We start from the raw sequence: 72089 nt of genomic DNA, 5'->3' as shown, positions 1-72089 counted from the left end.
GGGCCCCCATTACTGGCCAGCTGCGCTGGGGCCATACCCTAAACCCTCCACTTCTGTGAAAAGCTTGGGGGTAACTATAGACAGCGATCTTTCCCTGAATACCCAAATAGGGACAGTGGTCTCAAAATGCTTCTTTCAATTACGAAAGATCCAGAAGATACACCATCTGCTTACTCACGCAGCATTGATACAGGTGGTGATAGGGTTGGTATTGTCTTACCTAGACTATCCATCTACCTAGGGCTCCCTTCCTGCCAGATAAAGAGGCTCCAACTTGCACAGAATCAGGCCGCAAGACTGATTTATCAGCAGCGCAAGTGGCATTCTGCCAGACCTCTTATAAAAAAGCTACACTGGCTCCCACTGCTTCAACGATCCACTTTCAAGACAGCGTGTCTAACATTTAAGTACCTAAACTGTCACAGTCCTATATTCATTAATAACCTGATATCCAGATACACTCCTACTTGGGACCTACGCTCCAAATATCAAAACCTGTTAGTCAGCCCGAAGTTCAAGCGGAAACGATATGGTGGTTGCCTTTTTGCATTCTTGGCCCCACAGCTGTGGAACTCACTCCCACCGGAGTTCCGGTCTTGCTCTGACTTACTTCGGTTTAGGAAGCACCTCAAGACATGGTTATTCACACAGGCTCATGAATAAGTCCTTCCTCGGTATGCGACCAGCTTAGAATAGCGACATGAAACCTTGGTCTACGTGCGCTTTATAAATTTATCATAACATTAACATTAACATTAACATTAACATAACATTAACATTATAACATAACCTGAAGCCTGGTTCACATCTGCATCTGGTTTTGTCCTGAAAACTCCTGCTTCTGGGTGAAATATCACCCACATCTGCATCCTCAATCTTTTCCCAATTAACATAAAGTCCTGAGTCAGCATGGAGAGCCACAGCAGATTTGCAGGAGGACACGGCTTAATTAATCACTGTGCAACAAAAAAAGAAAAATCCCCTCATTATGCAGCACCCCCCTATTGGCTTCACAACGCTACTGACCAAATGAGAAGAACATTTCAGGTCAATGGGGAGGACTTAGAATTGCCAAATAGTCCCCATGCAGACACCTCCATCCAAGTACCCTCACATGAACCTAGACAAGTTTGATGCATTAAAGCATTATTCAGGTTCAATAAAGACTGGACTATTTGTGGTGTTACTGCAGGAGTTTTGGATGGAGAGAACTTTAGTACCTAGAACCTGACCTGAGAACCTCTGGGCTGCAGGATTGAAAAGAGAGAACTTTTGTAACAGCCGAAGAAAAGCAGACCTTAGTTACTTTCCCACCTTTTACTCCTCCAGAGGACCAAGGTAAGGTTTTGAGGTTTGCCCAAGGAAGTTTTATCCAAGAAAAAATGAGAGGTGGTACCGCAAGATGGAGGAATGCTTTCTCCTTTGGGTTCTATAGAAATGTGGTGGAAACCTGCCCTTTCGGCATGGTCAACTGTGCTTTAATGGCTTTTTCTGGATCTAATTTTAGTATGTATTAGGAACCTTTTCCCAGCTAAATTGTTTTTCAGTACCGCAGTGCATATGCTATGGCCCTCAAATTGTATTGATAAAATTGCTTTCATCCAATTGCTCTATTTAACTTTTGGGTAAGGGAATAGTAAATAGCACCAAATATTCACTAACGTCATGCGCATGAATTTCCATATGTAGGTTACAATGTGTATTTCACCTCCCACCTATATAACAAAATATAGGATTGCCGGATTACAACCACTGTGCTCTTGCTGGGCTGCAATTTAAAGGCACTACTGTAACTCATAGCATGAACAGCGCCTCTACAATGTGAGTGAACCTATTTTTATATATAAATAAGTCCCTCCTAAAATGTTCCTTGTAAGCCCACCTGTTAGTGTGCCTAACATATGAAAAGGTAACACACTATATATTTTAAATAGGTGCCATCACAGTGATCCTCGGCCTAAAAGCTGTTTTCACTGTGTAGATTAGAATGGATTTTCCAGAGAAAGGCCTTGGTTTGCAACTGTTGGAGAAAAGCGGCACTCAGTTACCTTACCACCTTTCCCACCTCCAGAGGACCAAGACAAGGTTCTGAGGTTTTCCCAAGGAAGTTTTATCCAAGGTTTGTGTCCTAGTCTGAGCTTTTTGCCATGCTGAAAAATGGTTAAGCGAGACCTCATCATAAAGGCGCCCGGCCTCATAAGGCCTTGCCTGGTTACAACATCAACTTTGGAAGATTTTGAGAACCAAAAAATAAAATAAGGACCTGTTTAGATCTTGGCGGACGGGTTACTCTGTCACAATGGTGATGAATATCCCGTCCTCTGAAATATAAATCCCATGATATCCTAGGGGATTTATATTTTGGCGCACAGGATATTCATCACCATTGTTGCCAGAGTAACCCGCCCGCTGAGTTCTAAGTCAGGCCCTAAGTCTGAGGTAAAATCTTGGACCAGGGCAACTTATGAGTGATGGAGCAACCTTGGCAGGTACGAAATTTAGCTTTGTACTTCTTTGAACTTTTTTTGCAAAAACCAGTGGTTTCAGGAGGAGCTTGATGATGTGTCTAACTTCAAGGGATACTCTCTAGCTTCAGCCTTGGACCCTCCCTCATTGAAGAATTTTGACTTTCACATCAGAGACCAAGGGTCTGATTTAAAACCTGGAGGAAGGTCCATTGTTCCGCCAGGGCGAAGTAGTGCATTAATGCATCGTCCTAGTAGAAGTATTGCCTGCCAGATTTATAAATGACCGTCAAGCTGGCAGTCAATAATAAAGGATTGCCAAGAACCGTCAACATGATAGAGCCCTGCACCAAAAGCTTTTCATTTTTATTATCAAAACAAAAAATCCTGAAGCAGGATTTTTTGTTGATGATCAGTATGATGAACAGAATCCCAGGTCCGGGGATGTATACCGCCTGGTGAAAAATGCAAAGGCACTTAATTTAGTTATTTGCTTCACCAGGAGCAAATACAGAGAAATAACGGTGTCACTGACGTTGCCCAGCTTGTGCATCCCTAATTACCATATTTGGGATTCTCTGCAGCCTGGGTGCCTGAGCCCAGAGAATAAGACATAAAACGTTGCTGTAATCAAGGCACAAAAAACAATTGTGCAATTCCTTGTGCAGGATTATATGAAAAACGTGTCTTTCAAAGTAAGGTAGTAAGAGGTGAGTTTTGCATCGCCCCAATGAAGATAAAAGGCTGCTGACTTAATACGAATATTTTCTAGTATTAAATAATGTCATAATTTGTCTTTCTTTGCTACTGCATTCTCTTTTAATTCGTTGCTCGTGAACATAAACTTTGATGGATGGCATTATTGACTTAATCACATCCACAGTGCTCCTGGTACATGGCATTCTTTTTTATTTTTTTATCACTGTGCCATTACACGGAGAACCCTCCATCCATCACATCTTTTGCTCTCCCCTTCTAAATGTCCTGCTCTCTAAATTGCTCTCTTGAGTATACTCCTCTTTAACTTTTTTTTGTAATACACAATTTGCTTCTATCTATGCCATTTTTTCATTCACGTTTTCTCTCTAGTTTCTAAGGTACTGCTTCCTATTTTTTGTCTATTTCCCCACTTTCTTTGTTGTCTCACTTTCACGTATTCTCGTCATTCTTCTCATTATTTTGTTTCGCAAATTCACTTTTCTCTTGGCACCACGTATAATTGTTCCCTCTTCCCCATTTTATATAGCCTCTGACCCCCTTTGTCCATCTAGGTATCCTGATCTATGTCTCGCTGCATTATCTCTGCCTCGCAGACAGTATTTATTTCAGAGTATTAAACAATCACTTTACGTAGACAAACGCTGATCTCTTTAGATAGGTTACATTGATAAAACACAGTTCATGCAACATTTCTCCCTTTTAATTATATTTTCATTTTCTCTGTGTATTTTTTACTGCATCTTTCCTCCAACTATATTTCTTTTGTTTATCCTTTTCTTTCACTCTAGATTTATGTCTTGATCTTGCTGGTATTATCATTATTGCTGCTGTCATGATTATCGTTTTAAATGATTTCTCTCTGCATTGCTCTCCACTCTTTTCCTAGCAGCACTTCCCCATTCTCCTTTTGTCTCCAGTGTTTCCACGTCTCCTGTCCTCACCCCTCCTCTCCAGTTATTTGCTGCCCTGCAAGCTCTCGCTCTTCAAAGCTTCCTCTAAGACTACCCCCTGCAGAGAACCAGGTGCAGCCTTGGTCTTCACTTGATGGTACCTTAGCCACGTGAGGGCTCCTTTTTTCTATTTACATAATTGTGTTTACTTCCTGTGCTGCACCTGGGCTCTGCGATTCTAGAGCATGCGGTGCTCCAGGTGCTGCAGCACCCCCAGGTGGCCAGCGAGAGTTCGGCAGGATAATGGGTAAGTAATGAGGAGGCATTGTGTAAAGCGGTATTCTATTTTTCTCTGGCAGCTCTTGCAAGTGTTCAAAGACAGTTAAATGTCAGATGTAATTAAACCGAGCCCTGGGAGCAATGTCTATCAAACTAATGTTTATTCTTTGTCTGTTTGCATTTGTCGAGCAGCGAAGAGAGGACATTTTGTAGCTTTAACTTCGCAACACATTTGCTGGAACACAGTAGAGAAAGGCGGAGCTGGCGACAAATATATCTCAGCAGAGATTAAGCATTTGAAGGTTTATATTTGTCTGAAAATATAGGCTCAGCGTGTTAGGCGCCAGTGATGCATAATGCCTCAACGCTGAAGCTATACGGACAGAAGTGAAACAGGGTGAAAAGAAGCGTGGATTTTGCTACCAATGATGCACACAAGGTGAAATCTCCTCACATGTATCATCGTTCTTTTTGATTACTCTTTTCAGTTGAAATTGACAAAAGGGAGCATCCATTAATCAGTGTCTTTTGGTACTTTCGAGTCTGGTTTCATGTCTTTATGGCATACCATAGCAATTGTCTTGAATGTTGTGTTCTCCTAACTTATTTCTATTTTAGACCTTTCACCTTTCTTTCAGTACAGATTATGCTGTGCTTAGTTTTACATTTTTGGCCAGTGCTACCTCAAGTTACCAAGGGGCATATCATCAAGACTATTAGCGCCGCTTTAGCTGCAGTTTTCGGCCCGAAAGAAGCGACGATATTTGTATCGCACTATTAGCAAGGTCACGCTATCGCGTGAATCCTTGCCTCAGCACCCTTTCCATCAACGCCCACCTTTGCATCTCTAATGAGATGCAAAGTGGGCGTTCCTCCCCAGAATAATGGGCGAAATGTCGCTAACTGACATTTCTCCTATTATCTAGCCTCACGCTAACCTGCAGAGCGATCAGAAAAGTAGCGCTAACCTTGATTATTGCTACTTTCCTTACGCCTGCTTTTCATCTGATTTAGCCATGATATCCTATGGAAGGTGGATATCATGGATAAGTCTGCCCTGCCCTATCAGCAAGCCTTCGCCAAAGATTGTGCAATTATCGCACATTTGGCAGATTGCGCCTTGATTTTTATCACTGGTGAGATGAGCCTTGCTGATAGCACGCTATCTCAGCGATAAAAATCAGCGTTAGCGGCGATAATTATCCTCGCGCTTAGCATGCTGAGTGATAATTATCGCTGATTCTTGCTGATATGCCCCCAAATGCTTATCCTGTGAGTACTGTCAAGCACTGTTCATGGTTAGTACTGCTGAGGCACAATGAAAGAGAGAATTCCAAATGGAGACTAAGTGTGAGGAGTTGACTGTAATGTGCCATCTGTCACCTGCATAATACTGGCACACATCCATCCACGCATCAGGTTGTAAATAAAGAGCACACAAGCTTAGCCATCACACGAGGTGTATACCAGGGCTGGCTTTAGTGCTGGTGGCGCCCTGTGCGACAAGGTTTGTTGGTGCCCCCCCCCCCATGACCACCTCTGCCACAGATTCCCTCACTGCCACCCTTTAACAGTGCCCTCAATTCTCCATGACCACTGTCTCTCCGATTCATTTAGTTTTATAGCACCACTCATACCAGTGTAAGGTGTCAGAGAACTTGACATCTCCCACACATTGCATAGAGACAAACATATGTGTGGAAATCACTTTATAGGAAATGGTATATCAGACAGGACTACAAGGTGTGGGAGTCACATGTCATCCATGATTGTAGGCAATATAGTTTGAGTCATTATTCTGGAAAAGCACAAATTCAGAATTTAAAACGTAACACCATTATTAGGGGTTGTCTTTAATAATATGAATTGTTTTCTACACAAATTAACCATTTTAGTAAGATTAGGATAATGAATGACTGGGTAAAAATTCATATAGCTATACCATATACCTAGAAGTTTGCATGCAGCTCTTTGATGACAGTTAATAGCTCAATGTTCTATATTAGGATCTTGAATTATAAACTGCAAGTAACAAAAGAATCTCTCTTACAGAAGCAGTAACCTACTGACCTATTTACATTATATGCACTTTGTGATCTGAATGGTACACTTCTTAGCAGCAGGCATGTTAACACTCTGCACTACCTTGCCATGAGTCAAAACTTCCACTACACAAACCTCTGGTCTCTTCCCAGTAAGACGATTAATCTACAGAGTTAACTTGACATTTTAATTGATGCCTGGAAATTGCTGGAGGACAGGAACGCAGCAGCAGGTGCTTTTAAAATGAAAATTTACTTGCAAAAATGACGACCCCACCCCAAGTCAGCGCACAGTGTGGTGGCCCCGATCACACTGCCCAAGAGCCGGCCATGGTGTTTACAATTGTGCCTGTGTGTTTATTAGTGCCAACATTGTCGGCACTAAATTATTGATGAAAAAGCAGCAGCAGCCCTACAGCCTCACTTCGATAGTGTGCCATCACGGAACACCACACATTTTCTAGAGAGACCCTGCAGACAGAGCCTTCTTAACACATAGGCACACTGGGCAGTTGCCAGGGGGCCCCACGAGCATAGTGGTCCCATGAAGACCAGAATTTAACACACATTTTCCATTAAACATTTTCATTTCTGTGAGTGGTTGAGTGGCAGGGCCCAGTGCACTACTTCTACTGGGGCTTATAATGCTGTTGAGAAGGCCCTGTCACAGCAGCATTTAGACATGAAGTTGAACCTGCATAACAAGCGTTTTATGGAGACTTCTTCTCGGGCTCCGAGTCAAAAGCAGACCCACAGCAGATATCCGAGTTGCAGCACTGCCCTGACCAGTGGGAGAAGTATGAAACTTCCTCGGGACGGCTACATTTTGCATGCAATTTATCCAGAATCTGTCAACTCCTATATGAACTCATGAGAACACTGACTACATTGTCCATGCAATGGGGTGGCTCAAAACAACAGGCATTGCAGTCCATTAATAACTCTACCTTACACGACACAAATATGGACCACTTGAACTTGCTCAGGCCAATTGTGTTTGTCAGCCGAGCACTCTCAGGCACTGAGTAGTATACAGACAATTTAAGAAAGAGGCCCCAGCCATCAAGTAAGGCTGCACACGCTTTCGTATGTATCTGTAGGACACCACTTCAGAGCTGTAATAGATCACAAGCCCTTTCTGCCCTGTTTGTTGGAACTGCACATCACCCGTCCTGGAAAAATGCACACCCCAGATACAAAACTAGCATTCTCTCTGTCATATTGGCCAGGGTGCAATGACCCAGAATATTTCTTGTTGCAGCAATCCTGACTGGATAACTGTGGCTGATCAGACCATACCACAGAAGCTATTGAATATTCCAATAAAATAGCACTGAGGGCAATCCAGAAAATGATCTCCCTAGAATACATTGTGCACAGCTCTTCCCAGGATGAAGGCCTGAAGAAAGTGATTGTCAATAGAGTAAATATAGTAAAAGGAGGTTCACAATAAAGAAGAAACAAGGCATTTGGATCTTGAGCGTACTCAGCATTGCATCTTAGAAGGAGGTGTGCTACTGTGAGGGGACAACATCATCATTCTTCCATTTTCGTCAACACCATATGACACACCAGGAGCATCAACGGCAACAAGTGGCATTGAAAAACAAAAGCAAAGCTAAGGGAAACAGTCTGGTTCCCAAGGATGGTTGCCCTATAATGCTGGTGGTATCAAGTTACAGGAGCTCTGGAACATCTCACTCCTGTCACACCTGAAGAAGGATTCCCAAATACCTTCGCAAGGACTCACTGTGGACTCCCTGATAGAAAGCATCTACTTGTTGTCATATATTCATCTACCAAATTTCCTATTGTGGGACATCACAACATCTATGAAATACTTACAGACAAAACTAGAAAATATACTGGGTACTTTGGGACTACAAAACATCATCAAGACAGAAAATGACCTTCTATTTCAAGCAACATAGTTGTAACAGTATGTTCAGTATGTTCAGTCTACTCGAATGCACCACCAGAAAAGAACCCCCAGATGATCCCAGGTCAAGTAGACTGGATGATGCTGGATGATGATAGTGTACGATGAGGATGATGAATTAGAGATTCACCAGTTCTTGGAACCTTATCACAATACACCAAACTGTGTGACTCACTACACTCCAGCTACTATGTTGTTTGATTGGCCACTGGAGGACAAAATACCAGTGTAGCTCACATGGTCCCTGGCACCACCTGACCATGACCTCAGTCAACAAAAATGGTGAGGAAACAATGAGAAATCTAGTTAAACAAACAGAGAGAGTGAGATTCAACCAGGAGATACTTTGGCAACTAGAAAGTGTTGCTCTGGAGGACAATTGGTATACACCTGATTGGTACATTTAATTTACCTATAAGTCCCTATGATGTGCTCTTACTTATAAAGCAAGCACAAGGAGATGATGGACAGAACCGGTCACAAGTTTCTTGTTTCCAGTCCAGGGAAAACCTGGCTTGGCAGTTCGGGCTGGACTGTTCCCACGAGACGCAGGGTCAAGACTGATATGCATATAGCTGGGTCTGAACTGAGGTGGCAAAGTGAGCTAAAGAACAATAATGGATTAAACCCAGATCTGTGACTGGGGGTGAGTGTTTGAAAAGTTTCAGTGCTCCATCTATCATCTCTTTATTTATTTATTTTTTTTGCAGAGTTTTATATAGCGCGAACTAGACCCAAACCGAATCAGGTATCAGAGCGCTTTACATAGCACCAGTTACGTTACATGAGGACAAACACACATTCATTTTAGGCACAGGGAGATTAAGTGATTTGCCCAGAATCACAGGATGTTTTTGGCGTCGTTACCGAGACTCGAACTCAGATCCCCAGGTCCGAGGTCGAGCGCCCTAGCCGTTAGGCCAACTCCTTATGTTTCCTCCTTTATGTTTGCTTAATGCTAATACATATATCATTGGCCTGTAAATTAAATGTTACTAGGAAAAGAACGATGGATTAAACCCAAATGTTTGTGACTGGGGGTGAACGTTTGCCTTGTTCAGCATTCCTTTTGCTTTTGTCGCCCTAACTGGGAAGTGTATGCCGAGACGTGGGTCCCGTGCTCACTGTCCCACTGGATTCGAGGTAGCCTAGCTGATGAGGTGTGAAACTAACCCTGGGCGGAGTTCGCGGAGTTGCACTACGCTGAACTCCACGAAGTGCAAAAAAAATTCAGCAGCGCTACGCGGAGCTCAGCAAGCAGCGGAGTACGATAAAAAAATGCTGATTGCGATAATTGCACAGTGCCGGATGCTTGCCAACACTGTGCAATCATTGTGAACGGCAGCACGCACAGTGCAAGCGGTCTCTGTTTGCCTTTTCTGCCTCTTAAGTAGATTTTTACTTGAGAGGCAGCTTTCTCAACTCAAACAGGCAGTTTCTAATTGGGAGCTGTCACAAACATACACGACCACTCGCAATGAGAAACCTGACCCCCCATCCCCGAGAGGACCTGGTTAGCAGTTCATGCTGGGCTGTTCCCATGAGGAACAGGGTCAAGACTGAATTGCATATGGCTGGGTCCAAATTGGAGTGGCATGGTGAGCAAAAGAACAATGGATTAAACTCAGATCTTTGTGACTGGGGGATGAATGTTTGCATTGTTCAGCATTACGTCCATCATTTGTTCCTTTTAGTAGTGGGCCTGCAGCACTCATTGTGCCACCCACTCAACTAGCCCTTTGCAGCTTTTGTGTGCAGTGTTGAACCGCCATTTCGACCTGGCAAAGCAAACCTTTTGCCAGGTTAATACATTACTTTTTAATACTTATAAGTCACCCCTATGGTAAGCCCTAAAGGTTCACTGGGCAGGGTGCATGGTATTTAAAAAGTAGGACATGTGAATGTAAGTTTTACATGTCCCAGTAGTGAAAAACTCTCAAAGTTGTTTTTCACTGTAGCAAATCTAACACTACCATAGACTAACACTGAGTTACTGTATGGCTATTAATAAGTGCCAACTTCAGTTTGGAAGCAGATAGAGAAATACTTCTTCCATTCATATGAATTGTAATTTAAGATCCCCCCTAATGGTAGAGTCAGAGTTTAAGTTACTATTCTGAGAATGCCACTTTTAGAAAGTTGCCATTTTTCTCCTAACCATATGTGTCTTTCTGCCAGTATGAAAGTTAATGGCTCTCCTGGGGTGTGATGTGTGTTTCTTTAAAACAGGGGACAAAAGGGGCTTGGGTGTAAAGGGAGTGGGTCTCCCTGGCAGGTTGGCTGGGGAGGTGATGTTCCTTGTCCTTATTACACCGTATCGGAACCTACCTACAGCACACACAAGGAACCCGCCACCCGGCCTGCTCATCCCTTTTTTCCCCTAAGCAGATTGGAACAAGCCCCACTGAGGAGGGAAGAAATGTCCAGAACTGGCTTTGGAGTAGATCTTGGCTTGCACCTCACACACAGGCTGGCACTGGGTATAAAAGCAACAGCCTCAGAACCTCTCATCAGAACCCTCCAGGACCTGTGAAGATTTAGAAGAAGGATTGCCCCGCTGCCTGAAGAAGAAAGACTGGACTTGCTTGTACCTCACACACAGGCTGGCACGAGGTATAAAAGTGACATCTTCAGAACCTCTCATCAGAACACTCCTGGACCTGTGACGATTCAGAAGATGGACTGTCCTGCTGTCGGAATAAAAGAAGACTGGACCTGCTTTCCGTGAACTCAGGATCTCAGATGTGACTCCAAGGGTCAGTTGGCTGACCTCTTGTTTGAGCTATAGGGACACAATAAACTTGCAGAGGCCTTAACTGCCCAGGACCAACTTCACCTGCCAGAGCCCTGCTTCTGGCCTCTGCTGGAGTAAGCCCTGTTCCCCAAGAGGTGCTTCCCCAGGTCCTAGACCATTGACTGGTGTCAGAGTGTACTCCTCCTACCTACAAACTGCAAGAACTGGACTCCAGGTGAAAATACAGAGTTTCTAGGCTCTTCTCAAAGGTCGACTCCATCTCCGCCCAGCCCAAACCTCTGACGATGACCTGTTGTTTACACCAACAATGATCTCCTTGGGGCTCTTGCCAACGCAAAGCTACGATTGAGGATCTTTGCATGGAATTGGACTGAGTAGAAGGTAAACTTAACTCTCAAATGGGATGAAGATGGTCCTGTATCTGATCCGTGCTCCATCACAGTCAGCCTGAACATTAGACTTTGACATTGTCCAGTGTGACCATAAAACCTTGATTGAGTGTTTTGTGCTTCTTGCCCCTATTTTTACTTAAAATTGTAAGAATTTATAACTCCTGTTTTGCTTCATGGATTTTTATTGTTTTGGTGCCTTTCTACTTAATAAAATTTACCCCATGTTATATTGGTTTAGAATTTTATTTGTGTTGTTTTTTTCACTATATTACTGTTTGGGTGCTGCATGCATACTTTACATATTGCCTCTAAGTTTAGCCTAAGTACTTTTGTGCCAAGCTACTAAAGAGTCAATTGTATTGTGGATTGCCTTGACAAGGATTGTGTTTATTATTAGAGTGGGTCTGTCAACTCTCAACTCTAACAAAGACTGAAAACTTAAAGACAGACCTACTTAACGACCTATCATCCCATACTTACCCACACATGAACTCCTCACTGACCACACCAACACCCCCGCTTAACTTCTTTGCAAAGCTTGACCTCAAGAACAACGCCTCCTGGACCACTTTCAACATCTACAGCGAAAAAACTATCTTAGACACGCTCACGACTTTGAATCCCACAAATCATTTCACAGACCCTCTCCCAGCAACCCACTTAAAGATCTTCATTCCACTGCTAGTGCCCCTATGGACCAGGATTATAAATACCTCTCTTCTGCATGAACCTTCAACATCTACAGTGAGGAAACTATCTTAGACACGCTCACCACTTTGAATCCCTCCAATCATTTCACAGACCCTCTCCCAGCAAATCACTTAAAGACCTTCATTCCACTGCTAGTGCCCCTATGGACCAGTGTTAGATCTGGGGGTCTCTAGTTGGCAATGGTATTCACCTTTGTCCAAATAGGGACCCAGGATAAGGGGATTACACTCCTTAATAACCCCTGCTCACCCCCTTGGTAGCTCGGCACGAGCAGACAGGCTTATCTCAGAGGCAGTGTGTGAAGCATTTGGGAATATACACAGTAATACAGTGATAACACTACAGATGGACACAACACAGGTTTTATAAAAATAAGTATTCTTTATATAGACTTAAACACAAGACCACAAATGACAAAAATCCACAATACTACACTTAAAATTACTCAAAAGATGATTAAAGTCTCTTAGTTCAAGTTGATGGTAGATGCGACAAAGTTCTCAACAAAGTACCTGGATGCGTAACGCAAAGTAGACAAAAAGACTCGCAGAAGGGGAGATGCATCGGTTCCGTGACCCGGGGGAACGGTTGCGTCCTTCCTCAATGCTTGCGCAGAGAAGAGGACTCGTCGTGAGCCTTACCGCTGCAGAGGTGATGCGTAGATTCTTGGCCTGCTAGATAGCGCCTTGATGCGACGCGATGATCCAGTTGCGATGCGAGAAGATGGTGCCCTTGATGCGGCGATGCGATGATGATGCGATGACTCTGTACTTTGGAGCCGTGACAGGTCCTGCGACGCGCTTCTCTGGCGATGCGATGGTGACTCTCTCGATGGCGTCACGCTTCTCCAGCGATGCGACAGCAGGCAGCTTCGATGAACACACGCTTCCAGGGAGATGCGACGAAGGTTCGCTTCTCCGGCGTTGCGATGATTTCAGCTGCGGCGGCGACACGCTTCTTCTCGATGCATCGCGCTTCCAGCTCCCAGCGGCACGCAAGTGACTGGAGTCAGAATTCCCAGCAAGGAAATTCAGGAGGGAGCTGGAGGTGAAGTCTTTTGGCCCTGAGACTTCAGCAGGAGGCAAGCACAGTTCAAGCCCTTGGAGAATATTCTGTAGATGAAAGTCCTTCTCCTTTCCCTTGGCAATGAAGCAACCACTGCAGGCCAACCCAGCAAACAGCACACTGACAGAGAGGCAGTCCAACTCCTGCAGCTTCCTTGGTTCTTCTCCTTGGCAGAAAGGTTCCTTGCAGAAGCGCCTAGAGACCCTTACGGGTGAGTGTTCGCGCTTTACAAATGTGGATTATTATTATTATTATTATTTATAATCCTGATGAACACCCTGAGAAAATTGAAACGCTTGACTCCCGCAAAGGACTTTAAACAGGCAGTTCAATCTCTAGTAATTCCCAGAGTGGATTATGGGAGTGTCGCTCTCTGCGGCCTCACCAGATCAACAACCACTCCGCTAGGAGCCTCAATCAATGCAGCCTTTAGACTCATCACAGGCTCCAAAAGAAACTACCACATTTCCCCTGACCTTCATTCCCTCGCAGAATCCATTTGAAAATCGCCTGTACGACACATAGGGCATTGCACCACAAAACCCTGAGATACCTTGTGGAGAAGCCAGTACTATCGGGTGGTAAGAGATCTACTAGGAGTACTGACAATCTTCTACTTAAACCACAATGTTTTTCCTAGAAAAAAACATACAATCGGACCTTCTCAGGAATGGCCCCCAGGATTTGGAATGCCTTGCCCCCAGAAACGAGACTTAATCTGTCCGCCTCGTTCTTCAAAAAAGAAGTGAAATCGATTTTCATGTCCAGATTCACCTAAACTATATATACACTCTTGTAGATATATGCTAGTCTCTATTAGTAAAGTCGAAGTCAGAAAGTTGTATATCGCGCACTAATCACCGTTAGGTCTCACGGCGCAGCAGACAGTTCCCATTACCTGAATCCTATATTATTTCATTAGAGAACAGCCATGTTTTTAATTCTCTATGAAAATTAAGGTTATCAGAGATGGATACGAGGTGAGTCGGGAGCTTATTCCAAAGGTGAGGGGTGAGATTAGAAAATGAGTGGCCTCCATTATGCACAGTGTGTATCCGCAGAGGAATTAAGAGAGGTTTTGAGCTAGACCTCAGTGTTCTGGCAGGCTGGTATTTTTTCAGCTTTTTTCCGAGATAGCCAGTGCAATTGCCATAGAAGCTTTTGTGTGTTAAGCACAAGATGTTTTACTGCCCTCTCTTCCTAATTGGAAGCCAATGTAGGAATTTCAGTTTAGGGCAGGATGGTGATCTAGAGGGCAAGTCCAGGATTAATCTGGCTGCATTATTCTGCAGAATCTGTAGTTTGGAGAAAAGATCTTCATATATAGAGGCTAATAAAGCATGTCCGTAGTCCATGCGACTTACGATAAGGCCCTGCACCAGTGGCTTACGGGTTTCAATTGGTAGCCACTTAGATTTTTCGTAATTTCCATAGAATGGCACAGCAGGTGCCCAATACTCGGTTCACATGCGCTTTCATGGAAAGTTTATTGTCGTTGCTAATTCCCAGATTGCAGACGGTTTGTTTTAGAGATGGACAGGGGCCGATTGACTGGGGCCACCAGCTGCTTGACCAATGATCTTCGGCCCTACCGAACAAGATGATCTCGGTTTTACTGCTGTTTAGCTGTAATTTATTTTGGCCCATCCAGCTGTTGATGTGAGTCATGCAGTTCTGAAACCGGATCATAGTGTCAACAGGGTCAGGGCCAAATGTGATCAGCAGCTGGGTATCGTCTGCATACGAGACAGCCTCAAACCCGTAGGATCTAATTATCTTGGCCAGTGGGGTGACATACATATTGAAGAGCATAGGGCTCAAGATAAATCCCTGGGGAACTTCAATAGATACTGATCTGCTGCAGGCAGCCAGTAAAAAGATGCACAGTGGTGGAGCGATCCTTTAGATAACTATTAAACCAGTCCAGGGCCTTCCCTCGGACCCCAGTCTCCGAGAGACGCTGTAACAGAATGTCATGGGAGATGGTGTCGAAAGCAGCCGACAAGTCTAAAAGAACCAGCGTGGCTGATTCTTTTTTATCCAAGGCCAGCCTGATGTTGTCTACTATTTCGACTACCGCTGTTTCCGTGCTATGTGCCGCTCGAAATGCTGATTGCGAAGAGTCAAGAAGCTTATGGCTTTCTAGGTAACTGGTTAGTTGTTTTTTTACTAGGGCCTTGAGCACTTTCCCGAAATAGGGCAGCAGTGAAATAGGGCGGTAGCTACCTGGTTCACTGGCACCAGTAATGTATTTGCATAACTCATTGTTTGTATATGTATATGCCATGCACCTCTTTGTACCCTGTAAAGTGCTCTGATACCCACAAGGGTCGGGCTCGCGCTATACAAAAACTTCAAAACAAAATAAATAAATAAAATAAATAAACTCTCTTAACTAATAACCTAATTTCTTACAGACAAGAAGGTCACAATAGTTATGGCCCTAGAATGAAGTGATATAGTAACATAGAATGTGTCTTTGTTCAAGAAATGGAGGCAGCCAGGTAGCCAAGCTGATCATGCACAAGCGAATACAACTGAACCCGGGGGGGACCCCGTAATTCACTACAGCCTTACCTGTGGATAGGATCGAGGCACAAGAGAAGCGCATTCCAGGCGGACCAACAACCGGGGAACACAGTCACCGCTCCATTCAGGCGCGCCCGCCGCCCCGGGACTCCATATCCCGGCAGCCTTTGCGGCGGCGCGTTCCCTGACGCGGAATACGCGCAAGGAGGGGCCAGATAAGCAGCAAGCCCTCGGGGGAGCGGGGGGACCCGTAATTCACTACAGCCTTACCTGTGGATAGGATCGAGGCACAAGAGAAGCGCATTCCAGGCGGACCAACAACCGGGGAACACAGTCATCGCTCCCTTCAGGCGCGCCCGCCGCCCCGGGACTCCATATCCCGGCAGCCTTTGCGGCGGCGCGTTCCCTGACGCGGAATACGCGCCAGGAGGGGCCAGATAAGCAGCAAGCCCTCGGGGGAGCGGGGGGACCCGTAATTCACTACAGCCTTACCTGTGGATAGGATCGAGGCACAAGAGAAGCGCATTCCAGGCGGACCAACAACCGGGGAACACAGTCACCGCTCCCTTCAGGCGCGCCCGCCGCCCCGGGACTCCATATCCCGGCAGCCTTTGCGGCGACGCGTTCCCTGACGCGGAATACGCGCCAGGAGGGGCCAGATAAGCAGCAAGCCCTCCGGGGAGCAGGGGGACCCGTAATTCACTACAGCCTTACCTGTGGATAGGATCGAGGCACAAGAGAAGCGCATTCCAGGCGGACCAACAACCGGGGAACACAGTCACCGCTCCCTTCAGGCGCGCCCGCCGCCCCGGGACTCCATATCCCGGCAGTCTTTGCGGCGGCGCGTTCCCTGACGCGGAATACGCGCCAGGAGGGGCCAGATAAGCAGCAAGCCCTCGAGGGAGCGGGGGGACCCGTAATTCACTACAGCCTTACCTGTGGATAGGATCGAGGCACAAGAGAAGCGCATTCCAGGCGGACCAACAACCGGGGAACACAGTCACCGCTCCCTTCAGGCGCGCCCGCCGCCCCGGGACTCCATATCCCGGCAGCCTTTGCGGCGGCGCGTTCCCTGACGCGGAATACGCGCCAGGAGGGGCCAGATAAGCAGCAAGCCCTCGGGGGAGCGGGGGGACCCGTAATTCACTACAGCCTTACCTGTGGATAGGATCGAGGCACAAGAGAAGCGCATTCCAGGCGGACCAACAACCGGGGAACACAGTCACCGCTCCCTTCAGGCGCGCCCGCCGCCCCGGGACTCCATATCCCGGCAGCCTTTGCGGCGGCGCGTTCCCTGATGCGGAATACGCGCCAGGAGGGGCCAGATAAGCAGCAAGCCCTCAGCGTCGCGGGACGCGAGAGGGACGCCCGGGGCTAAGCCCGGGCAAAGGGCGGGCCCTCTGTGGCCCTCAGAGGCACGAAAAGGCCAGGCAAGGCCATCCCCCTGATATTTCCTGCACCGAGCTACAAAGGTACCGTACTCATCGATCCTTAGTTAAGTAAGCGTCCTGAATTGCCTAGAGTTGATTAAGAAAGTGTACACTGTCGCACGTTAGCCACATTCCGCTGCCCTGCTAACACTGGGCAAATTATTTGCAGTTTACTCCTGGAGCAACGTCTAGTCTCCTGACAGCTTTTAAAAGCCTATCGTTAATATGGGTAAAAAATTGGTACCTGTTGCCACTGAGCCACTCAATACCTTAGACTCTTACCTAGTACAAGTTGTCAGCAAGATCAATAACGAAAGAAGGCAATCTCTAGGCTTGAGCCAATCGCCAACTTTGCTCCCAGAAAGCCCTCCCTTCAGTGCACTAACGCCCGACCTACCTGCAGAAAATCCTCCCATATACATACCAGACTCTAATCCTCAAAATATAGGTATGGAGGACGGTGACTCAGACCCACTAGTAGATCTGTCTACAAACGTTGTCTCTGATTCTAACCACCAGATAGACACAGTGGATGAAGTCCCATCACCCCAGCTGCCCGTAGTACGGGCTGTGAGAACCTGCAGAAAGTTTCAGGCAAAGCGTGGGGGTAGACAGCAAGGTAGGAAAAAGCTGGTTACATCACCAAGACAGGAAGGGAAAACCGTAGAGCTTGATGTTGACGAGGAGTCAAGACGCATCATTGATGACGACCTATTTAATAGGATTCAAGATATGATAGACATGAACATTAGGACTATTATAAAGCCTATGATCGGGAAATTGGATAAATTAACTTCCGAGGTTAAAAAGTTGGGCGGGTCACAAAGTAAGCTGATCGAAGAGGTGGAGAATCTATCTACCTTCGTTACAAAACTGATGGCAACGGACGCGGACGCGGAGGATATCCCATTGGAAAGCCAAACACAGACTATCCCACAAGGGCAGACAACAGCATCGCCATCATTGCCATCATCACTTGTGCCCAGCCAGGAATTAGTAGGAGACGCCTCCGCACTACCACTACCATCTGCCGCATCAGCACGCCTGCAACAAGAGGATGACTCAGCCCAATTCGTCATGGAAGCTTTTCCAGTAGTCCTGGTATTGGCAAATGTCCCTGTTCTATCACAAGACAAAACAGAATCTAACCAGGGTCTAAAAGATAAAGCGCTACACTGGCTTACAATATGCATATGGCATATCAAGGGTCTGATCAACTAGCAGGGGGCATTGTTATGACAAGGAGGGTCCCATGGATTGGGAATAAGCCCAAAAAGTTTAAAGGGGACTGCGTAATACTAAATTTTGCTAACGCAGAGGTACTCCCAAATATCCTGTCTAACATCTTTCCACCCCAACGACGAAATGGCTCTATAATTCCCCTCACCCTAAAGTTCTTTTATAATGAGATCCAGTTTGCTACCTTCCCCAATATCCCTAGATCTAGGAGACATATAAACACCACCAGCTAGGGAGGGGATACAAGACCCCGATATAATAATTATGACCGTTATCAGCCCATGCCAAATCCTGAGACAAGAAAATATAACTATCCGATCGAGCCAATTGCCAGGTCAGTAACGTCGCATGGGCCCACTACAAATGGTTGGGGTCCTGGAATTCTGGGTTACGACCATAGAGCTCAGGGTAATGGGTTTATATCACGGATGGGAAATGATCAGTCTTTGATGCGCCCAAAGACCCCACGTCCTATATGGAATACAACAGCTAGTGGATGGAACCAGGTAGCTATCCCTTTTGATTGGGGATTTGGAATGGGGAACAGGTATGGTCCTTTATCGAACCTAAATGACTGTGATTGACTCACAGATGGAACTGATTTGGCAACTGATGCTCTGAATATGCCACCATCCAAGAGAAGTCAACACACTAATGGCCAAGACCTCAGTGAGCGCACCCCCCAGACAGTGCTAGTGGGCCAAGACATATTAAATCATGACCATCTTCTTACACTAAATCGGCCGGAGTACCGTGCAACTCAGAGCCCTGTCAGCGATAACTTACAGAGTCTTTTGCAAGTGGGAAGTAATGAGAGGTCAAAACCGTCACGAGTAGCTGAAGGGAGCATGGCGGGGTACCAAGAACCTAAGAAACCCACAGATTCTTGCAAGATTATATGCTGGAACACAGCAGGGCTAAGTGTCAAAAGACAGGACAAGGCATGGTCAAGTTTCGTCTTAAGCCATCATATTATTGCACTCCAGGAAACCTGGGATACTTCCGCTAATCTCTGGTGGGATGGGTTCACCAGTTTCACAAAACCAGCAGTCCCCAGTCGCATGGGGAGAGCCAAGGGAGGCCTAGTGATCTTGTTCTCTCTAGACCTTAAGGGAAGTTATAGGCAGATAAGCACCGATTCCCATAATATCCTAATGGTTGAAAGGGTGATTAATAACACCAGCAGGACTATATACATAAACTTCTACAATTCAGGTAAGAGGGATTAGAGAGGCTGCAACGTTGCTAATTTAGACAGTATTTTAAAAACAGTAACCCAGAATATCAAGTACGTTTTTGAGTTTATTTTATTAGGCGATTTTAATATTCATTTGTGTAACCTAGCCTGTAGGGGAAGCAGTGACGATGGGGACGAGGGACCACAGGGCCCGCACTTTGAACACTCTTCAGAGGGGGAGGAGTTAGAAGAACTGCTAGCTGATTTCGATCTTTATGAACCTGATGGCGGGGTGAGACTGCCAACTTTTACTGGTGCCCAGCAAGGCACAATAATAGATTACATCTTTGTTTCACAAGGTCTTCTAAACCGGATTATGGATTATCGCACAGTACAAATACACTTTAGCGATCATAACCCGGTAATACTTGAAGTGGCATGGGGAGCCCAGATGGGAGCATCCCCAACAATAGCAAATCTCGCCCACCCCTTGAGGATTACTGATCAAGATAGGCGAGTGAAATGGGCTAAAGTGATCCCAGAAAAATGTTATGCACAAAATTTCCCCAAAATCAAGGACAAGGTCGAGATCTGCAAAAATCTTTGTGCGCAGGGCAAAGAAATAATAGAGTCATTTGAACTAATATGTGGCCAGGTGTCACAGGACCTTTTAGCAAAGCCAAAAAAAGGAATTCCAGGAACTAAGCGCTGGTTTGACGCAGCATGTTCAAATGCCCACAGATCATTGCTGGTAGCCCTAAAAAATACTCCTAGGGTAAAAGACGACATCACGAGACTAAGGAAAATTTACAAGTCAGCCATAAAGAAACGAAAGGACATCATCAAAGGTGAAGCATGGGAAAATCTCCTCTCAGCGGCAGTGCTGAAGGACAGCAGGAAATTTTGGGAGATTATCAAACAGCCTTTATTTTCAGATGACAATAATGAACCCATGGACTGTGTTATCCCCGATGAAAAATGGCTGTCTCATTTTAAATACGTTTACGGGGATGAGGATAAAGAAGTTAAAGATGTCCCGATGGTCATTGTAGCTGGTTGCCCTATCCTTTTTAACCCTCAAGAAGTGGAAAAAGCAATCTTGGCCACTACAAAGCATGAGGCACCCGGCCCTGATGGTGTCCCTGCCGACTTTTTTATGTACTCACCAAAACTGTGGGCTGAGGTTTTGTCAAATGTGTTTAATGCAGTTAATGGTAACCCAGTTCCAGCCTCATGGGCTATATCCACTATCGTTCCTATTTTCAAAAACAAAGGTCAGCGGGATGATCCCGCCTGTTATAGGCCCATATCCCTCTTGGACTCAACTGTAAAAATCCTAGGCCGAGTCCTTTTAGCTAGATTGAGGGAAAACGTAGAGAGCTGTGGTGGGTTGTCCGAGATACAATATGGCTTTAGAGAAAGAAAAGGGACCATTGAACAGTGCGTAAATTTGTATTTGCTTATCTCCAAATATACCGTGGCCAAGGAGGGGTCCGTGTATCTTGCATTCATGGACCTCTCCTCGGCTTTTGACTTGGTTAATAGGTCAAAGCTGTGGCTGATTCTGTTGGAGATGGGCATTGATGAAGCCTTGGTTGCGTTCATGGCCACTTTGCACCAGGAACTCTCAGCAGCTGTGCGTGTAACAAATGATGGTAGACGTACCCCCCCTTTGAAATCTTTAAAGGGGGTACGGCAGGGTTGTATACTAGCCCCCCTGCTTTTCACCATCTATATCAATGGTTTGGGCGCACATCTGCGGGGGCATGGAGCCGACGTCCCGCATGCAGGAGATGCCCAAATTCCGGCACTTCTGTATGCGGATGACGCTGTGCTGATTGCTCGCACGGGTGTCGGCCTGTAGCACCTATTGGACGCTTTCGGCTCATTTATGGAGTGTCTTGACCTTAAGGTAAATGTAACTAAGTCGCATACAATGGTAATGGGGCGAGTGTGTAACAAGAAGGGTCATAAAACATTTTCTTGTAGGGGGGACATTGTCTCTAAGGTATCTACATTCCCCTATTTAGGGGTACTGTTTGACCAGAAAGGGTCCTGGGCGCCACAGATAAGAGCAAAGAGGTTGGCTGTAATTAGATCGTCATCAGCTCTTCTGGGCTTTGCTGCAAAGCTAGGGGCTAGGCCCATGGAAGCACTCCTAAAAATCTACAAGTGTAAACCTGTGGCCATTGCGTTATATGGTTCCGCTTTATGGGGGCATGTAAATCTAGATCCAATACAGAGAGCAGAGAATAGGTTTATTAGAACCCTGCTTTCTGTACCACAGTCAACCCCAACTTATTCAATCCACAAAGAAGTAGGTCTACCTTATCTGTCGGATACTTTGAGCTTGTCCCCTCTGTTTTTTTGGCTGAAAATGTGGATGAACGAAGAACTTCCCTTGAACCATAAAATTATGCATGATGTTTTGTCCTTGGACAAATTTAACAAGATCCCATGGCTGGCCTATTTAGCTAAAACATTTGCAGACTTGGGACGTCCGGAGCTTTTTTCCTCCCCAGAGAAAATTAAGGTACAAGACATTGACTTTATAAAAAAGTCATTCAGGGTAAGGAAGGAAGCATGCCGTGAGGAATTTGAACTGGTGAAACCATCAGTAAGGGAACATTGCCTCCTGGTCAGTTCATCCTCACTTGCATCTTACCTTAGTTTCGTCACAATCCCCTTCCACAGGTTTTTATCAACTAAGTTTAGATTTAATTTGTTACATTTTCATTTAGGTTCTTTTAAAACTTGGCAGAAGCCGGATTTAGCCCCCCCCTGTAGCTGTGATCAGTTTTCTGTGCAGGACACAATGCATTTTGTTATGTTTTGTGGGTTGTATATAGAGCAGAGGAAAAAATATTTGTTCCCTATCCTGAAAGAGGCGGGCTTTACCCAAGTGAGACCGGCCCTGCTTTTTTTACAATTACTGCCTAATCCCCGCATTACTTTCTGCATAGCCAATTTCCTGGTAGCCGCCTCAAGGGTGAAAGCTGTCTGCCAAACTTCGTCTTAAAGTAAATGTCTCATTACGTATGATCATTTTAACGAACGTAACTTTTTTAATTGTGTATAATACATTTTAAAAAATAACTGTATATTTATATTATTGCTCTTAGGAAAAATACTTTGTATGAAATGTTTTATTGTTTTTCTTTGTATGACTTTGAATAAGTCGAATAAAGATATTCTGACTGACTGACTGACTGACTGACTGACAACTGAACCAGAGCAACTAAGTAGAAAGAAGGGCCTGATCTTCAACTAACAAGTTTTTCTCAGAGTCCTAATAAAAACCAGAGGACCCTGAAGGACCCAACAAAGCATTACCCGTGCCCTAGACTGGATACCAGCCCATACCTTCTCCGGTTGAATCCTGTATTCATCTCAAAAACATGTCTTGATTGGTAACTTGAACTATGGATTGATGGATGGAAAGCTTCAAATATGTTACACGCTTGTTCACACCACATGTTGAAAATTAATCTAATGTGCCATCCGTATTTGTGTTACACTGAGCACGCATCCACATACCTTAATGCTGGTCAAGTCCTCTGGCTACAAATAAAGAGTTATCTGAACGCACAGGCTTAGACAATACTTGTGGTGTATACAGTGATGTTCGGGGGTTATTGTCGGCACTACAGTGACAGGCAGTTTTACATTTTAAATTATTCATCACAGCTAAATATTAATACAATCTTTGATACTCTATGTAAAGTGATATTGACTAGAAAAACTGGCAAACAATGCAGTGATATACTTTTTGCCTAGAGATCATGTATATTTTGCACCAGATTTTTCAGTAATTAAGTAATGTGGAACTAGATCCCTTAAACATTCTGGAGAGATCTACTTGCTTCTGATTTTTTCCAGCCTGTAAACATACTGTGACATTTGCATATACCAGCAATAGCTAAGATGCAGCCTTGCAAGGACTGTGCATGTATGAACCCAGAAATGGTTACTTGTATGGTATAGACCTCCACATGAAGCAATGGAGCACTGCACAGAGAAGGCTGAGCTACGCATCATGTAAAGAGTATAAGTAGATACTGCTCTTTAAAAATTGTGCAATGCTTAGAATGAAAGCACTATTTCAGCTTAGTCATGGTGACTGGCAGAGGTAACCAGTGAAGTTCTTGAGAAATGTGCATGACATGGTCACACTGTACACAACTGACTGGGCTGGTCAATATAATTTCAGTTTGATTTATTCATGCTAATCGGGGCAGTAGATATAACCCTCCTTCTAATGGCCCAGAACTGGCCCAGAAATGTTGCAGTTGCACACGCATAGAGTGGTCTCGCATCTGACTTTAAAATGCCTAAGGCATGTTTGTGGCTGTGTTTCCCAAGTTGTCTACATACCGGAATTAGCCAATTCCTTCTAGGTCTGGCATGGCAGCACAAGCAAAAAAAGACATGGCCTATTGTTTCATACGGGCATGGACAGGAGAGGCAGCCCTTTGGCTGTGATTTATTTGTCAGCCAGGAATTAGTGAAGGCATTAATGGGTAGACAGCCATGTCTGAACTGGGTGTACAATTTCCTGTCTGCCGGCACTTTAATAAAATCAAGATAGCTTTCTAGCCGGCTGATGGATTTTATGTCAGTGAAAACATCAGTTAAACAGCCATGATGGATTTTCATGAAATTCTTCTGTTCTACCCATGTCCAATACTGCAATGTTAGTTGATCCCTAGAGTATGGGGCGGGAGACCATCTAGCTCCTTAGGCACGCCTATGCCTGCCCGGATGGTGTCTATATGTTTAATCCACCCAATTTTATGATTTTCGTCCAAGGCAGAAACTTCGGTATAAGCAGCGGCATAGGTTGCCAGGTCAGGGGTTGTGACCATTCTATGCCAAAAGAGCAACGGGCGTAAGCTCACCTGGTCATTAATAGACTTGACACCCAGGTCAAATTTCAATGGGAGGAGGGGGGTGCTTTGGGGGAGTGATACGAGGCTCCTAAGGAACTTGTTTTCCACTGTTGAAAGAGTGTTAAGATTTATGTAACCCTACAATTTTGCCCTGTATAGCACACTACTCACTACCTTGCAACTGTACAGCTTGAGTGCGGGGGCTACAGGCTTGGTATAAGAAAGGCAGTGTTACCGCCGCAAAGCCCCAGTTAACTGGGAACATTTCAGGGATGCCTTCTCTAGCAGGCACATGCATCAAAGCTTTTTGTGATCGCAACCGGTGCGAATCGCAAAAATCGTCCATTACTGATCGCAAAATCAGCTGTTGGGATGCATCAAAGGGTGAAGGCCCTCGCAATTTGAGAATTCGCAAATATTTGCGAGTTCTCAAATTGCGATTGCCTTTAAGGAATCGCATTTTGCAATTCGTTTTGCGATTCCTTAAATGCAATGCATGAACGTTTTAAAAATAGCGATTTCGCAATTAGGAGGAGCAAATTACCATGAGGTTGAACTTCATGGTAATTTGCGAAAACTTTGAAAAATGCACTTTTGTACATTTTTAAAAAGTTTCATGTTGTGCACACACATGCCCTTAGGGCATGTGTGTGCACAACATATGTGCACAGATTAATTTCAGGGGTGCAACAGGATGTCCCACTGCACTGCCTCTAGGCCCATAGGAATGATTGGGGAGGTATTCCTTAATTGCGACTCGCAATTTGGGAGTCGCAATTAAGGAATGTTTAGAAATCGCACATTTTTCAGAGATTTCTTCATGCATAGGCTTTTGCGATTTCATAATTGCGATTCCTTAAAAATCGCAATTAAGAAATCGCAAAAGCCAGCAATGATGCATGTGCCTGTTTGTGTTTCTTCCAAGCCATTCCCTCAGACAACTTTATTCCCAGGTAGTCAAAAGAACCAACTTGCTAGTGCAGAACATTACCTAGGACCAAGTTGCCTTTAAAGGATTTGTGGGGATTTAGCATCATCAACTTGGTTTTAGTAGTGTTGATGACCAAACCCCTCACATCACAAAAGGCCTTAAAATGGTTTAGAAGTTTTTGTAGGCCAATTGGAGTTTTGGACACCAAAAGGGTGTCGTCCGCTATTTAGCTATTTTGTGGTTTGCCAGCGAGGGAGCGTCAGCTGGAATGGAGTTAAAAGAGCGGCCACCTGGTTTACATACAGGGAGAAGAGGGGGCCTTGGCGTACCGCCCGCTGGTTCTTGAATGGCTCGGTGGATTGACCCTGGTTTCCACATCTCACGCAGGCAAATTTGTCCTCATGCAGCCTGATTAGTGGTTCTAGAATTTCCAAAGACATTCCCATGTCCCTAAGGACTGCCTTTGTCCAACACAACTACCTTCCAATACAGCGGAACCAGGCGAAATGCGAAATGCCTGATCGATGGTGCCGGTCTACCGCCGAAAGCCCTACTGGAGAGGAGAGAGGATGTCATTCTCATCTCATCCAGGTCTGGATTTTATCAAGGAGCGAACGGCATAAGACCTCTGGGCACAATCTATCAGGCTAATTCGATGGTAGTTGGCGGACTTCGACCTGTCTCCTTTCTTAAAAATAGGAATTACTTCTGCCCCCTTCCAGGTGTCCGGAATACTCCACCGCCAGCAATATCATTGGCCAATTTCATGAAATAGGTTGCCCAGTTGTCCCTATCAGCATGGAAGAGGTCGCCAGGGAAGCCTTTGAGACCAGGGACTTTAGCAGGGGTAATGGCATCTAGGAAGCGCATTAACTCCTCCCTAGTGAGTGTAAGGGTATATGTAGGAACACCTATATCGTGGAGCATCAGGGAACTGTAATTGGTGTAACCACTAGAATTTAACTCACTAAAATGTTTATGCCATTCTACGGCCAGAATGTTGTTTACCAAGGGAGGTGTGTGTACAAAGTTACTTTTAGACACAAGGGACCAAAACATCCGATGCCCAATGGCCTCTCCTAGCTCTTCCCATCTCTTCTCATCCCATTCTTTTTTGGCTTTGCCCTGCGCCTGATTATATTCATTGCTAGCCATACGAATACTGGCTGGCTCTCTATTCTTGATATAAACAGTCAGTCTCCCTCTCAGAGTCCTGAACTCTTTATTGTACCATGAGCGTCTCCCTAGGGGCCTTCCCTGATATAACCTGGTCTTGTTAATCGGGGCATGGAAAAAGCAGGCCAAGCAATCAAAGAATTCCCTATGGAGGGTACTGCAACTGGTCTGTATGGGCAAATCCATGGTTGCTGGTGTTAGAGACGCTAGATGCTTGTTTAGTGCGTCCTTAATCGATTGGATCTTTGTTTCATCCACCAGAACCATAGGCCATTTAAGTTGGCGCCTATAATTTGTGTGAATTATAATCTTTTTACTTAATGGTGTTGGGGGCTCTTTCCCAGTGCCACCCCAGGGCTTATCAATAGACAGAATAAGGGGGTTATGTTCACTGTTGCAGGACGGAACTACAGTCATGTATTGTACCAAGGGCCAAAGTATCAAATCCACTAATAAGTAGTCAATCCTACTTGAGCCATTTGGTCCAGTGAAGGTCATTCCTCCTTCTCTGTCTGAAATGGTTCTATCGTTGGTGAACCTCAACCTATATTCTAGGGATATTGCGTTCAACTGTAGTGCAGCGTGCAACCACTTTTTGATTGGGGTGAGCTCCAAAAGAGGAACCCTCCAAAATGTTTCCTCATTGTTCTCATCACTGGACTCAGCCCAATCGAGTGCCTCAAAAGTTATGTTAAAGTCACCTCCAACTATTAGTGGATGACTTTCGTGCCTGGCTTCCAATAAATTATCCAGGACCTGGAGGGTTGGGGAACTACCACATCTGGTGCACCTAGCATATACATTGTATATTTCAGCAGTCTTACCCTTGCCATTGGTTAACTTAATCCCAAGGATCTCTGGGCTATTAGTAACCAACTCTTTTGCATCGCAATTTAATGTAAGAATCACTAGTGTGAGCAGCACTCCTGAGGACTGGCCATGTTTAGATGGTATTGCAGGTCTGTGGAAAGTCATAAACCCTGGAATGAAAGTAGGGGTCAAACTCCAGGTTTCTTAGAGAATGCCTATCTCAGTTTGAGCGATGAGCTCCATCCAATGCGGGCAATCAAGCTTCCCCCTTATGCCTGCCACGTTCCATGACATGATTCTCAGCATTTGCCCATTGCCTTTAGAAGTAAGAGCCGGGAAAGGAGTTTGAACATTCGATTAGGGCGATATATGGCAATCAATGATTGTATACGGGCCACTAGCCTGGGTACAATCACTCAACACTATTAGTGTGTCAAAGACTTGCGCCATCTGTGTAGGATGTAACGTACTCTCTTGCTCACTGGAAAATTCACCTAGATACGAGTATGCACGGTCAGTGATGGTCCTAGGACCTATAGCAAAGTTACTCAAGCAAACCTTGTTAGGGACTGGGGTTAGTCAGTCATTAAATCAATCACTCACTTGTAAAGCGCACTACATATCCGCAAGGGTCTCAAGGCGCTGGGAAGGGAGGGCGCTACTGATCGAACAGCCAGGTTTTGAGTAGCCTCCTGAAGGTCATCAGGTCTTGGGTCTGTCGTAGGCTCAGTGGGAGGGTGTTCCATGTCTTGGCGGCAAGGTGGGAGAAGGATCTCTCGCTGGTGGTTGTTCTTCGGATGCGAGGGACGGTGGAGAGTGCGATGACGGCGGAGCGGAACTGGCGGTTGGGGATGTAGAAGGAGAGTCTTCTGCTGAGGTAGGCTGGGCCGGTCTTGTGGAGTGCCTTGTGTGCGTCGATGAGGAGCTTGAAGGATATCCTCTTGTTGACGGGAAGCCAGTTCAGGTTTCTTAGGTGGGGGTGATGTGGCTGTGGTGTGGTATATTGAGGATCAGTCGTGCCAAGGCGTTTTGGATGCGTTGCAGTCATTTCATGAACTTGGTCGGGGCTCCTGCGTAGAGGGCATTTCCATAATCGAGTCAGCTGCTAACGAGGTCCTTCTTATATCGGTCGGGATCCACCTGTAGATCTTGTGAAGCATGCGGTGGGTGTTGAAGCAGGAAGAGGAGACGGCGTTGACTTGCTTGGTCATTGAGAGCATTGAGAAGAGGCTGATTCCCAGGTTGCGTGCGTGGTCGGTGGGTTTCGGGGCTGACCCCAGTGCCGTCAGCCACCAGGAGAAGGCCCAGGCTGACAGGTTGGAGCCGAATATGAGGCCCTCTGTCTTGTAGGAGTTCTGTTTCAGACAGCTTATCTTCATCCAGTCGGCGACGGCCTACATTCCTTTGTGGAGGTTGGCTTTGCGGTGATGGGGTCCTTGGTGAGGGAGAGGATCAGTTGAGTATCGTCGGCGTAGGAGATTATGTTGAGGTCATGCTGTCGGGCGACGTGTGCGAGCGGGGCCATGTAAATGTTGAACAATGTTGGGCTGAGGGAGGATCGCTGGGGTACGCCACAGATGATCTTGGCGGCTTTGGATCGGAATGGGGAGGCGGATGCTCTGGGTTCTGCCGGAGAGGAAGGAGGAGGTCCATTCCAGAGCCCTGTCTCGGATTCCTGCGGCGTGGAGGCGTGCGCGTAGTGTGCGGTGGCAGACAGTGTCAAAGGCGGCAGAGAGGTCCAGGAGGATGAGGGCTGCGGTCTCACCGTTGTCTAGGAGGGTCCTGATTTTGTCTGTGGTGACGATGAGGGCTGTGGTTGCTGCAAAACCCTGACTGGGAAGGGTCAAGGATTCTGTTTTCTTCAAGGTATCGGGTTAGCTGTTTTTTGACGATCTTCTCGATTACCTTGGCCAGGAACGGGAGCAGAGAGATGGTCCGGAAGTTCTTGAGGTCTCTTGGGTCTGCCTTGGGTTTTTTGAGTAGGGCGTTGATCTCGGCGTGTTTCCAGCTCTCTGTGAAGGTCACGGTTTCGAGGGAGAGATTGATGATGTTGCGCAGGTGGGGTGCGATGGAGCTGCTTGCTTTGTTGAAGATGTGGTGCGGGAATGGGTCTGACGGGGAGCAGGAGTGGATTGTGCTCATGGTCTTGATGGTGTTGCTCACGCTTGCCCAGGTTAGCAGGGGGTCGTGCTGGACGATGTACGGAGAGTCTGTTGTGTTGCTGTCTGTTGGGGCTGTCAGGGCTTGCGACTGCGGGATGTCGTTGGTGTTGGAGCTGGGGTTGGTGAGTTCCTTCACGATGTTGAAGAGCTCCTTGCTGTTGTGAGCTTTATTGTCGAGGCGGTCTTTGAAGGAGGTCTTCTTGGCAGTCCTGATGAGGTGATGGTGGTTGCGGATGGCGTCCTTGTGGGCTGCATGGCTGTCCAGGGTCTGTTCACTGTGCCACTTCTTCTATAGTTTCTGGCAGGCTTGCTTGGAGGCTAGGAGTTCTGGGGTGAACCAGCTGGCCCTCTTGCTGGTGTCTCTGTGGGGGGTTTCTTTAGCGGGGCGAGGGTGTTGACGCAGTCGTTGATCCAGCGTCTGAGGCTGTGGGTGGCGTCGTCGGGGTTGGAGGGTTCGGTGGGTGGGCTGATAGCGACGTTTGCATGTAGTTGGTCTTCGGTGACGTTGCTCCAGCACCATCGGGGGATCTGTTGGGTGCGGTGGTGTTTGGTGGGTTTCTGGAAGGTGAAGTGGATGCAGCGGTGGTCAGTCCAGGGGAGTTCAGTGGTGTGGTTAAAGGAGATGTGGGGGCTTGTAGAGAAGACGGGGTCGAGCGTGTGGCCGGCGGAGTGGGTAGGCGTTGTGACGAGTTGCCTCAGTCCGAGTTTGGCAAGGTTATCGATCAGAGTTGTGGAGTTGCTGTCGTTGTTGTTCTCAAGGTGAAAGTTCAGGTCTCCAAGGAGGGTGTAGTCGGTGGAGATCAGGGCGTGCATGCTGATGAGGTTGGCAATGGAGTCGCTGAACTGGGGCTGGGTCCGGGGGGGTCTGTAGACGAGGGTGCCTCTGAGGGTGGAGTTGGGGTGTGTGTGGATCTGGAAATGCAAGTGTTCTGGGGTGCAGAGGGTGTCGTCGGTGCTGGTCGAGACCCACATGCTGTTCTTGTGTACGATGGCGATTTCTCCTCCGACTCCATTGGTGCGGTCTCTGTGGGTGATCATGTAGCCGTCAGGGATGGCTATGGCGATGTCGGGTGCAGAGGAGTCCTTCATCCAAGTCTCTGTCAGGAAGGCGAAGTCTGGGGATGTTGTGTCGAGCAGGTCCCATAGCTCGACGGCATGTTTGCGTGCGGAGCAGGTGTTCAATAGGATGCATTGGAGGTAGTTGCGGTCTTTGTTGGCGGGTGGTTCATTGGCTCTGAGGCTGGTGTAGCTGCCATTCTGGCAGGTGAAGGCACAGTGTGTGCTTTTTTGGGGCGGCCTTGAAGCAGGTGTGGGTTTGTCTGGAGTTGAGAGCGTGCAGGTTGCTGGCATCGTAGTGGCGGCAGTTGTCGTGGCGGGTGCGAGGACCAGGGGTTCTGGCGCTGGGCGTGGTCCAGGCGCGGATGGTGGCTAGAGATGAGATAGAGATGAGGTAGGAAAATCCCCAGGAGACTGGTGCGTGTTTTTGGCTTGGTCTAATATTGGGGGCATGCTTAGTCTCAGCCTAATTTTCGTAAATGGGGTTGGGTAAGATCTAGCCTCTAGGGCGATTAACTCATGCACCGCATGCTCAGAAGCTACTCTTAGCTCGATTGCATCAACTGTATTCTGGTTTGAGACATACCTTTTGGCATATACAATGTTGTCTCTAATAACTGATCTACATCCCCTATTGTGCCTCAACCAATGGATTGCTTTGGTTATTAAGGCATTAACAGTTTCATAATTTGTATATTTTGGGTGTACTTTAGGAACATTGGTCATGTAAATTGGTAACGATAATGGGTTGTTTTGCTTGCAATGGGATAGTGAGGAAAGCTTGCAAGATGGGGACACCCTATTGCAACTTGTGGCCCTGCTCAGCAAGGCTGGCCCTGTCGTTAGTCCATGCCCAACTTTGTCCTGTGGCAAGCCCATACTTTTCCCACCGTACTAAATATTTAACCTACGTTGCTCTAAAAGCGTACTGTCAGTTTCTCTTGTGCTGTGTAAATGTTGATAATTGAAATATAGGGGTAAAGCATTATTGTTATTGTTATTGTTATTTTTGATTTGTATCGCTCCCAATCACCTGCAGGTCTCTAGGCGCTCGGAAATCGATAGTAAGAACAGTAGCTTGGCAGTCACAGAATAGAAGGCATCCACTAGCCTATGTAGCACTCATAGTTCTTCTAAACAGCAGTGTTTTTAGCACCTTTCTGAACCGAAGGAGATTCCCTTCCCTGCGCAGCGTCTCAGGTAGTGTGTTCCATAACTGAGGAACTAACACAGAGAAGGCTCTTCCTCCCTTGGTTACAAGTTTGTACCGGGGACAGACCAATAGCTGAGAATCTGAGGATCTAAGAGTTCTCATTGGACTGTACACCACCAAGCGATCTTTAATGTAGGCGGGTGCCAGACCGTAGATTGCCTTGTGAACTGTGCACAGATTTTTAAATTCCACTCGCTCTTTGATAGGGAGCCAGTGTAAGCTCTGTAACAGGGGAGATGCTTTAGTTCGTCTTGGGAGCCTGAAGATGAGACGTGCTGCATCATTCATGACGACCTGTAGTCTGTTTGTCAGGGTTTTCGGCAGGCCGAGATAGAGGACATTCCCATAATCAATCCTCGAGATGACAGTAGCTGCTACAATTGAGCGCATCATGGATTGGGAGAGGACGGGGGCTAGCTTCCGTAGCTGTCTGATGATATTAGTGCAGCTTCCTACCACAGAAGAGATCTGACTGGCCATTGATAGATCACAGTCCAGTTTGATCCCCAGGCTCTTTACATTCAAGCTAGGTTTTGGAGCCGGGCCTAACTCCGCCGGCCAATATAGGTCACACCATGGTGAGGTGGCAGATGCAATCACCAAAACCTCAGTCTTATCTGGGTTGATTTTCAAGAGATTTTCCGTCATCCATTGTACAGTATACCTCAAGATGTTCTGGGCTTGGAGTTGTGCGGTGCTTGTGTTATCGACACTCAGCAACAGCTGCGTGTCGTCCGCATAATTAAATACTGTACAGCCCATGCACGCCAAGGAAGCAATCAGAGGTTGCAGGTAGAGATTAAATAGAAGTGGGGACAGGGCAGAGCCCTGAGGCACCCCACATCTAGAATCCCCACCTCGGAGATTTCGTCCCTAAGTTGTATCCTTTGGGTCCTTCCCAAAAGGAAGGATTGCAACCAGCTGAAGGCCAGGCCTTTAATCCCGAAGTCACTCAATCTCTCCAGGAGCAGGGCATGGCTGACGGTATCGAACCCCACTGAAAGATCTAACAAAATCAGGGCGCTCGGTTTCTTACCGTCAGCCATGCCTCTCAATTCATCCAGCGCATCACCAACTCGGTGCTGTGGTGAGCTCGAAACCCTGCCTGTCATTCATGAAGCAGATGGTAAGACTCCAGGTACTTGGACAGGGATTTTAATACATGCTGTTCCAGTATTTTTGAAAGAAATTGCAACTGAGAGATAGGCCTATAGTTCTTCAACACTGCGGGATCTGCGCCTGGTTTCTTTAATAGGGTCTTACACGTGCTTCCTTAAGTTCAGCTGGTATATACCCTGTTTCCAAGGATCTGTTAAGGAGAGAGATGATGCATTCCTCCAATAAGGGGCAAGCTATCTGAAAGACCCTAGGTGGACACGGGTCTGCTGGCGATCCGGATTTGATTCTGCCCATCAACTGCTCCAGACTCAGTGTATCAATCTCTGGAAACAGTGCGATAGTGCAGTCAACCGGTTTATGAGAGGCTGTAGGCATATCCATCCCATTTGCCATTGCCATTACAATCAGGTTGTTTCCCAGGGGGCTTTGGAAGTTCCGTCATTGAGGCAGCATTAGTGGATAATGTAGGTAATTGAAGTGGTAGCGGCGGTAGGTATAGTCTGGTATTTCCATCTATTTGTTGGTAGAGTTTAGATACCATGGTGGTTAATGACTCAATGCTACATCTTAAGGCTATAATTTCCCTTTGGAGTTCAAGGTTTGAGTGTATAAGGCCGGGATCAGCTTCCCTTGCTCCCTGTGGAGTATTTAAGCTTAAGTCATTATTAATTATATGAGTGCAGTCCGAGTTAGTGTGCACATTTGTTGTGGGTGGCTCGTCAGCAAGTAGGAAATATCGATTACTCAGAGGGAGCTTGTCTAGTGTAATGCTACCAGAAGGACTTGCTTCCCTTTGAGCACACGGAGGCTTGAAGTATGACTATCACGCACTTCCGTGACTGGGGGCATTTTACTTTTCCTTGCTGCTTTCTTAAATAGGTTGGGGATATTCCCATACCCTATGCCAATGGGTCCGAGGGAGCTAGAGGGAAAAGGGGGCTTGATGTGGATGGTATCATTAGTGGGGGAGGTAGGAATTAGTGCAGGTGAAAGTAGCAACTCTTCACAGTCTGCAACAATATTCTCAATACGGCCGAGGACTTCCTGTCCTGTCCCCCCATAACACCCAGTTCCCTGTACCAGCTGCTGGGGCCATTTTTAGATCTTTTCTTAATAGCACTGCCCAGTCCAATCTCAGTCCCTTTCCTTTCCCCATGAGACAGTTAAACAATCAGATCTCAACAATAGTGCTGCAAATAGTTTTAGCCCCTACAGAGGCACAATGGCCAATAGGGAAGTAGGCTATAAGTCCAACTAGGAAAAAAACTAAAGTTTACAGGAACGTTATAGTTAGGCTCAGATTTCACTCATACAAAACCATTGACATTGAGCAATAATAGTTACCTGAATCAACTATAACTAACGCTACTGCAATGCTCTGCTTATTACCTTACATATTACATCACTCATGACATAGTCTATGACGTCACTGATGTCATCTCAAATGACATCACTGATGACATCATCCAGTGAGTGTAAGTATTTGCTAAGCGTTTCTGATTGTTAGACATATTTGTTAAGCTACTGCAAAAGGTAAATTAGTGTACTAGGTGTGTTACTAACAAGTGATACTACTTCCAACATATATTATGTGAGTGGCTGTGTGACTGTATAAATTCTTCTGTGAGTGGGTGTCTGAAAGGCTGTATGGGTATGTGAGTGGGTGTGCGAGTGGCTGTATGGGTGTATAAGTGGGTGTGAGTACCTGAGTGGGTGCATGAGTAGCTGAATTGGTGAGTGAGTGAGTATGTCAGTGGATATATGGGTGAGTGAGTGGCTTTGTTAGTGGTTCTATAGGTGGGTAAGTGGGTGTGTGAGTGACTTTATGGGTGAGTGAGTGGATGTCTCAATGGCTGTAAGAGTGAGTGAATTGGTATGTAAGTGGCTTTATGAGTGAGTGAGTGACTGTTTGAATGGGTGTTTGGTTAAGTGAGTTGGCGTGTGAGTGCCTGTATTTGATAGTTATTGTCTGTGTGAATGGCTGTATGGATGATTGAGCGGGTGTGGGAGTGCTTGCATGGATGTGTGAATGGGTATGTAAGTGGTTGTATGGGTGTGTGAGTGTTTGTATGGGTGAGTGAGTGGCTGTATTGAGAGGATGTATGGATGAGTGAGTGGGTGTTTGAGTGGCTGTATACATGAATATGTGTGTCCGTGAGTAGCTGTGTGGGTGAATGTGTAGCTGTGTGAGTGGCTGTATGGGTGAGTGACTGGTTGTATGAGTAGCTGTATGACTAGCTGACCACTGGAGCCACTTTGCCTGGGATGATGGGTGCATGCTCAGTCTTCCTTCTCAGCAAGTAGGGCTGGCTTGAAGCAGCAGTGCATCCTTCTTCTGTAGTATCCATAGGTCCAGGAGTGTCCTAAAATGATTGGTCTGAGGGTTCGATACCTATTTTTGGTGCCAGCTTTGAAGTAGGAGAAGCTTCTAGCAGTTTCTACCCCCAGAGGTGCCTGAAATTTCCTGCCTCCCTGCCCTGGTCCCATCTTGTCTCGGGCCACAATAGACTAGTTTAAAACCCTTTATGAGTGTGCTGAAGCAGTGTCCTTGCGATGTGCAAGTGTGGTATGTGACAGCTCCACCCCCTATCAAGTCAAAGAGGGCCAACATCTATTCCTCCTTTGTCTCATTATATGGAAGTATTATACAAAGACCAACTACCAACTATGCCTAGTCGTGTGACCCAGGATACAGACTGCAGACACCAAATGGTTAGGACAAGAAAATGCTAATTAGCTAAATGGGGCATTTTCAGAATTGTACCTTAAAATTCAACTTTACCATTAAGGAGGATTTTAAATTATAATTCTTTAGACACCAAGCTCAACAATCCCACTTAAAAGTTATCACGTTTAAATGTAATAAGGTAACCCAATGTTACCCTATGAGAGTGGCTGTTTGAATGGGTCTTTGGTGAAGTGAGTTGGTGTGTGAGTGCCTGTATTTGAGAGTGATTGTGTGAATGGCTGTATGGATGAGTGAGCGGGTGTGGGAGTGCCTGCATGGATGTGTGAATGGGTATGTAAGTGGTTGGATGGGTGTGTGAGTTAGTATGTGAGTGACTTTATGGGTGAGTGAGTGGATGTCTCAATGGCTGTAAGAGTGAGTGAATTGGTATGTAAGTGGCTTTATGAGTGAGTGAGTGACTGTTTGAATGGGTGTTTGGTTAAGTGAGTTGGCGTGTGAGTGCCTGTATTTGATAGTTATTGTCTGTGTGAATGGCTGTATGGATGATTGAGCGGGTGTGGGAGTGCTTGCATGGATGTGTGAATGGGTATGTAAGTGGTTGTATGGGTGTGTGAGTGTTTGTATGGGTGAGTGAGTGGCTGTATTGAGAGGATGTATGGATGAGTGAGTGGGTGTTTGAGTGGCTGTATACATGAATATGTGTGTCCGTGAGTAGCTGTATGGGTGAATGTGTAGCTGCATGAGTGGCTCTATGGGTGAGTGACTGGTTGTATGAGTAGCTGTATGAGTAGGTGACCATTGGAGCCACTTCCGCCTGGGTTGATGGGTGCATGTCCAGTCTTCCTTCTCAGCAAGTAGGGCTGGCCTCAAGCAGCAGTGCATCCGTCTTCTGTAGTATCCATAGGTCCAGGAGTGTACTAAAGAGTTTGGTCTGAGGGTCCGGTACCTATTTTTGGTGCCAGCTTTGAAGTAGGAGAAGCTTCTAGCAGTTTCTACCCCCAGAGGTGCCTGAAATTTCCTGCCTCCCTGCCCTGGTCCCAGCTTGTCTGGGGCCACAAAAGACTAGTGTGAAACCCTTTATGAGTGTGCTGAAGCAGTGTCCTTGTGATATGCAAGAGTGATATGTGACAGCTCTACCCCCTATCAAGTCAAAGAGGGCCAACATCTATTCCTCCTTTGTCTCAGTGTATGGAAGTATTACACAAAGACCAACTGCCAACTATGCCTAGTCGTGTGACCAAGGATACAGACTGCAGACACCAAATGGTTAGGACAAGAAAATGATAACTAGCTAAATGGGGCATTTTCAGAATTGTACCTTAAAATTCAACTTTACCATTAAAGAGGATTTTAAATTATAATTCTTTAGACACCAAGCTCGACAATCCCACTTAAAAGTTATCATGTTTAAATGTAATAAGGTAACCCAATGTTACCCTATGAGAGAGATAGGTTGCAGTAGTGAAAACCGAAATTAAGAATCTTTCATTATCAGGACGTGTAAAACTTAAAAGTACTTGTCTAATGTTTAAAATACACTGTACCCTTCACTCTGGGCTGTTAGGTCCTACCCTGGAGGTACTTATATGAATTAAAAATGAAGGTTTAGGCCCGGCAACCGGTTTATTTAGCAAGGCTGAAATGGCAATTTAATACTGCATTCACATGCTGCAACGTAAGACCTGAGAAATGCTTACAAGGGCTACTTAAAAGCATGACACGATCAGTGCTGCAGGTCCACTAGTAGCATTTAATTTACAAGCCCTTAGTACATGTAGTATCACTTTACTAGGGACTTACAGGTTAATTAAATGTGCCAAATGAGTTTAAGCCAATTTTATCATGTTCAAAAGAGAGAACATAAGAACGTAAGGAATGGTCAGCAGCAGTAAAGATTGCAGAGCCGAAAATCCAACAAAAACTGAGACCAACTAAAATAAGGCAAAAACTGTGTACTGTTATAAGTTAAAGGCTTCTTGGACATCATCTAGAATAATAAATGTTAATTGCAGTTATGTAAGACAGAGATTGAAACTCTGATGCATGTGATCTGGGCATGCTAATCGCCCAATCCCTTCCAATAGTCCAACATGTATTGTAAAGGCATGAGATTATGAGATGATGCGGATAATAACTTTATAAGCTCTTGTACTGAACTTTTCTTCCGTGAGTAACTGATTTCAATAATGTTTCTTATATGTTAGCATCCTTCATGGGAAGTGGAGACCAGACCAGTCAATTAGAATGCTCCTTTTATGGGATATACCTACTGCTACAGGTTTGCAAAGGTTGCAAAGTGTGCTACCAGCTCCCTTTCCTATGGAATGCTGTATGTAGCATCCATCGAAGGTAGAAGGCTTACCATAAGCGAATTAAGCTATTTCTTCTCCCCTAATATGTAGGTGAGAGGCAGCTCTCACATATTTTGTGTTAGGGTTGTTTATAACATAATTGTTTTTCTACCCTCAGGGCAATAACAGATGAAAATTATCCCACATCCTCTTTGTTTTGACACCATCGACTCAGACCCATATCTGCAGGGAGGGTAATTAACAACCATAAATAACAATACAAACTTAAAATTAAACTAACAAGCATGGCCATGTTTATGTCATTACAGGCACAGTGGAACATGTTCATGTAAAGTAAAGACACTAGATAATTCCTTGTTTGGGTCAACCAAGCCATATAATGTGGTATGGAAGGTGCACAGTAACAGGAGTATCAGGTCCTAAAGGAGTCAGTGTGTGCAGTGAGAAGTTTGTGATTGAAAGCATGTTTGTGAGAAATTGATTAGTATGGCAATTTATTAATATATTTATTTACAGACTTCAGTTAGGCAAGGAAGGTGTTAACTGTGCTTTAAAAATAACCAGAAAGATACAATGCCAAATAGAAGAAAGGCAGAAGAAAAAACAATTACAAGGAGAAAATGGGATAGCAAAATAACTGGGGCAGAATAGATGAAGTCAAGACAGGGTTTCTTTGTAGTTTTTGGAAGGTAAGCAAGTCAGATATAATTCTGATGGTAAAAAAAGAAAGTTTCAGAGCCTGGTAGCACCTCTAGAGAAAGACTGTCTTAGCATCTAGGAAATATTCCATGCTGGAGTTGTCAGGAGAGTTCAGCTTCTAAGTCCTCTCTCTCCACAAGAGATGATCAGGAGACCATTGAGGCACAGAGGTGTCTTAATATAAATGGACTTGCAAGTGAGCTATCCAGTTTTGAGTTGTCTTCTGGTGTCAATGAGGAACATTTTGCGTTCCTTCAGCACTAGAGTCAACTGAACACATTTTCTTGATGAAAAGATCTCCCAAACTGTTTCTGTGACCATCAGTTTGATGGGGGTGAGAGAAGACATTGAAACTCTTTCAAGAATTGCATGGCTGTAATACAGGTGTGAGATGATTACAGTGAGTTGATCCTGTAGGGGTTATATCAAGTTTGTTTTTATATCTGTGGGTGATGAGTAAGAATTCTGTCTTTTGAGTATTTAGCAGGAGCAAATTGTTTGACCTCCAGGGTTCCAGTTCCCAACCGAGTCCATCCAACATCAGAACCAGGCCCTTAGTAGTAAATGTGGGAGTGACTAGCGGGAGTGGCTGGAAAATAGGGAATGCTTGCTACTGAATCGAAGGGGTTTAGCGAAGAGTAGGAAGGGGTTTGGAGAGGGTGACAAAGGGATTATCATAGAACCAAACACCCACCCACTAAGGAGTACACCCATTGCTACTCAAAAACTGCACATCTAAAGTTACTGCAGGCAAAAAAGATCCAACACAGTTGTAAATGTACTCCAGCTGAGAAATGGAGTAAGTGCTCCAATACACATTCTCCATTGAAAATAATGAAGTCAGTGACTTAAAATAGAATCATAGGAAATAATGTTAAACTAAATTCATTAATTTCAACTTTTTATAAATATATAAATGTAATTGAATGTTGCAAAATTCTATATAGATAAAAATGAAAAATTATTTGTCTTTTTTAATTTAAACTTAATTTAAATTGTATTTTTTAAAATAAAAGGAATTACGTTAATATCAATGAATTCCATGCATCAATTTGATAATTTTTGAAACATAAAACAGGAATGTAAACAGTTCACTTTTTAATGAATCTTTAACGAATTATTTCAATTTAATTTAATATATTTAAATTAATTATATATTTAATTCAAAATCAGGTTAATATTGCGGTAGCATTTTTAAAATGTTGTTCTATATTTGAAGTAAATAGAAGAACACACCTCATTCCAAAATGTTCAAAACACTTAAACTACGAGCCCATGTAATTGTTGCAGGTGAATTTGTAATCAACTGCAGTCAAGACACCCAACGTATTTTGTGGGACACTTCCCCTGCTCAAGGGACAGAGGTTTTCCAGCAGCAAACATCTTCTTAACAGTGCAAATGAGTGACATAGAAAAAAGGCAACACAAATGATTTTGTAAATGAAGTTACGCAAGCATCATTTTGGAGTGGTTACTTTTTAGATAAGGGCACAGGAAACATTAATGTGTTTAGTAACAAACCAGTTAACCAAAGTCATATTTAAATAACATGCAAAACAAATTAATGATATCCACTTAGGTACCATACACTTAAACTGACATTGCATGCCACATGCATCCAAGGTTATTCAACTGATCATTAGTATTATGGGCATTTTCGACGGCTGTCCCACAACCACCAACAAGAGAAAGCAGTGGAAACATGTTTTAAGGATTTAAGATAAATATATTAAATGCATTTACATTTATATTTAACTTAACAATATTTGTATTATTTGTTTTTAAGTTTAAATAACTTTTTAAATGTCCCTTATACTTTACCATAGTGAGATCTCTGACTCAGTAGCAGAAAACTTCGGATAGATGTGAAAAGTTACTAATAGTAACTTTAAACTCCTAAATTTGGCTGCACCCCTTGTTTCAGTGTAGCACGGGCATGCAAGTCTATTATTTGCAGTAAACGTACACTCATAAATGGTGAATAGCAAAAAAACTGATACAATTTAAGTCTGGTGGTGAACTCCGCTCCACTCGCTGAGTTTGCAGAGATTTCCGCACTTCCCGGAGCTTGCGGAGTACCGAAAAACTCCGCTCCGCATAGTAGAGCAGAGGTTTTTTCCACGCTGGCGTTTGTCAATGTCAAGTTGGCACGCGGGAGCTAGGAAAATTCCACCTCCCGGCGAGATTTTGCCTGGCTAGCGATCGTCAACATTAAGTAGGCGAGCGCAAGCGTGTAAAATCAACCTCCCAGCGAGATTTCTTAATGAAGGCGGTCAGATCTCTCATTGCAAGAAGTGGCGCATGCTCGCAACCGCTCACGCTGAGATAGCTGCCGTTCGATTAAAAATTTTGCGAGCGGCAGAAAGGAAGCAGCGCTCGCTTGCACAGTGCAGACAAGCACCTATCACTGAAAATCACCGCAAACAGTATTTATCCAATGCACTCTGCTGCTTTTGGAGCTCCACGTAGTGCAGCAGAGGTATTTTTTGCACTGGGGGTGAATGTTTGATTTGTTCAGCAGTCTGTCCATCCTCAGATCTTTTTGCATTTGGTGCCCTAAGTGGGAAGGGTATGCCCAGATGTGATTACCGTGCTCTCTATGCCACCAGTTTCAGGTTAGCCTGGCTGATGAGGGGGTGATACCCTGGAACCGGTCCCAGGATGGTAGTCTCCAGTCTAGGGAGGACCTAGCTTGGCAGTTCGGGCTGGACTGTTCCCATAGGAAGCAGGGTCAAGACTGATTTGCATATGGCTAGGACCAAACTGGAATGGCGTGGCAGGTAAAGAAAAACAACGGAACTCCGTGAACTCCGCCCAGGCTTGGGCATAATACATTTATTACAAAGTGCAAGAGCAAGTTCACACATTGAGATTTACTCTCATGTAAGCTTAGCATTGTGTATAGGCTTTCCAGCATGATATTTTTAGGAGGCAGGCCGTCAATTTACCGATATTCTTCAGACATGATAAGAGCTTCACAAAGGTAAATTTACCTGTGAGTAAATCAACGTTTACATTTTCAAGTTTATTCTTACACTTTGTAATAAAAATACAACTTTAGGTTATTCACCATTTACAAGTTTAAATTTACTACTAAGTGTAGCCTTATATATCTCCACCTCTTAAATGCAGAGGGTGGAGCCTAACTTACAAGTTTAAAGTCACTATTTATAACTATTTGTAACTATTGCACCAAGGTGGCTCTCTCTACCACCAGGGCAGAGATCTCCCTGTGGTAAAGTATTGGGAAAAGTTATAAAGTTTCTTTAAGTTTAAAATAAATACTAAATATACTCATAAGATAAATATTAATGTAAATTAATTTTATAAAGTTAATTAAAATGGTGACAAAAGGAATGAAAATGCTACAGCTGAGCTATCTTAGTGCTGAATCAATTATTTCATTAATGTGAATATATCAAATACAACTATTTTTTAAAGATTTATTAACCAAAAAAGCCATCTCTCTCTCTCTCAAACTATATATATATATATATAATTATTTTTTTATATATAAATAAATATATATATATATAATTCTTTTATATATAAATAAATATATATATATATATATATATATTACCTACTGGCGGTCGCCAGTAGGTATATATAGTTAGGATTTTTTCTCTATGGGTTTTTTGAAAATTCTATGTCTAATAACTTTGGCGTTTGTGGACGGAATCGGCTGAAATTTTCAGGAAAATGGCACATTTTGTTTCTGAGCAGCCCTTGAAAATTTGGGGGGGGTTCGTCCAGTGGGGGCCGAGAAAAAAGGGGGGTCCCAAAACGTGTTTTTAACATTGAGTTTTCCATAGGGCGGTTGGCCTCACTTTTAGCCCGAACGGCTGAATGGATTTGCACGAAACTTGGCAAAATTGTAGGGACTGGTAGCCCGATGTGCCTTTTGTAGGTCTCAATATATGTGCTCCAGTGGATTTTGAGAAATTAACGTTTAAAAAAAGATATATATCTGTAACAGCGGACCGGTTAGCGCTCTGGTTCGCGGACTTTTCGCGCAACGGAGCTTTGTGAAGCGAAGCTGATTGGTTCTCCGGCGTCTGTCAACATTCCAAACAGTCCGTAGCGGCCGCCATCTTGTCTCTCGGTAGGATCGAGAGACAAGAGGAGGTCAAAACAAAGGGGGAAATAACTATAAGGGGGCATAGTAGATCCTCGCTGACCCCCTAGGTTTGATGTGGAGGTTTTAAAAGGGCCCCGCGGGGCAAAAAAAAAACAAAATAATAATAATCGAACGGCTGAATGGATTTGCACGAAACTTGGCAAAATATTAGGGACTGGTAGCCCGATGTGCCTTTGCTAGGTCTCAATATATGTGCTCCAGTGGATTTTGAGAAATTAACGTTGAAAAAAAGATATATATCTGTAACAGCGCTCCGCTTCGCGTACTTTTCGCGTTACGGAGCTTTGCGAAGCTGATTGGTTCTCCGGCGTCTGTCAACATTCCAAACAGTCCGTAGCGGCCGCCATCTTGTCCCTCGGTAGGATTGAGAGACAAGAGGAGGCCAAAGCGAAGGGGGAAATGACCATAAGGGGGCATAGTAGATCATTCCTGACCTCTTAGGTTTGATGTACCATTTTGCCAAGTTTGGTGTAATTCCGTTCAGCCATTCAGGCTGTAGACGTATGTAAATGTCCTATGGAAAATTGCATGGGGAAAACACATTTGAAAGTGTTGAAATTTAGAACCAATTAAAATGTTACTTTGGTTTTGTATTTGTGTGTGATGAAAGTTAATTGGTTATGTATATATGTCAAATGAGAGGAAACCACAGCCATTTTGTGATACTACTGTCTGAGGTACATTTGTGAGGAATTTTTGGTGGTGAATTTCTGGTGTTTGATTTACACAGTACTAACACTTCTGCTACTTTTAAAAAGGTGAGTTGTTAATTTGTAAGGGGAACTATGTTGTACACTTGAAGATAATTTGAAAAATGTTTTCTGTTATTTATTTGCAGTCCTTCTGTTATACTAAATACTTGATGAAGTTAGTTTTATATTATGTATTACTAAAAACGATAAATGAAAGTGATTATTTTTTTCTGCAATTTACAGCAAGCAATTTCAAAATAAAATGGCTCACAATGAAGAGACCGTGGCAATTTCTTTTGAATTGTCCACTACATTGATTGAAATTGAGAGCACCAATAATGAAATATTGTCACAAGGAGGACATGACTTGTATGATTCCATTAGATTGATTGAAATGGACAGCACCAAGAATGAAATATTGTCACAAGGAGATGACTTGAATGATTCCACTACATTGATTGAAATTGAGAGCACCAATAATGAAATATTGTCACAAGGAGGAGATGGCTTGTATGATTCCATTAGATTGATTGAAATGGACAGCACCAATAATGAAATATTGTCACAAGGAGGAGATGACTTGAATGATTCCACTACATTGATTGAAATTGAGAGCACCAATAATGAAATATTGTCACGAGGAGATGACTTGAATGATTCCACTACATTGATTGAAATGGACAGCACCAATAATGAAATATTGTCAGAAGGAGGAGATGACTTGAATGATTTTTTTGATCAATCTCTTGATGGCGAATTTATCGAGTGTTTGGAGACCATAGAGTTACAAGAATCATCATTGCAGACTTTTAATGAGGAGATTCCAGATGAGATGATTGAAGAGGAAATTACTGATGAGGACATGTTACTAGTTGTTTCAAATTTAGAAAATTCTGAAGAATAAATTTATATTTAGAAATCAAAAATTGTTTGAGACATTATTTATTTTTATTTTTAATTTATGAGGTTGTAGCGAAGTGATTGTAGTATAAAATGAGACTTATAGTATAGAGTGCAAAATTTTTATGTTACATGGTAAGTTTACTCATATTTACTTCCCTTCTGCCACTATATTATCTCCAATGTGTATTTGACATGTCTTCTTCATCTCCGGCCTCCTTTCTCTCACTGTGTGTCTCCGATGCATCTTATCGCTGGTATTTTGTGTAATTACAGAAGAGAGTAAAATAAAATAGTTCGGAACGTGAAAAGGGGGCAAAGTAGAGTACTCCTCACCCCCTAGGCCTTTTTAGGCGGTCCCAAAAGGATCAGTTTCTGCTTTCCTGAGAGATTATGGTATGAGTTCCATATACCACAATAACTTGCATTACAACATGCAAGATATCTATCTCCTATTACCAACTTTTGGAGATATTCGCGCTAAGCGCGAATATCTCCAAAAAGTAACACCTGCCCTGAGCAGTTCTTAGCCATGTTATCCAATGGGAGGTGGATAACATGGCTAAGAGTATTAGCTCGGTAATGCATGAATATCGCTGACTTTTTAGCGATATTCATGCATTGCGGCCGTTTATTATCGCATTTGCGATAAACCTTGATAATAGTAAGGTTTATCTTCGATAATTTCTGACGATGCTTAGTGGTAAAAAATTGGTTGGTAAGCATCGTTAGCGATAAATATCGCTTAACTTTGGTAATATGCCCCAACGTCTGTTAACGTTCGATTCGAAGGAAATGAGGAAGTGTTGAAAAACATTGTCTGCGCCATCTTGCCTTTTTTGAAATGCCACACTTTTGTCGTGCACGGCAGCCATTTTAGATGTCTTGACCAGACCCACTCTCTGCACGCTGTCGATTCGTAGCATGGCTCCTCACCCTCGTAAGCATCTCCCCCAGGCACTGGTCACCACCGCTCTCTGTCTTATGCATGGGCAATAAACCTTCCCCCATCTGCGCTGCTCTTCCCTGAGAATCACACTCTGTGCCCGCCCGACACCTCCCTTTCGCCCTATTCACTACCGCACCCTCTGACACTCCTCTTCCTCTGTGTCCGAATGTCCAGGCCGGTCCTAGGCTATCAGCTAGCCCTGCAGATGTAGTTTATGGCCCCAGCTGTAAAGAATCACCCCTCTTCAAAGGAGTTATAGTAGATCAAGGCCCACACCCGATGTGATCCGTCACAGCACACGCGTTCCTACTATCTGAAAACCATCCTGTATTGTGATTGGGGAGGGGACCGAGCCTGAAGCGGAAGATTCCAGGAATGACTCTTTGTACATCAAAGTTTTTACAATTATGTGTCACATTAAAAATATATAGCACTCCAACAAAGTAGTAGGAATATAAAACTTTAATAACATATAAATATATACAACAAAACAAAAACAGTAAAAACATTTAAACAACGAAGAGACCGTGGCAATTTCTTTTTAATTATCCAATAGATTTATTGAAATTGACAGCACCAATAATGAAATATTCTTGTCAGTAGCGGTCTGTTGTGCGAATAGTTCCAAGGCAGCAGAACGCGCTGAAATCTAGATGGCACGAAAGTGATGTCTAGTAAGTTGCCGCCCAGCAAAAAACGGCGTGGGGCGCCGCGGGGGTGAGTGAGTCCAGTAGGCACCACAGCTATTCTTACCGGCATTGCAGAATTACTGCTGGGGACAATGCCTGTGCTGTAGCAGGGTCACAGCAGAAACAAAAAGGATTCTGTTGAAGATGTTGTTGGTTTTCAATTTGAAAACAGTTCTGGTGTCAACTGCTATGCTAATGTAGTGGTTAATGTTTTGTTTTCTCTAGAAAATGTAAAAGAGGGGGAGGCAGTCCAAAGTTCCGTTAAAAGGGCAAAGGAAAGGATCGGTGGTTTGAACTATCAGTCAAAAAGGGGAGGGGGTGCAATAATTTTTCCTACCGGGTCACACTGTGCTTTCACCGGAAGTGAGGTCTGCAGGATTGTAGTAATTCAAAGTGAGGCTGGCGCCAGCATGGGAGCGCCGACGTCCCGCGGATACAGTTTCGTCACTCCACGGGCGATCATGGCAGTCATTCCCCATCGGGGGTCGGAGACTCCCGCGGCTCCTCTAGAATCTTCAAGGTCGTGGAGGACTACGGTGGTGGAGTCAACCAGTGACCGGGCCATTTCTTTATGTTGGGCCCGCTCTTGCCAGGTCGACCGCCATTTTGAGAGTTCGGCAGCTACCGGCGATCGCGGGGTCACATGAGCGGACGGGCTCCACCCTGCCGGGCGAGACGTTGCAGCATGGCCACAGTGGAAGAAACGTTATCTAGGTCGTTCCGAAACTGTGCAGCACTGTAGTTGTTAGGATGCCACCGCCTGGAGCGCTGAGGGTGCAGCTGGGAAGCCTCCACCTGGGGAGGCGGGAGAGGCCTGTTCGCACCGTCTCTCCCTCCCAGTGCACCCCACGGCGTCTCGCTTGAGATTTGTTATGGCCGGACCAGGCGATGAGGACGAGGGGGGGGTCGGAGGCATGTGCAAGACATCCCCCTCCAGTGTTGTCGCAGCCATTATAAAAGAAAGAAGTGTCCCGTCCGTCTTCGGGCCGGGCTTCCGGTGGATGTCGGCCGGACGCCCCTGGCTCTGGCCCCATGAACGGGTTTCTTGGTTTATCGGCTGCAGCCGGATCCCGTCGGCCTCGGCCCCCCGACCGTTGGTGGTCGGACCGGAAGAGCATGTGGCGGGACTACCTGCAACTCTCAAGGGCCACCGCGGCCGGACTGGGAGAGAGAGGGGAGGGTCGAGGAGACATTCCCCCCCCCTGCAACTGTTCAGCGTTGTAAAGGCAATCCCCTGGCCGGGTCCCGCTGGTCTCGGCCTCTCCTCCGGCTACACCCTACGTTAGGATCTCCTGGCCGAGGCGTGGCAGCAGGACCTGCCTTATATGGGCTGCTCCCGGCTGGGCGTAGCCGGAACCCTGCCCCACCTTGGAAGTTTCCAGAGTGGGGGTGGATGTTCTACTGACTTGCATTTTCCCTAGTCTATCGATTTTTTTGGCGTGGCAGGCGGTGGGACAGCGAGGGGTGATTTGGTTTCTCTTACTGTTTTTCTGGTCTCTCACCACTGGCATATTTTAACGTTTTCTTGTTTCTAGGACATTAATAGGTTTTATCATTACGTTATGTTATCGTTTCTTTGTTCGTTGTTTAATAAAAGTTCATGTTCATCAGTGGCCTACTGATTTTCGTTTTCCTATTTTTTTCTTTCCAGGTTGTTTCATGGTAAAGTTTCTGTTAACAGGATACAGTGATCACTTCGTTATTATTGCATATGTCCTTTTCACTAGGGGTGCTCTCTGGTCGGGCCAGATGACGTATCTCTAGTAAATGGTCCGGGTGAAAAAGGTGCATCAATCAGTGGGGAGTAGATAGGCATGACAGATTACAACGGGGGAGAACGGGCCGCATTACGTACCCTTTCACTACTTGCAAAGATTTTCCTACGTTTATTTGCAAACAGGGAATACCTCCAAAAAGAACTAATTCCCAAACAGTCAATGTTCGGACAATCAATCAATCAATGAGGAATGAAATAGGTACGACGTGTTAAAGGCTTGCGTTACCTACCCTTCACTATCTGCAAAGGGAGATAGAATATTCCTATTCTTCCTCGTTTGCAGGTAGAGAAGATCGTTAAGAGAATTAACTTCGAACAATTCAATGCTCGATTGAAACAATCAACAAGGGGTACTGTGAACACAAATGAACGCCGCTTATATACATACGCATTGCTATTTTCAACAGGTTGTTCCTAATGTTTCTATTTTAGCGAGGTCAAAAGAGATCCCATTAGTGGCCTACTGATTTTGCTCGATTCCTTTTGTTTTTTTACACGATTTTTCGCTATCTGCAAAGACTAAACAGAGTATTGCGACTCTGTGCTTGTTTGTAAATAGAGAATGAACCAAAGAGAACAATCAATCAAATGGAGAGAGAAGCAGGCACGACGGATTACAAAGGGGGAAAGGGCTGCGTTAACTACCCTTCACTATCTGCAAAGAGAGAGTACTCCTAATAGAAATGAGGGGTGGGGGGCAGCAATCAAAGCAGATCAGTGTGCATAAACACGAAAAAAAAAATTCTTACCACGTACTTGACATTCGACAGCTTATGATATTTGCTATTAAAAAACCATTGAAATTCACTGAAAAAACCATAGGTTATAGACCATATATAGTTAGGAATTAGCATTTACAAAACCTTGAAAATTCACTGAAAAAACCATAGGTTATAGACCATATATAGTTAGGAATTAGCATTTAAAAAACCTTATTTTACTCACACAAAACCATTGAAATTCCATATATAGTTAGTTGCACTAACTATATATTGCGCACCCGCAATCCACTGCTGATGATGTCACATATTACATCATTCATGACATGGTCAGTGACATCACTGATGACATCACTGATGACATCTCAAATGACATCACTGATGACATCACTGATGACAACATCCAGTGACTATGTTTCTGTAAAGTTAAAATATGTCTTACATATTGAAGAATGAGTGGATGTATAAGTGTCTGGACGAAGGATTTAGTAGGTGCATGACTGAATGTATGAGTGAGTGATTAAATGTGTCTCACTGAGTGCATGGGTTAGTGACTAAACTGTCTTAATTTGTGCATCATTATGTCTGTTGTTCTGTAAACTGCTGCATGTGTTGATCAGTAGCTATATGAGTAACTATATGGGTTATTGATTGATTGCCCAAGTATTTGCATGGGAGACTGAGTGTGTGTGTGGCTGGATGGGAGGTGTGTGACTCTGTACAGATCAATGTGTACTTGTATCAATGATTGTATAAGAGAGTAAGTATGTGTTAGTATATGGTTGAAAACGTAAGGTGCTCTATGTTTAACTGTATAGAGTAGAAAATGGAAGTGTGATTGATTCTTTACAGGACTGACTAGGTGTGTGAGTAACTCCATGGATGAGTGGCAGAGTGTGAGTGTCTGTATAGGTGTATGAGTGCATATGATTGTGTTGTAAACATGAGTGATTGTATGTATGAATGATTGTATGGGTGAATGAGTGAATGTGTGTGTAGACGTAGGAATCAGTGAGTACGTATGTAGTAACTAGTATTGGTGTGTCAATGGTTTCAAAAATTATACTCTGTTTTTAACACTGGGTGAAACAGAGGTTATATTAAAATGTGAGGAGATGCATTGTATTGTCACATGAATGATATCATCAGTGATGTGATCATTGATGTCAAGTGAGATGTCATCAGTGATGTCATTTGAGATGTCATCAGTGATGTCATCAGTGATGTCACTGACCATGTCATGAATGATGTAATATGTGACATCATCAGCAGTGGATTGCGGGTGCGCAATATATAGTTAGTGCAACTAACTATATATGGAATTTCAATGGTTTTGTGTGAGTAAAATAAGGTTTTTTAAATGCTAATTCCTAACTATATATGGTCTATAACCTATGGTTTTTTCAGTGAATTTTCAAGGTTTTGTAAATGCTAATTCCTAACTATATATGGTCTATAACCTATGGTTTTTTCAGTGAATATATATATATATATATATATATATATATATATATATATATTTATTAATATTTGCCTACTAGAACCAACTAGATCCTCCATTCGGGACTACTGGGGACATCGTCCTGTGATGTGGCTCATCCAGTTATTTATCATCGCCGCTGGACCAAGAATCGGACTGCTGTATTCTGGGTCCAGTAGTCCAAGTACCCACAGTAAGGGCTACGACAGGCAGAGCCCTTTAGGGTGGAGCAGCCGTCGCCAATCCAGAAGCGGCAGGACATTCAAAGGTGTGCTCATTTTCCCTTCCACTTGTTTTCTCATGGCGCTGATGAAGGCTACTATGACGAAATGCATTCGCCCTTAATGAGACATTGACACATTAAAGCCTCCTACCTGTACCTGCTGGGCCTCTGCCTTTTCATTCTTGGGAAGGATTTTTGTGGACATTATTCACGCCTGCCAGTGGCGTGTTGGGAGGCCCCCGCACATTAAAGTGGAGACCCGATTTCTGGCAAACGCTCCGGCTTCTTTGTATGTCATGGTAATGACCCGGCAAACCCACCACCGCATCCAGGTCGAAGAGACGCGGTGTGGAGGGCATCGATCCTCACGCTGGGCTAGCTGCACTGTCACATGCCCCCGCTGAAAAGACTCCTGGACAGAGTGGTTGTGCGGTCAGGGACGGAACGCGGCTCTGATTGTGTACAACAGGAGGACATGTGGGACTACGGGGCACATCGTCCTGTGATGTGGCTCATCCAGTTATTTATCATCGCCGCTGGACCAAGAATCGGACTGCTGTATTCTGGGGGATCACTGAAATAATATCGAGGGACAGAATATCGACCAACAAAAATATCGTTGACAAAATATCGAGAGACAAAATATCGAGTTTCTATCTACAAACAGGTAAGTACAAAAATATCGAGTTAAAAATATCGTTTACAAAAATATAGTTGTAAAAAATATCGACTTTAATAAAAACAATGTTTAATTACATTAATATAAAAAATTAATTACTAAAATATACTTAACAATACTTAAATAACTTTTAATAATTAAATAATTAATGAAAGTAAAAAAATAATATTTTTTTAATCATATTTCTTAAAACATATATATATATATAGTAACAAAATTTTATTAAATAATAGCCAATATTATTAACGTACAAATACAATAGAGTAAAAATTACTATTCCCACTCCAGTGGGTGCAACAGTAGGGAAAGCGTTGGATAGCGTAGGGGTTAAAATTACTATTCCCACTCCAAGGAGTGCAACAGTGGATATATGACGTTACAACGCAACTTTTACAACGCACTACCATTACAACGTAAGTATTGGTAAGTATATAATAATTTTTATAATTTAAATTATTTAAAATTAATTTAATATAATTTAATTTAATTTCATTTCATTAAATTAAATTAATGTAAATTTAATTTTACTTTATTTTTACACTGTACCCCTGTACCCCAAAAACCCAAAACTGACCCTGAACCCTAAAAAAAACCTTTACCCAAAACCCCAAAACTGACCCTGAACCCTAAAAATACCCCTTTACCCAAAAACTAAAAACTGACCCTGAACCCTAAAAATACCCCTTTACCCAAAAACCCAAAACTGACCCTGAACCCTAAAAATACCCCTTAACCCAAAAACTAAAAACTGACCCTGAACCCTAAAAATACCCCTTTACCCAAAAACTAAAAACTGACCCTGAACCCTAAAAATACCCCTTTACCCAAAAACAAAAAACTGACCCTGAACCCTAAAAATACCCCTTTACCCAAAAACTAAAAACTGACCCTGAACCCTAAAAATACCCCTTTACCCAAAAACTAAAAACTGACCCTGAACCCAAAAAATACCCCTTTACCCAAAAACTAAAAACTGACCCTGAACACTAAAAATACCCCTTTACCCAAAAACCAAAAACTGACCCTAAACCCTAAAAATACCCCTTTAATTTAACATAATTAGCAATTAATCAATTAAATTAAATTAATTACCAATTACATTTTAAATAATTAACAAATATTATTTAATTACCAATTATTTAAATATTACTACCAATTAATACATTTACATATTTAATTAATTATAATTAAATTACTTCCCACCCTATTCCCCTATAAACCCACAACCCGCTACAGGAAATAAATTAGTTTATTTTACATAATTAGCAATTAATCAATTAAATTAAATTAATTACCAATTACATTTTAAATAATTAACAAATATTATTTAATTACCAATTAATTAATTATTACTACCAATTAATACATTTACATATTTAATTAATTATAATTAAATTACTTCCCACCCTATTCCCCTATAAACCCACAACCCGCTACAGAATAAAATTACACAATAATTAAAAAAAATCATGAATTAAAAATAATTATAACATAAAATGACACTTTTCACACATATTATAACATAAAAACACTATAAATAATTAAACATTATTTAAAAAACGATATTTTTTACTATCTAGATTATATACTTGGATATTTTCACTTTCTATATTATTTACAGTCGATATTACTTCACTTACCTTAAAAACGATATTTTGACCGTCGATATTCTGTCCTGTCGATATTCTGTCCAAACGATATTTTGGAGTCGATATTATGTCTGTGCACCATTCTGGGTCCAGTAGTCCAAGTACCCACAGTAAGGACTACAACAGGCGGAGCCCTTTGGGGGTGGAGCAGCCGTCGCCAATCCAGCAGCAGCAGGACATTCAAAGGTGTGCTCATTTTCCCTTCCCCTTGTTTTCGCATGGCGCTGATGAAGGCTACTATGCCGAAATGCATTCGCCCTAAATGAGACATTGACACATTAAAGCCTCCTACCTGTACCTGCTGGGCCTCCGCCTTTTCATTCTTGGGAAGGATTTTTGTGGACATTATTCACACCTGCCAGTGGCGTGTTGGGAGGCCCCCGCACATTAAAGTGGAGACCCGATTTCTGGCAAACGCTCCGGCTTCTTTGTATGTCATGGTAATGACCCGGCAAACCCACCACCGCATCCAGGTCGAAGAGACGCGGTGTGGAGGGCATCGATCCTCACGCTGGGCTAGCTGCACTGTCACATGCCCCGCTGAAAAGACTCCTGGACAGAGTGGTTGTGCGGTCAGGGACAGAAGGCGGCTCTGATTGTGTACAACAGGAGGACATGTGGGACTACGGGGGACATCGTCCAGTGATGTGGCTCATCCAGTTATTTATCATCGCCGCTGGACCAAGAATCGGACTGCTGTATTCTGGGTCCAGTAGTCAAAGTACCCACAGTAAGGACTACAACAGGTGAGCCCTTTGGGGGTGGAGCAGCCGTCGCGAATCCAGCAGCAGCAGGACATTCAAAGGTGTGCTCATTTTCCCTTCCCCTTGTTTTCGCATGGCGCTGATGAAGGCTACTATGCCGAAATGCATTCGCCCTTAATGAGACATTGACACATTAAAGCCTCCTACCTGTACCTGCTGGGCCTCCGCCTTTTCATTCTTATGAAGGATTTTTGTGGACATTATTCACACCTGCCAGTGGCGTGTTGGGAGGCCCCCACACATTAAAGTGGAGACCCGATTTCTGGCAAACGCTCCGGCTTCTTTGTATGTCATGGTAATGACCCGGCAAACCCACCACCGCATCCAGGTCGAAGAGACGCGGTGTGGAGGGCATTGATCCTCACGCTGGGCTAGCTGCACTGTCACATGCCCCGCTGAAAAGACGCCTGGACAGAGTGGTTGTGCGGTCAGGGACAGAAGGCGGCTCTGATTGTGTACAACAGGAGGACATGTGGGACTACGGGGCACATCGTCCTGTGATGTGGCTCATCCAGTTATTTATCATCGCCGCTGGACCAAGAATCGGACTGCTGTATTCTGGGTCCAGTAGTCCAAGTACCCACAGTAAGGGCTACAACAGGCGGAGCCCTTTGGGGATGGAGCAGCCATCGCCAATCCAGCAGCGGCAGGACATTCAAAGGTGTGCTCATTTTCCCTTCCCCTTGTTTTCTCATGGCGCTGATGAAGGCTACTATGCCGAAATGCATTCGCCCTTAATGAGACATTGACACATTAAAGCCTCCTACCTGTACCTGCTGGGCCTCCGCCTTTTCATTCTTGGGAAGGATTTTTGTGGACATTATTCAGGCCTGCCAGTGGCGTGTTGGGAGGCCCCCGCACATTAAAGTGGAGATCGGATTTCTGGCAAACGCTCCGGCTTCTTTGTATGTCATGGTAAGGACCCGGCAAACCCACCACCGCATCCAGGTCGAAGAGACGCGGTGTTGAGGGCATCGATCCTCACGCTGGGCTAGCTGCACTGTCACATGCCCTGGCTGAAAAGACTCCTGGACAGAGTGGTTGTGCGGTCAGGGACGGAAGGCGGCTCTGATTGTGTACAACAGGAGGACATGTGGGACTACGGGGCACATCGTCCTGTGATGTGGCTCATCCAGTTATTTATCATCGCCGCTGGACCAAGAATCGGACGGCTGTATTCTGGGTCCAGTAGTCCAAGTACCCACAGTAAGGACTACAACAGGCGGAGCCCTTTGGGGGTGGAGCAGCCATCGCCAATCCAGCAGCGGCAGGACATTCAAAGGTGTGCTCATTTTCCCTTCCCCTTGTTTTCTCATGGCGCTGATGAAGGCTACTATGCCGAAATGCATTCACCCTTAATGAGACATTGACACATTACAGCCTCCTACCTGTACCTGCTGGGCCTCTGCCTTTTCATTCTTGGGAAGGATTTTTGTGGGTATTTATATATATATTAATATTTGCCTACTAGATCCCACTAGATCCTCCATTCGAAGACGCACACAAAGGCAGGTGAATTCCTTGGATTCTTTATTAGGTAAAGTGATCATTTTCCTTCCAGAATTAATTCTTCAGCCTTACACATTTCAGGGCAAAACAGTCCCTTGTTCACAGGCATCTAAAGAGATTGTGCAGCAGTGTTTAAAAAGCATTTCCCTCTGCATGTGTTTCGTTTAAATTGCCCCCAGTGGGCTTTGCAGCTGAGTTCAACTAATGTTGCATGCTCGGTCCTGTAGTGCCTTTATACAAATTGTTACCCTCCAGTATATATATCAATATGTGTATATATATATATATATATATATATATATATATATATATATATATATATACACATATATATATTTATTTATATATTTATTTATATTTATGTTATACATTAAAAATGATTCATCACTGTGTGTAGAATTATTTTAAATTCATTCAATTAATTTCAAAGAAGTTATTTTTATTTTAAAATATGAAAGGTTAATAAAATAATTTAAAATAAACTAATAATTATTTTTAATTTATAGATATATTTTTAACATTTATCGAATTTTAAGATGTCTAAATAAATGATTCGTTTAAACATTATTCCCTTAGGGGTGCTGTTTTTAAAATCCTACCTCCATTATTTTTTATGGGAGGGTGTTGTATTACATGTGGTTGGTTATGTGTGATTTAGACCAGGTCTTAGCTGGATACATTTATTGCTGTTTTGGATCCTTTTTAGCTGCACTTACTATGGAAGTGCAGTTTGTGATTAGCAATGGCCTTACTCTTTTGTAGGTGGTTGCTTGTCCCTTCCTAAAACCCTGTTTAGTCTTCCCTTAACACCACTTCTCCCACAACCCATCCCCTTCTCCAGCCGCTTTCCCATCCCTTCCACACTTACTCATAAATGGCATACCGGTGCAGAGATCGCTGAACAGAAAAGATGGGAGATGCAGAGGCCTCTGCATGCATGTTTGTGAAAAAGCAATGTTGTAGTACATGAGCAGAACTATTGTAGTACTGCTAAATATACTGCAAAATGCAGTTTGTGAATAGGACCCATGGTCTTCATGTATAGCTGAGAATCATCTGCATACTAATGAATACATAAATTGAACTCTTTTAGAATATTTGGGAGGGGCTCGGGATAGAGATTGAATAATCGTAGGGCTAGAATTGAGCCCTCAGGTACGCTGTAATTTATGGTGTTCACTCAGAAGCAATATATTCCTTTTTATCATACTGTCTGTAATTGAAAAGAAAGGATAGAAACCAGCTCAGGACTAAAATTGCTTGAGCACAGAATGGTCTTTCGAGAGAAAGCCTATTCTGTGCTCAAGCAATTTTAGTAGCCTGGTGTGATCTTTGGTGTTCAAAGCTACTGAACGTTTCAGCAACAACAGGAAGCACAAGTCACCATTTTGATGATGTGATGGATGTCATCAAGCACCCTAAGGCTAGAAGTCAGATTGGTGAGGAGTAGGGATATTTGCTTTGACAATCTAGAAAATCTAGATGCCTGGAACGGAAAAGCGATTTTTGGGATGAAACCCGAATTCGTTTTGGAATCAGATGCCAGCTTGCATGGCTGGGGTGCTTGCCTTCTAGACCAGAATACTGGTGGAACGTGGTCTCAGGAAGAATCTTTCCAACACATAAATTATTTGGAACTCACCGCTGGTCTTTACGCCTAATGAGTTTCAAACACTCCCTACAAGGGAGATCGGTCATTTGAAGATGGACAATATGTCGGCGGTAGCCTATATAAACCGTCTGGGCGGCACGAGATCTGCAGACCTTTCGAATCTGGCAAAACAACTTTGGATGTTCTGTTTAGAACACAAGATCACCCTGAAAGCGGAATATCTTCCTGGCAAAACGAACATTTCTGCAGACTGGAACTCGAGATTCCTCAGAGATCACAGCGACTGGAAACTCGACATTTCGGTTTTCAATTCGCTCAATACAGTTTGGGGACCTTTAGAAATAGATCTTTTCGCAAGCAGATTAACATTCCAACTCGAAAAATACTTCAGTTGGATGCCCGATCCCGCAGCTCTAGCTGTGAATGCATTTCTTCAATCGTGGAAGAATCTGAGGTCTTATGCCTTTCCCCCCTTCGCAATGATTCAGAGAGTTCTACAGAAAGTCAGAGTCGAACAATGCTGCCTTGTTCTAGTCACTCTCTTCTGGCCCTCCCAAGCATGGTTCCCCACAGCTCTGGAACTGAGGTACGACACCCCTTTCCTAATCCCTTGCCAGGATCATCTTCTAATAGGCGTAGATGGCGAAATTCATCCTCTAATACAGACAGGGAATTTGAACCTTCTTGCTTGGAGAGTGTCAGGAGATCTAACGAAGTCTCAGGACTTTCGACAACGGCTTTGACTCTCCTCTCTGAGTCATGGTCTCCAGGAACCCATTACAGATATAACAACATCTGGAGAACATGGGTTCGTTGGTGCTTGGAAAGAAACTTGGATCCCCTTGAGGCACCCATTGTCCACATAGTTAATTTCCTATGTGAACAATTTGATAGAGGTCTAAGCTACAGAACCATCAATTGCTATAGATCTGCAATTTCTTCTGGCCATATTCTGGTGAATGGTAAGACGGTAGGTAAGAATGTTATTATTTGTAGAGTCATGAAGAGCATCCGTCTGAGAAGACCACCAAAACCAAAATATGATTCTCTATGGGATGTTAACTTAATTTTAGACCTCTTTATTTCTTGGCCTCACAACTATTTTCTCAGTAGAAAATGTCTCTCTTTCAAACTCGCTACTCTTCTCTGTCTCATTTCTTGTAGAAGGGTCTCTGATGTTAAAGCATTAGACATTTCTAATAGATCTTTCAACATGTTTGGTGTAAAATTTGAAATGTATCGTAGAACTAAGACTATGTCTGATTCTATCTTCTATCCCCGCTTTGACTCCTGTCCTAAGCTTTGTGTTGTTGACTGTTTACAAGAGTATGAACACAGAATGTCCCTTCTCCGTTTTCCAAACGTAAATCAATTACTGGTTTCTTTTGTTAAACCTCATAAAGCCATTTCCTCTAGCTCTATTTCTAGGTGGGTTAAATCTGTTATGGGTCTAGCTGGTATTAATTTACGTAAATTTCAAGCTCATTCTATAAGAGGTGCTATGGCTAGCAAATCACTTTGGTCTGGAGGTAAATTGGATGATATTCTTAAAGCTGCTGATTGGTCAAACGTTAGCACTTTTGCTCGTCATTACTGCAAACCTAGAGAACATATGTCTGATGTAGTTTTACAAAGCTACCAACATGCATAATGTAGCCTCCGGTCTTGTAATGAAATTGCGATTCTCCTATTACCATGACCAGAGAATCTGGATTTCATTAAAGACACGGAGGCTCACATTATCCCACCCATCCCTCCCTGGGATGTGATGTCTATTTGTTTGAACCGTACTCTTTACAATTGTCTCTCTTTATCAAATACCGCTTATATTATTACATTTACATTGTTGAAATGTTTCATTGTTAAAGACTCTTCAATGTTGTTTACTCTTATACTTACACATTTTTTATGCTTTTCAGATAATCCTTCTTAAATCTTGGGAGGATCCTTTTTGAACTACGATTTGTTTGGAATTTCTCATCCTATGCTCCTCTGAAGTTACTCGAAAATTTGGAACTTGTTGCAGTTTTATGAACTTAATTTGGAACCTTTGCTGTTTTATGACTACTCTGTAATTTCCTCATTTAAAAGAGGCAGTCTTCTGATGGCTCTTGGAGTTTATTTGTTATGAATGTTCTCAATGGAACCTTTCTATTATGATGTTTGCGGCTGCTTGGAGACGCATTAAAAGTTGTATGCATAATGTGAGCCTCCGTGTCTTTAATGAAATCCAGATTCTCTGGTCATGGTAATAGGAGAATCGCAATTGGTGAGGAGTAGGGATATTTGCTTTGACAAATGTGGTCAGCTGCAGAGAGACACAGCATTCAGTGGAGTTACCGAGCCACGGAAGCTCAGTAATCGGCCTGTAGTTGGAGGGAGGACATGTGTACAGATAGTTTAATTTGGGTTGTGAGTGATTTGGCTAGTTGGGTGAGAGTTGGGGAAGAGTTTATGAACCGAAGACAAATTTCATCAACAAGGTGGAAGTTGGATATTATGCTATGGGGCAGGATGATGACCTGAAAGTAGTGTTGGGTTTTGGGGATTAGATAATATTTTTGAGATTCTCTAAGGATAGGAGCGTGAAGGAGGTCAATGTGGCAGATGTTCCATAGGGGGCTTGACTTCCTATTAAGTGATATCTGATACTTTGTCTAAACCAACTTAGATTCGTTATTGAAAAAAGGCCATGAACTCATTCCAGCTGGCATAGAGTAAATTGCTGATTTCTGGGTGTGACAGGGGTTCTGGTGAATGTATTTGAATAAGGTACTGGCTACGTTTTTGAGAAAATAGTTTTGTCCATTACACAGGTGTTTATTGTGTACAGGATGGCATTTTTGTAGTTTTGTTCTAAAATATTAAAGTTTTGACAGTAGGACTGATGAATAAGTGTAGTGCCACATTTTGTTCTGTGATGCAAAGCAATTCCTATGGCTCCTCAGTCAATAGGATGCCAGAGTTGGGTACGTTTGGAGCTGTTAAATCTTTGTTTCCATGGTCAATGGTGTTATAGATGTCTTGGATGATACTGTAATAGTCGGAACCAATTGAGTCTACACCTTCTGGGGGGGTTTTGCTGAGATAGACTAATTGTGAGGATGCTGATTAGACCAATCTATTTGAAAGGGAGCAAAGACCCAAGATAAACTAGCACAGATGATGTTGAGAATGCAATTATTTCCAAGAGTTGGTTTAGTTGATAATTTTTGTGGGTTGTGAATCTAAAGCACATTGTTAAGGTCAACATAAACTTTACTCTTTTAGTTGCCCCAGTCTATATTGATGTCACCTAAGTATATATATCTGACTTATAGATTGTTATAGTGGCCATGTTGTTGGGTAATCAACCTACACAGTAAAACAAGAGAATAATATAAGAGGTATTAATGGGTAGTATTTTGAGGCAATACAGATAATGAGATTTTGAATTATTCAAATGCAGTAAATAAGATGAAATGTATAGCCATGCAGTCCAGAGAGTCTATATAGATAACAGTAATGCCCCCCGAAGTCAATGATGGCTTGAGAGTGGATATTTAGCCTCGATTCTGTGATGCACAGAATATACAGTTTCCTCCCATCAACAAGTTTAGCAATGTCACCTCTAAAAGCATTTGCAGAACAGACATTATGGAGCATGCAGTTCAAGGCAGGGGATTTGTTGCCATGACTGTGTTTCAGCTGAGAGTTCAGGATTGCTGATGTTTGCCCACTTTTGGAGGGAAGGGATTTAGGTTTTGGATGAGAAAATAGGTTTATGACTGTAGTGCATTTTTTTCTGTTTTTAAGGAAGACACTTAGCAAAAAGGGGATAGCAGAGTACTGAAGAATAGAGTCTTCCAGAGTCAGAGCTATGAGTTCCACTTATCAACTTGAAACGTGGCAAGGAGTTGGTGGCTGCGATCAGCAGTTCCAATTGAATGATCCCCCACAGTGGTGAAAAGAGTGGGGGCAAGCCATAGGGTCTTACATGGGAGACAGGAAGAGTTCAATGAGTCCTGGTGAGGTATTAAGTAGCTAAATGAACCATTCTGATTAATGAGGCGGCAATGAGGTGCAAAAACTGACTAATAAAATTAATGTGGTACGATGAGGTGCAACCAATGAGGTGCAGTTTACTGATGATACTAATGAGGTGCAGATTAGCTGCAATAACTAGTCTCTTTAATGTAGCATCCCATAGGAGTCAGGTTGATTGATCAATTCTTTATCTAATACATTTGTGGTAATTTCTGAATAACAATATGATTGAAATGCATATGCACCATGAAAGAATTCAGGAAGGATGTTGAGCAAAGAGGACTTTCACTTGTAGTATTGATGCAGTCGGGGTCAAATGACTCATGTTAAAAATAATTGCTTAGGTGGGTTTGGCTCGCCATTAAGAAAAATATGCTGTATGGTGGATGGAAGTAGCCTGACTGTTTGGTTGATTTCTGTTATGACTAAGGGTTTGTAAGATAAAAGGATAGAGGAGAGAGCGGTAGAGTGGTAGTCATCGAGAAGGGACTATCAATGGAGGTATTTGCTAGATACAAATTGTAGGAGTTATCTAGTTGTTGTGAAATGTAGCCAATCGTTGGCTGCCGATGAAGTTTGAAGTACAGTGCTTACCTTTTGGTTGCCTTTCAGCAATCAGCCCGCTTTGCATTCTAGCACGGGCCATAATCATACTTGGCCCCAAGAACAGAGGTATCCTTTACCTAGTAGGTGTTGACCATGACTTTGGAGGATCCCAATAGAGGTTTCCAGTTTCCTGACAGCATTACAGCAATGTCGGTACTGCGATGACTGCTGATGTACCACAACATCAGCAAGTACCTACAGTAGCATCGAGCCTATGGAAGCCAGCATCACCTCAGAGGCTCAGAAGAGAGCCCTCCTGCTGCATGACAGTGCCACTAACCACCTGACTGGCTTCTGACAGCTGTTGAAGTATCCCTGCCTTACGCAGGTTAGTAGCGCCTCTCTCAATGTTAGAATGCAGGCAGCAGGTAGCGCCTGATAGGCCTAACAAAAAAGCCTCCTCCAGGTCCGATGACCAGACGTGTAACAATATCAAGGGCCAAAATGCAGATAGCAGCCAATAGTTTGTAACCGGTTGGTTATGGATCAGCATAGCTGGATCAACAGGATCTGGCTCCATAAAGGTAAACTGGCTTCTGTGAGGAATCCTTGGTTTGCCTTTGACAGCTTGGGTCAAAAAACAACGCATTTCCCAAAGAAATGCATGCAGTGCATGTCATCTATGTTTACTAATTAACTAAATTAGCCATGCACCTAAGAACAAAGGCAGAAGGAGAGATTAACGCAAGTTCACCTAAGTACAGGATCATAATCGATGTTTGACCCTATGGAAGAACTTAATTGGGGGCAGACCAGCTTATCCCTAGCCAAACGGAGTGTGGACACAGTAGTATGATCCACAGACGCTCCAGTGTAATTTTGACCAGAAACACATTTGTGCTGCATTAATTTATTGTGTGTGTCACTTCTGATTTCTTTAAGGTATCACCTAAAAGTGAGCTATCTGTGTTCAGATATTTCTTTCTCCACTTTTTTTGTTGTTTTTATTTGTCTGCCTTTTTCAGCTGTTTTAACTGAGGTAAGAACTACTTTTTTACCACAAGTTTGAAATCTGATGGCTTTTATTAGAATTTAAGGCATTGATAACCTGCTGCCATAAAATGGAGAACATTGCAAGAAGTTTACGATATTTATAGAGCTACAAGTTACCTCTAAGAGATTGAAAAATGGCACTAAGTAATCAGAATTGTGTTCCAGTTTCTTTTTGTGTACCTGATATTTGTAGATCTGGTTTGACAGCTTGCTGCAGGCAGATCTCTAGCCAGTGCGACTACACACAACACATTCAGCTGTAATTGGCCCCTAAGAGATTAACTAACATCTTTAGGTCGCCTTTTGGAATGGGCTGGAAAGAAATGTTACTCATCGTCTTCTCCATTTTTTATAAATTAAATGTTCAAAATAAGAAATACAAAGGCTTCATTTTCATTGTGCTGTCTTCTGGTAACAATCCTTTTACATTGGTACTTTCTAATCTGATCACGATGTTGAGCACATTGTCGGTAAGGCTTTGGAAGGATGATACAAATAGATTTTTTAATAATATGGGACAGTGAGGAGAGGCCATGTTATGGTATATATAGTTCTGTAAAATTATAGGGTTCAGCCTAGGTACCTCTTGGCCAGGGTTAGAGTGTGCTTGCTTGCTGACAATTCCTGTGTGTAAGTGAATACCCCATGCCTACAAAGGTAAGAATTATTTAAGGGAAGGTGCAGTCAGTTGATTTTTCAAAGCAAATAATAAGATACGGTATCACGAATGAAATAAAGTATCTAGTTATCAAAGCCGGACTGAGAACCTTTACTCTTTTAGACTACTTCGACCTTAAGGTCTTCTGTCACTTCTCCACTTTTGCCTAAGGATGCCCTCTGCCTGCAGTAAACTTATCGGGACGGGGATTCCCCAGCTTTTTTCCTACAATGCCTTTTCCCAGAAGTGCTCATGCCTTTAAGAAACCTCTCTATTTTTCTATGCCCAGCTGTTACAAGGTTTTTCCTTCTCTTACAACGACACAACTTTTACTGAAGAATATGCGCACCTCTGTCTTACTGACTTTATAACCTGTCTGTTTTATGCTAGACTGTGAAAAAGCCCCAGTCCTGCGCGCCAGAAGGTGCAAAACATGTGTTGGCTGATCTCTTGTACAGTACTGTGAACTAAAAACTGAGGGCCTCATTTATGAAAAGTGACGCATCGCTGCATGAAAACAGCGATGCGTCAGTTTTCACTGCGCACTCCTTGCGACACCTATGATGCGTCATATTTAATGTATGACGCATCATGTCGCAAGGAGTTACAGATACGTCAGTATTTCTGACGTATCTGTTAGCGTAAAAGTGACGCATTGCTGGAGTGTGTCACAAAAGTGACGCAACTCCAGCAATGCGCCCTTTCACATGGGGCAAGCTCCATGTGAAAGGGCCTGCGTCAGTCTTACGCCTGCTGTGAGGCAGGCGCAAGATTTTGACGCAACGGCGTCCTAAAAGTGACGCAGTGAAATCTCATAGATTTCACTGCGTCACTTCTACGACCCTTCCTTGCGTCAATACGCCCCCCCATGCCTACATTATACCTGGCGCAGGTATAATGTGGCGCAGGGGTTTACTTTGTAAATATGGTGCAACAAGGCACATTATTTACGCTGCTGGTGCGTCACAAAAAGTGACGCACCGGCGGCGTAAAAGTGACGCATGGCCTCATAAATGAGGCCCTGAGATTGTAAAAAAACATTGGGCAGTCCTGGAGGGTGGAGAGGTCCTTTCACCTTTAAGAAAGGAGAGTGGGGGTACGTTCTCACCAGCTAACTATACAATACTCACAGACAGCTCACCTAGTGTTACAACATGTGATGTGATGAGGTAGTGCTCCCCCCAACTAGACTCCGCGTCACGAGGGGTGGGGAAGGAAAAAAAATCCTTTTGTTTAAATAACCCTCATACTACTACTGCGTGTGAGGGTTATTTAAACAAAAGGAATGTTTTCCTTCCCCGCGCCCAGTGACATGGAGTCTAGTTGGGATGAGCACTCCCTCAACACATCATGTGTTGTGACACTAGGGGGCTGAGTACGATCTCTAGGCTAGGAAAGCCCTCTGTACGACCTGGCTCCTGAGGTTCTTCCTAGCAAATTGTGCTCCGTATGTCCACGCGACCGATTCCGATGCACCCGTATGGTGACGGACTCGGTTGTCTTGGACTCCCTTTGAACTCTATGGGAGTCTGTATACTGAACGCGTACACAGGCTCCCTTGGCAAAAAGGGGTGGGTTGGTAAAAGCGTACATGCTGTGGCGGGCACACCGTGCATGCATGCAAAGGGAAGACCCCTGTATCCCCCCACGCGACCGATTCGGAGGGCCACGGTTGAAGGGGGTCCGCTACAGCCTCGACATCTGATTCCCACAGCCGTTCATCTTGCTGAGACCGAGTCGATGCGGCTGTCCAAATTGTGCATCGTACTCGCTCATACGGAAGCCGGCTCCGTTGCGCAGCACAATTCGGACTGACAGGATCGGAAACGATCCGGTCAACATGAACAAGATCTTCTCATTGTACTTGGTCATTTAGAACGTGGAAGATTTGGTCAGAAAAATAGACTCCTAATCAGATTTGCTCGTTCAGGAACACGTCTGGAGGCCTTCCTACCAAGATCGTAATCTGCCCCTAGGTGAGATAACTGTGAGTATTGTATGATCTCTTGTACACCCTGCCAATTAGAATAGGAAAATAGTATGAATAAAGGCAAGAAAAGATTAAAGAAAAGAACCAGTCCAGCTTTGATTATTACAAACAACTACTTCATTTGTGCTAACTCATCTCATGATGTACTGTATGAGATGTACTGACTTTTCCTGCATGTTCCCTCTTGTAATGTATGGCTCTTCCATTACTCCTCTGTACCCAGTTAAGTGATTGTAAGCAGGAGGCATAGCTTCAGGGAGGGTGTCTGGGGTGTTACATTTAATAAATACTTGGGTACAGGAGCTTTCAGTCGAATATGGTAAGCTGTCAGTACAATTTCACCTGGGTTTTTAAACACTCCATCAGACAACCCCCTCCCCCACACACACACAATGTAAAATACCTATTAATATGAGGACTGGCCATTGACCGTTATGAAGTGTGTAATTACTATTCTAACTCCATGTGTGCTATGATAGTAGGGTAGGTTATAAAGTAGACTGTGGCAAATCTAACTGTGTTTTTATTTTTTGGATACACTTGCTCGAAAGTACCTAACCACACTATTTCGACTGGTCCTCACAACACACCGCTCCTCACAAAGATGGTGTTTGGTTCTGACAAGGATAACCCACGCAGTGAAGACCAAGTTGGTTCCCACAGCATAGGTTATACATTCCCACTCACAAGCACACACCGACACACACTTTCTCTCATCTGTTTTGAAGGTCTGAAACATGGTTAAATGACAAAATACTGTGTTTTAAGAATCCCTCACAATCCGCACTCCTTTCTGCCTATTAAGTAACCTTGTGCGATGTTTCCTATTATGATTAACATGATATGCCAGTGTGATTTTGAAGCTCACACCCCACATCTTACAGACCAAGATACACGCCTGAGCAGGGGTAGAAGATTTTGGGGGCCATATGCATATATATATATATACATATATATATATATATATATATATATATATATATATATATATATATATATATATATATATATCTCCCAATGTGACCCTCAGACCTGCGATGTGCTCACCTACCGGTGCTCTGCGTAGGGGCCAGATCAGGGCCCAAAACGACAATTTTCAATCCAGGGACGCGGCACTGTAGACTGGGGTTTTAACCTTGATTTTATTATTTACTTCTAGTCGAGCAGAAGTAAATAATAAAATCAAGGTTAAAAACTCAGTCTAGAGTGCCGCGTCCTTGGAATGAAAAAAATATATATTACCTACTGCCGGTCGCCAGTAGGTAGTTATAGTTAAAACCTAGTTTCCATAGGAAATCCGCAACATTCTATTTGGAATAACTTTGACGCCGGTGGAGGAATCTTCGCGAATTTCTTCAAGAAAATGGCCTGCTCCGCTCCACTCCTTCCCTGAAAGTTTGGGGATGATTCGTGAAGCGGGGGCCGTGAAAAAAGGGTGGTCCCAAAACATGTTTTCCCCATGCAATTTTCCATAGGACATTTAGCCAGGACTACAGCCCGAACGGCTGAACGGAATTACACCAAATTTGGCAAAAAGGTAGAGTTCGGTTCGCAGATGACCCTTTTTGTTGAATGGTGTAAATCCGTTCAGTAGTTCCTGAGAAAATCATAAGTAAAATAGTAAGTATATCTATAGGAGCTTACTGTAAGCTTACTGTATTCTGTATGTACCTTCCCTAGCACGAGCTGAATGCTAATTGGCTGTCAACACTCCAACACCAGGAAGTGTTGGCAGCCATCTTGTGCCTCGGTAGAACCGGGGCACAAGAAAGCTGAAAACAAACACGCAAAACACACAAAGGGGGCAGGGTTGACACACCCTGACCCCCTAGGCCTGCTCAGGGGGTCCCACAAGGACCCCCAAGGCCCTACATGTCATTTTTTTTTTTTCGCGGGGTACGCGTACGTACGCGTACCACGCGGAAAAAAAAACGGGTTGCTTTTTTTAAAATTAGCCCCTGGGGATCGCAACCCCCCCGGGGCAAAGCCATTATCCTAGCGGGGGGCACATGTACCCCCGCAGCCCCGGGGACCGCCACCCCCCGGGGCACTAATATGCAAAATAGGGGGGTGACAGACCCCCCAGCCCCGGGGACCACCACCCCCCCGGGGCTTCCTAGATGTTGGGAGGGGGGCCGCCCCCCCTCCTGGAGCCCTCGATGGCCCTGGGGACCGCCACCCCCCAGAGCCGGCTCCTGCAGTGTCCCGGGGTGCCTACCCCCGGGATACTGCTGTTTGGTGTGGTAGGGCGGGAGCCTCGCGGCTCCAACCCTACCACTGCAAACTGCTTTGATTTTTGAAAGAGGGAACAGGAAACCTGCTCTCTCTTTCAAAAATCAAAGCCGATTGCTTTTCTGTATGGCGAGCAGCATGTTAGCTGCTCCCCATGCAGAAAAGCACTGCCGGTTCCCGCAGAATGCGGGGAGCCGGCAGGGACCGTGGGGGGCTTGGGGACCACCCCACAGCCCCAAAGAGGAAGGCCAGGCCCCCGGGGATGGGGTTCCCGGGGCCACAAGTGGCCCAGGAGGACGGCCGCGCGGCACGCCTCCCAAAAAATAAATAAAAGGCCGGCCCTGGGGGACTCGGGTCCCCGGGGCCTTAAGACATCAGTGATGTAATTTGAGATGTCATCAGTGATGTCATGAGTGATGTCGCTGACCATGTCATGAGTGATGTAATATGTGACATCATCAGCACTGCATTACGGGCGCGTGAGTTATAGTTAACTATAACGGGGGAATTTCAATGGTTTTGTATGAGTGAAATGTCCAGCTAACTATAACATGGGTGAAACCTATGGTTTTTCAGTGAATTTCTAAGGTTTTTTAAATGCTAATTTTTAACTCTAACGTTTGTGAAACCTATTGTTTTTTCAGTGAATATATATATATATATATATATATATATATATCCATCAAAAGGTTGCACTGCTGTGAGAACTCTCCATCAGTGGGACATAAATAAATGACTGCAAGTTAACTCAGTCCAAAGTTAATTTATTAACATCATCCTTACGCGTTTCAAGGCCTCCTGGACTCTTCGTCAGAGGATATAGTGTGCAGAAAACAGAAGGTGTTGCTGTTTAGGTACTTATGGATTGTAATACGGTGTCAGAATAACAGTGCCCATGGGGGTAATAACACGCTGATCATGAAAATGAAAACTACAGGTACCAGCATGCCATGAAAGACAGCACACCTGTGAATATTGCGCGCATGCATTTAAGTATTTAAACAGCAACAACTTCTGTTTTCTGCACACTATATCCTCTGACGAAGAGGCCAGGAGGCCTTGAAACGCGTAAGGATGATGTATATATATATCAGGTATCACTCCAAATGCTTTTGAAGGCACCATCAGGAGAATAACGGACGCTTCAATACGCTGGTTGCTGGTGCACATGAAATCCTTTATTATTCAATCAGTGCAAGTGGTAAGACGCGTTTCGGTGATCCCAGTCACCTTGCTCACATAAACGCCATTGTGATATAAAACACAGTATTTGAAACCCTCCCAGATGGTCATGTGATGGGCTGTCACCTGACTAATAGTGAACATAGTAGAAATACTATTGTAGTTCACAGTAGGGCACTGGCAACACACATTGCAAATCGTTTGTTAAAATAAGGCAATAAAATCGATGACAGTACAAATACTGACCCCAAGGTACTAAATTCACTAGAAAATGGGGAATGCATTCACGATGTTTCATTCATAATTACAGTACAAATACTCGAGATCGTAATGAAGATTACAGTACAAATACATAAACTTATGATAAAAAATGCAAAACTGCCACAGTATATAACTAATACAATGAACATCGTAATCATTAGTATATACACAATACATTGCTAAGCAAAGGTTGCCCTACCAACGGTTGACAGCCCAAGAAAAAGTGAATAAAGTGCTAAGTGCTAAGAAAACTCCAAAACCCAACCTGGGCTAAACATTTTTGTAATTAAAGATGTTCCTGGAGAAAAAGTAGTAATTGTTAAATTCTGAACACCGTAAATTGATATACTGCTCAAACAGAGTATAATTCAAATAATCATTAAGATTCTGCTGGATTCTATGAATCTTCACTGGGGGAGCCCACCCAAGCTAACAGTCCCAAGAGATCCCTCTCGGTAAATATAGATATGGACGAACATAGCTGCGATGTAACCCAATTGGTAATTGCAAGTTGGTAATGGAAAACAAAGACAATGGGACTATGTCACTGTTAATAGTCTGTGCAAAACAACGCCAATCAAAACGCATAAAACCATCCACTCATATAAAATATAAATAAATGGTAAAATGCAAAGAAAACGGTAGCACAGCAGAGTCTAAAAACATGAAAACATGACAACATCTTAAACCTGTATTCAGCAAAGGAGTATAATAGATAAAAAGGCAGTGGAAAAAGGAATATAGGTTCAAATGGCTGACTCTCCATAAGAAATATATTACAGGTAATGGTGCAAATCTTCGCAGATATTGAGCCCCCTAGGTGATTTAGTATCGAGCTCAATAATGTATTTTGTCTCTAACTGCCTAAGAATTTTCTCCCTGTTCCCCCCTCGTTTATTCAAAGGGACACTATCTATCACAAAATACTGGAGCATGTTAAGTTGTTATTGTGCTCCAATTTGATGTGTCTCGCTACTGGATAGGTGGGGTTGGAGTTGACAGTTGCCCGTAGATGTTGCAAAATCCTTGCGTACACTTGAAGTTTAGTACTCCCTACATACCGTAATCGGCAGATGCATGTAAGAACATACACTACGTATTCAGTGCAACACGTGAAGTGTCTTGTCAATTTCATGGGCACATTGGAAAAAGCAGTGGTGTATGAAAGTGTTAGCCCCAAACTTACACACACAACATGTGCTACACTTAAAAAAGCCCCTTTTGGTTGAAAGCCAACTGCTTTTGATAGAAAGTTCCGGGCAAGTTTTCACTAAATCACTGCGCATTGAATGTGCTTTGCGGTAAGTAAAATTGGGTTTACTAGAGAGTATTTGTTGGAGGGTCAAGTCAGTAAGAACAATTGGCCATTGTGTATTGATAATTTAGAATGTCTGCTGCATGTGGAAATGAATCTGCACACTGCGGTTCCAGCCCCACCCTCACCAGCTGTATTGTCAACACCGTCCAGAGGGAAAAGTCCCTCAGTAGTGGACCTTGATGCAGGTTTCAACAGTTCAAGTCTGTCTTTCCGATTGGCTTTTTTCAATGCAACCTCTAATTTTGTAGGACCATATCCTCGCTCAATAATCTAGAATTTGGCCTCCTGTTGTGCTATCTCCATGGAGGAGCTGGAGCTACATGATCTGCGAATTCTCAAAAATTCGCCATAGGGCAAGCTAGCAATGCTGTGGCGAGGATAAAAACATGAAGATTCACTCTGGTTGTTGTTGTAGTCCAGGTGAGTATTGAAAGTTCCAAATGGCGCCGCTGTGCCTTATCCATCACCTAGTGATATTCTATAGGCCCGCTGTGTCCACTAAGCCCAGCTTGCTGTTTAATTTGCATGGCACCGAACACGTACGTCGTTCCGTATTGTGCCTCACCATCAAAGCACACGTTGCTGCAGGGGGGCAGTTTATGTGGCCAGAGCTGGTAACTAATATTCCAACTGCAACAGATTGTTTCTACATCAGCACCAGTATACCTCCCGGGTGTTAACATGCTCTACAATAAAATGACAACATAAAATAGCCCTAACCTAAGCATAGTCTATGCGTGTTAAATTAAGGGTTAGCTAGTCATCATAATGATGCCTATACCTCCCTTCCCCCTTACTGAATCTATCCATCTATAGTGGAGTGGTGTGGCTCACTGGTTAGAGGCGGCAGACCCGGGAGCAGAGGACGGCCCGGGACCAGGGTTCAATCCCCGAAGCGGCAGGGTCTTGGACCAGGGTCAACGGACTCGATAATTCTCGCCTCGGTGCCTACTCTAACTAGGGATCACACTCGGCAACTCTGGGCATTAGCTTGCCTCATCTCCACAACGGCCCCCCACATACGCCGGGGATGCCTGGTTTCACCTTGGAGATACCCAGTAGGGACCATCACACAGGGAAAGCCAGGACGGGTTCCCCAGCGGTCTACAGCGCAGAGATACTCCTTCGGGAGTCGATTCTAGCGCTTTAGAAACCCACAATCAATCACAATCAATCCAAGGCAATCAGCTGATAATTCAGTGGAGCAAAGTATTAAGAACTGAGTTTCTAAAAAATTCAATTAGCCAAGTGTCCATAACGAATAAAAGATTAAGCTAAGGGCACCATTTAAAGATGGGCAGTAGCAAGACATCCTTCAAAAATCATGGGTGTCTTGGTCATATTTAATACCAGGAGTGTTCAGTTCCATCGGGAGCAATACTGGCACGTACGTTTTCTCCCATCAGTGTACCACGTATCTACGATCCAGTGCCTGGATGAAAACCGAGAAGTAAATTAGTAGCCACCATGACGGCAACTCTATTCCAGCACCGCCCGAGCCGGGGGGAGGTCAGAAGACAAACCACACTCTGATACGGTACGTAACAAGCCTCCTCCTTTCTACGTGTCACCAATCATTAATACCCCGGCAGCCAAAAGCCCCGATTCAACTTTCGTGGCCGCTGATTTTGCCGGGTACTCTGTTTGGGATGCATGCTGCAGCAACCCTACCGAGTGTTGAAAACTGATCGGCCTCTGTCTCCTTCTATTATAGGACTGTCGGCACACACAACAGCGGATGCCCTGACCGGTCCGCAGATGACTCCTTTGCAAAACCAAGTAATTTTGTGATTGATAAATTAGCAGTCTCCACAGTACGTTTTGGGCCATTTCCTGTTGTGGGCCCTAGACCTAGCCACATATGTGAGGTACCATTTTTATTGTGAGACTTGGGAGAACGCTGCATGGGCAGAAGTTTGTGGCTCCCTGCAGATTCCAGAAGTTGCATCACAGAAGTTTGAGAAAAATGTGTGTTTTTGTTACAAAGTTTGAGGTTTGCATGGGATTCTGGATAACAAAACCTGGTGGGAGCCACAAAAGTCACCCCATCCTAGATTTCCCTGGGTGTCTAGTTATTAAAAATTTACACGTTTGCTAGGTTTTCCAAAGTGCCAGCTGAGCTAGGGTCTAAAATACACAGCTAGGCATATTTAAAAAAACAGGTCAAATTTCACTGGACAAATTTGATGTGTCCACGTTGTGTTTTGGCCCGTTTCCTGTCACGGGCACTAGACCTACCTACACAAGTGAGGTCCCATATTTGTTGGAAGACTTTTGGGAATGCTGAGTGGGTGGAAGTTTATGGCTCCCCAAAGATTCCAGAACTTTACATCACAGAAATGTGAAGAAAA

Source organism: Lissotriton helveticus, chromosome 1_1 (genome assembly GCF_964261635.1).
Source record: "Lissotriton helveticus chromosome 1_1, aLisHel1.1, whole genome shotgun sequence".
Classification (NCBI taxonomy): Eukaryota; Metazoa; Chordata; class Amphibia; order Caudata; family Salamandridae; genus Lissotriton; species Lissotriton helveticus.
Note: the sequence above shows the minus strand (reverse complement) of the source record.